At 37.2% G+C, this 63,272-nt stretch overlaps 1 protein-coding gene across 3 annotated transcripts; it reads right to left on the bottom strand.

Moving 5' to 3' along the window:
• Nucleotides 1-3,847: 3,847 nt before the first annotated feature.
• Nucleotides 3,848-60,981, bottom strand: LOC124416589 (sodium-coupled monocarboxylate transporter 1). Of its 3 annotated transcripts, none has more exons than XM_046897793.1 (6): nucleotides 60,468-60,981; nucleotides 9,186-9,557; nucleotides 7,791-7,965; nucleotides 6,111-6,265; nucleotides 5,264-5,404; nucleotides 3,848-5,072 (listed from the first exon to the last, which is right to left on the bottom strand). In XM_046897793.1, the coding sequence occupies exons 2-6, from the start codon at nucleotides 9,539-9,541 to the stop codon at nucleotides 3,944-3,946; spliced, it is 1,956 nt and encodes a 651-aa protein (XP_046753749.1). In that variant the 5' UTR covers nucleotides 9,542-9,557; nucleotides 60,468-60,981; the 3' UTR covers nucleotides 3,848-3,943. The 3 variants fall into 3 exon arrangements, with proteins under 3 accessions (XP_046753749.1, XP_046753751.1, XP_046753750.1); XM_046897795.1 differs by lacking the exon at nucleotides 60,468-60,981 and adding an exon at nucleotides 56,439-56,460; XM_046897794.1 differs by lacking the exon at nucleotides 60,468-60,981 and adding an exon at nucleotides 10,650-10,829.
• Between the last annotated feature and the right edge of the window lie 2,291 nt (nucleotides 60,982-63,272).

The raw sequence follows: 63,272 nt of genomic DNA, 5'->3' as shown, positions 1-63,272 counted from the left end.
TGTACTTCGTAAAATGCAGATTTTACTCTAAAAACAATGAAAATCACTCTGTGCAAACTGAAATCTGCCACGTTCATTGTAGCGTCAGAAAACTTTCCAACATGGAAGGCTTCCGTGATTCTATATGAAAAGAATCAAGGATTGTAGGATGGAATATGAAACGAAATAAATTTGTCTAAACACTCAATTGAGCCAAGAGAAATTGTTGCAATTTATTGGCTCACAGGGGAAAAGCCGGTGAGGCATAAAAACCTCTTATATTATTACAATAGTAAAGTTGTGTCAAGAACGTATGAGGTGTTAGTGTACGATCAATGGTGTTGTGTCTCGCAAGTGGAGAGCTGCCGTGAGATTCAGATGCCGAAGGCGTGAATCTACGGAGGTTCGATTGCATGGCGAGAACCTACTGTTTTTGATTGGTGAGGAGAGGAAGAGAACAAGAGAGTTCCGAGCGCGACTGGAATAGCCGGAGACTCGAATCAGACTGACTAACTGAGCGTCGATTTCCGGTCAGTTTCTTATTCTTCCAACGATCGGCGGCATCTTCGCGGTTAACGACGATTTCGAGTATCAGATGGGGTAAAAAGTACGCGCGGACATGGGAAAGGTAAGGATCGGTACGGTCTGAACATTCATGGTAAAAAAATATAGACGAAAAGGGTATTTTTCACCGAAGATCTCGATCTGTCCCTCTTTTCCTGCGGTTTTGAGTTAAGATCTGCTCTTCCATTCTCTCCGTATATGCGTATGCAGCATCACAATGCAAGTCTCTACAGAAATATCAGGTGTGTTTAATAGAAACGAGAAAAATAAGCCCGTGTTCACTGTATTTCAAAGACAGGAAAGTGAATTTAGAATATGCAATTGACACGAATATCATGTATTTTTCATCGGGTACGCAAAGATCGATCGGTGGAGATTTCTTCTATCAAGTCACCCAACATTTGAAATTATAAAACATTTGTAATCCTGGTAGCGTCATAAAAATTTAAAAGTGTTCTTATTTACTGAGAGTTATTGAGAAATTTTTACGGAATTTGCCAAGTATTACCGATTCAAGTCGAAGTTATTACGGCGACGTCCACTCCAAGCTCCTTGACAATAAGATTATGATATTATGTATGTTGAGAGGAATAAAAACAAGATAAATTATTGAAAAGAAATTGGAATTCTCATATTATTGATGGAATTTAAAATTTCAAGATACCTATTTGAATATTGAAACCCTATCGTCGATCAATCCTTGGAAGAAGGGCTTACGACTGAGTGGGTGATCTTGAATCTGCTTCCGTATTCCAAGAGAGCGGGAGTTCCACACTAGCTGGGTTTGTATAGCATTTTTGCACCTCCCTTCTTTGCAAGTCCTCGCTATTCAAATCAGATATTATCCATCGCGTCACGTCGATGCCGTCACAACCGACTACTGTTGGCGAAACTTTTTCAGATCTATTTTTTGGATCGACAGCTTCTATCCCAAGTACCGCGTGGGCATAACGTTATTGTGGCTTTTTATCTGACCATAAATGGAGAGAAAATCTTTTCGCGAACCCTTCGCACGGTCTTACATGCGTGGGTGTATATCAGTGAAAAAATTCCTCCCTCATCTCCCGTACTCGCTCTTTTGTAGACTCTGGCTTCGCACCTTTCGGGTAGTATCTGTCTACCTCCAGGATCTTCGGCGAACTGAAAATCATATCCCTCTCGTACCCCCCGTTCGCGGGTGATTTCGCTTTGATTTGAAAGTATCACGATGTAGACGTCTTTCATTTTTACTCACAATACATTTCTTTGCCATCGAGTAAAGGATCGTGTACTTTCCCCGCTGATTCATTTTCGTGTATTTGCTCAAACACACACCTGCAGTCGGTATATAAGCTAGAGATTAATCACGTTATGAAGAACTCGATGAAATTGAGTTGTCGTTGAAAAAGAATGGAAAGATAACAACAATAAAATTGTAACAAACGACCTGTGAGCCACCGCGGGAGAATGGATAATGCGCTTGGGAATAAATCATGCACCCCGTTGTGCATTTGCATCGAAGAGGATGAATAATATATGGGTAACCGCATGCACTAGTCAGCAACAACTCGGAATTCCTCATAAATGTCGCCGGAAAACGCCACAGGATAAAGCTCGAGTTCGGTGCGCGAGCGTTTAACTCATAACGGGTGTTAACTTTTCCCCTCACAATCGGAGGTTGGAGAATTTGAATTGTTCTGATTTGAGGGTTGCTGAAGGGATTCGTCACGGGTGTTAAAATAATACCAGAGTCAGGTATATGAGCTTGGAATCGGGAAAAGAACGCATGAAAATAACGTCACGGAAAATGTAGATTACGCCGACATATTTCAGAAATAAATTTCCTCTTTCACCTTTGTAAAGCGTGGGCGTTAACGAATCTCCAATACTGACGTGTCGCTCTCTTGAAAAAGAGAGAAATAAAACTCACTTACACAGTGAGCGATGTAGGAAGGCGCAGATGTGACAACGAATTACTCCAGGCAAGTCAACGCGTCGCTACGACAGGCTCTCACGTGGAAAGGATCCCAAGGATCAAAACCCGGTGAAAGTTGAAGATATGTATCGAACTTTTCCAAGTTACCCTCAGAGCTTGTAAAAATTGATTGTGTTTTTCCTCTCGGCACGTGGCACGTGCCTAATCCATCAGCTGATGAGTTACGATGAGCCATGCATATGAGTTGCCGTTGGACATTGTGAATACAAAAGCGTGACTTGCCTCCAGCAGTGACTCGCAGCTCGAGAGAACAACGGTCAGTGACGATCGAACTCGGTCATGATTAGAGGCAACGCCTCTCACCGCAACAACGTACGAAAATTGATACAGCGATAATATAATGCGATTACCGTGAAAGTCATTTAAAGACTGTATAAAAGTCTGTAATTTAATAACAATGTGATGATGAAGTCGCGTGTATATCGTGCGAGAGAAATTGAGACGATAATAATTAACCGTTTGGTTTTTATTAAACGAAAGATAGAAATTTATTTACAGAATATTACCCCTTTGTACATGATTAATGGCATTTGAAAGTCGAACACAACAACGTAAACGATGATAACAACAAAACAGCTGATGAAACAGCAGCGTGATTTTCATCGCCATTATACTGATCTGAGTTAGACGTGGACTATTTTTTTTCATTACTAAATTGAAATTGTCGGTGTTTGTATACCTATGTATAAAAAAAAGCAGTGACCATGTTGCACTCTTGCGAAGATGTGAAATTAAACATACCAGCTGCACATTATTAATACTTCTAACATAATTCTAGTCTAGTCTTCCGAATTATTTACAAGTGTTCACAGACCAGACACGCAATCGTGCGTTGATCGCTCACTGTGGCCAAATCGCAACCATACATAACTTCTCACACTTTTTCGTTTCTGATCGATCGACACGCCCTTTGCATCGATTCATTGTTTCTACATACCATCCAAGGCGTTGAGCACTTTCACACAATCGTCCATCACAATCTTTCGCGATACCTATCGACATGTAATACTAATTTCTAACGTAACAATACACAATACTCTAGTACACAACGATTACTCAAGTAGTTAAAGTCAGTTTACGAACGAAAATCGTTCACGTCCATTCACTCATTTAATTCTTCGTTTCCCTCACGTTCGACATTCACCTCTGGAGCAATGATAATAATTATTTTTTCCTTTATTGGCAAGTCGCCTCTTCGTAGGCCGTTCAAATCGTGTATCTTGCTGATAACGATCAGCAACATTGAGCAAGCGTTCGCATGTCTTTCCGAGATTCTCCAACGCAGGAATAAGAGTAATGAGTTTTCAGCAATTGCCGCTTTGTTTTTCAATACAAAGACCTGCTTTTCTCACGTCCGTTCAAAGCGGGTTGAAGAAGCGTAGAGCACTTCTGCACTCTCGACTTGCTACTCTCAGACTCTCAACTCTACAGCTTCGTGCTTTTTGATACTTCGTTTGTCACGTCCAACGATAAACCCTTAAGGGCATTCAATTTTTTAACGTAACCAACGTCCAGTTCTGGCTTTCCGTTAGCATCGAGCGACTCATTGGGCCCCAGTTTTCCCGTTCGTTCCTGCACCGCTTCATTGGACGTCGCCTGGCTGCAGCCCCCAAGTCTCGAGGTGCTGGCATAAAGCCTCTTTCGGCCAGGAAGCATTCTCGAGAATTTCACCGCCAGGGGATGAAGCAAGTGCTCCTCATATCTGTCGGCTTCGTCGTCGGCGGTAAGAAGGCTCACGACTGTTCCAACAAACACCGTAATGAAGCTACCGACGAAGGCGTAGTACATGTAGGTTATGCTGTACAAGTAAGTCAACCCATCCAACGGCTCTGACGCGAATTCCCCGATCGTTGCGACGGTAGTCGCGGCGGGAGTCGTGCTAACTTCTTGCGGAATGAGGTTCAAAATAGCACCAGGCCTCATGATGTGATCGGAGAAGCTGTTGTTGTGGCATCCCTCGACGGAAAGCGGAAGCATCTCGACTGTCTTGGTAACTGTCAGACTACCAAAAGTTATCCAGAGCGTGATCACGTGGCTGGAGATCATTCCGGCTGCGGCACCCTTCCAGTTAGCACATGGGACTAACATGGCGAGGATGAAAACTCCTAAGAGTGGCCCGGAGGTCGCCGATGTCATCAGCATCGACGATTCGATCACGCCTGAGAGCATTCCCACGAGGAAGCTGACCCCCATAATCACGAAACCGTAAAGTATGCTCAAGAACTTGATAATGTTCAACTGCTGAGTGTCTTTGAGGTTGCTCAGTGCGGGTATCTGGCTAAAGAAATCTTCCCAGGTGACCGTTGCCAGGGAGTTGAGGTTTGATACTGCCAGGCTAAGGGCACTATTGAACAGCGTCGCCATGACGAGTCCTAGTAGACCGGGAAGGTATACGAACTTGTCTTCGACATAGAAAGGCAAGATTTCGTCGAATTTTGTTATGTAGCCACGTGTCAGCGGGTCGCAGTCCGCGTAGCTCGCAAAGATAACCATTCCAACTACCCAGGACAAGGAGAAGAGAACTGTTATCACCGGAATGTTCGCCATCATTGTTCTAAAACAAAATTATTAATAAAGTACCTCCTTAAAATACACGTCAAACTTCAATCAAGACGAAGTGACATAGACCACTATAATCGGTTGGCTCAATATTTCGACCAGAAATTTTTACGAGCTGGTGTAAATCACCATGAAAGGGTTTGAAATTTCCGGACATTGGCAGTAGTGAGTGGCGAGCGCACTTACTTGGTCACTTTTCTCTGGCTACTCATGCTGCAATATCTCTGGACGAAGTTCTGCTGGCATCCGAAAATCGATAGACTCATGAATAGCTGTCCTACCACAGCTGAAACCGTAGCCACACGTACAGTAGGGTCCAGATTGAAGCTGAAATGGAAGAAGGAAAAAACGTTAGAATCTTACCGCGGGGCGTACAACAATAAATACAGTATCTACAAGTTCAAGTCTTACGGCTTGAGATACACGAAAATTTTCTGTATAACTACATTTCACGACATTTGTAGTTACCGAGAGAACATGAAAAATTTCCATTGTTTGGCATGAAACCAAAACACCGTGGACGATCTAACTCAGTAATTTACAACCAGTGATCCAAGATATTCCAACGAAACTGTTCACGGAATTATGTAGTTTAAAATAATTGGTTATTTACTAGAGGACGCACAGCAGACTCAACGGTGCGTGTAAAGGACCCAACGATTCAGCCAAACGGAATGCTTCGCTATTTCACACCAATATGTAAGAACTTCGTTCGCCAGTCGTGATACGAGTTTATCATCAAGGACTATGATCAAGCCATGAGTAAATACAAGCTGGAAGCCTTTATTCGACAGTGAAACATTCCACATGAAGGATGGAAAATTTCATGGCTAATTGTGAGACTAAGAAATGTGTGGTGTTGAATTTACTTTGTGTGCATTAGAGAAATGTTTAAAATCTTGGAGTGAACTGTATTAAGATTACCTGACATCCTGCTCGTCCCATTTATTGCCTGAGTTATGTAACGCGTGAATTTTTTTAACGTATGAAATTTTATTCGTATGTATGCATGGGTGAGAGACAGAAAACTTACTCGAAGAAATCGAGACGTCCTCTTTCGGCGGTAATATTCACTACAGCGCCAACTCCACCCACGTCGAAGACACCTTGCATTATCATAGCAAGGCAGATGGCAATCATCGTTAACCCCTGAATGACGTCACTCAAAATGGCAGCCTTTAGCCCACCCTGAAATACAAAAGAGTTGGTTATTCGGACGTAAACTGACTGGTGTAAACATTTTTACATCGAAGAACATTTTCCATAATCTATTTTCTTGAATTTTAACACTATTTATTTCCTTCCATCGGTAAAACATACTCGCGACGTTACATCCTGAATTTTAAGTTAACCCTCAAAGAGTTTTTGACACCATATTGTATCGGAGGTGTTGTTATATCCGAACTGAACCGTGTGAATCGAATTCTATTAATATGGGTAGGAACGTAGTATTAAAAATTTTTTCCTGTAAAACGAGGAACGCAAAATTGTACAATGCCAGTTTAATAGTTTTTCCTAATTTTCGTATGATTTCCTGATAAAACGACCGGCTTTGAGCTTCAAGAGATAAGAAAAAATAATAATAATAAAAATAACGTTAGAGTTATCATTCACATGCAAATCAACGATGTTTGAATTTAATCGATTCTTCCAGACGAACGCGGAATATTACACGTGGAATCATGATTCGACAAACGGGTAAAAATTCATACTCGTTGGATCGAAATGTTCTTCGAACCGTGCAACTGGTTAGATAGTTTTTATACGTTAGCGGATATAGTTGGGAACTGCAGCTCGATTTGTCGTAAAATGAAATCCTCTCGAACAGTGTCGCCGCTAGTACCTACCTACGTACCCATCTACGCTATCGTCTACCAGCGAATCTTCCCTGCTGCTTCCTGCATTCGTCCTTTTCCTCTCTACTTAAATTAAAGATCTCACTTCATATCTACCGGTGCTTGAGTCACCCGTTCTGAATTTAACGATCAGAACGTACATTTGTGTCGTGTACGTGACTTTATATTTTCACCTTTATCTACTACCTACTCCCTCGAATGGATCGTCCTCACATCGTTTTCCCCCCTGGCAGTGGAAACTATGGCCTGTCCATTATAAGAGATAAGATAGCTACCGATGGTACTTGACTAATTATCACGAGAAATGTATGCAACGAATCCGAAGTTAAGGCGTGTACACTCAAAAGATGATCGTTACAAGTGTTAGGCACTGATTCTTGAGTAATTAAAACATGAATCGTGTCGTGTTTTCCCGCGGATCAATTTGATTAACGGTGTTTGCCTTGTACTTAAAATCGCTACATGTGTGCGTACTCACGGTAGGCATTACCGGCTTAAACGCGTGGAACCAATTACTTATGATATGAATATTAATTTCTATGAATTTCCACCACCGTTTACCTACGTCTATTTCAACGGCGTGACGATGAACAACAAAGTCCCTAATTAGTTTTAGCCCTGAAGCTGCAGAATCCATCCTCCGACCCACGATCCGTATATTTGAACTCTGAGAGTGAGACATTCTGCACCCAAACCGTGAGTAACGAATATTCTACGGCGTTAACACGAAGTGCAGCTATTTTACGTTCGTTATTAAAAAGTGGGCAACGCTTCAACCCGACACGACGTTACGCGAAAATGTGTAATATATACATCCGAATCGGTACAGTAGAATGCAATCGATATTTCAATATTACCATGACAGTGAACACAACAGCGATCATCGTGATGGCAACGATGCTGGCCCAATAAGGAAGTCCGATGACCGTCTTCAGGGCTACGCACGGAGTGAACACAGTCACTGCCAAGTTCAGCAGACTACGAATAACGTAGGAGAAGCTGGCAAGACAGCGCACCATTTTAGAATTGAACCTGCAAGATAAGCATCAGTTAAAATGACTGCATCATGTACGGTGATGAATTTGGTTTGTCGGTAAATGTTAGTGGCTTATTTCGCTTCAAACAACCGTACGAACAAGGTTATATGAATCTTTTTTTTTTTTTCAAATTACGCGCATAGGCCCACATCATTTAATTAATGTCGGTTCAGTCGTCTTATTCATAGAATATATAAACATCAGTCATGTAATTGCGTAGATGACGATATACTATAGACAACATGAGTGAATTGACGTATTCGGAATAATACTGTCTGCCAGCTGCAAGAATACACCTGCTCTAATATAACTTGTCTCAACTAGAATACTTCTTATTTACCTTGGCTTCCGAATTCAAGTGCTTAGTTTATTGTACGGTGTTGAGTCAGCGGTATACTCATATTTTAATATTTACACTGATGAAAATTTCATTACATATCGCTACTCGAAAATTCTATTAAAAATGGGTACTGTTACTGTAACGGTTTAAGTATTGTTGAATTCACAAGAAAATATGGTACAAATGACAACTTGGAGTAATTGTGAATTAAATCTGTTTACTCACAATTAATTCAATACATTTTTTCAGCTCATCAAGGCAATAATATTAATGTATTGCTACATCAAAATCAAATACCGTAATAGTAACGAAAAAATGTGATACTAGTAACCGTTATAAAAAATACTAGTAAAATGTACTAGATTTTCTGGTCAGTTACAAAATTAATTCTCATTTTGTACCCAGAATTTGAAAAAATTTAATGACTGTTTGGTAATGTTAACTTCTAAATTTCTCTCACAATCAATGAAGCTTTGCTGAGTTTATTCCGATGACCAGTGAAAACCGAATTTCTACTACCTATTCATTTGTTTCTATAAATTATTATCTATAGTCACACATTTAGTGTCAAATTTCATTGCGTGATATTATAAGAAGACATAATGAAATATAAGTTGTGTTGAAGATTCGGGCAATTCGAACGCATGAATTTCGTGAGAATTAGTGGTCACCATTTTTTTCGTCGCAGTCCAGACTGGATATGATACGTTGTAAAGAGCCTATCCATGCACTAATTGAGTAATCATGAAACTTAAGAATGCTGCCAGCTGATGATGATCAACAGCCGTCAGTGCATCGTGTTCAGTGGCTGATGAATGTGATAAGATGTTATTTTTATTAACTACATCACAATGGAGGAAGTGACTGCGGTTTACCTCATATCCAAGTACTGGTACACAGAAGTGATGCCAAGGTTGTAGTAAACTGGTACAAAAATGAAACAGACAATGGGATATGCCAACACCATTCCGTAGAGTGTCTCCCACATCGCGCTGCCTCGGTAGTAGAGCTCGGAAGGATATCCGAGAAAGGAGCGAACTCCAAGTGTTCCTCTTGCTATGGACAACATCATGGCCGCCATGGAGACAGTTCCAGTCGCAAACACGTAGTCAGCTTTCGTTTCCTTCTTTTTTGCACGGAATCTTCCCCACAAGGGTATGAGGAAGGAGGCAATAATACAAACGGCGAAGACCAGGTAGTCCACTACCATTGCTGATGCTTCCATCGCCATCTCTGGGATCTCTTTTCTGAAAACAGAACAAATGAAGGGAATGATAGGTTTTTATTAAACATTCTTTCAGGATGACTTCCAATTTTAATAGGTGATTTTAACCGACTACAGAGTGCACAAGCGGCCAAGTTGGTGGTACACGATATTCCACGCGAACAACAATGGCTAGAAATAATATCTGGAGTGGAGGAGTTGTTGGCTCTATTAATTAATGGAGCCACGGAAAGCTGAACTGATTGTTTGAACTAAAATACAGAGCGTTTCGTATATTATCACGAATGATTTCTCAGTAAAATTCAATACCAGCTTGAAGTTTGTAATCACTTGCGGAGCTTCATTGGGTTGATCTCACAAAAGATTTCAGAGGGTACTTTTGTAACTTTCGAATAGCAATTTTCTTTACAACCTAATTGATGTTGAAAATCACGTGCTTCTGTGGTAATGCAACTGCGGTACCCACTAATCACCTGCTTGTTGAATCGAATAAATTTTTTCCAAGTTCAAACACCAAGGGAACTGAACGGAAATCAAATGCTAACGAAGAAACTTTTAAAACATTTCGGTTCCAAGAAAAAAACAGCCTCGCATCACTGCAGTACTCATGGAACATTTCAGCTCACTGAGCGGTAATTCTAAGCGAAAAAAATTTTTCGTTTTCCTAAATTAAAATTTGTTTTTGTCAAATTGTCCATGTTTAAAAATCACGGGAGCATATGGAGCAACAATATGTCAGAATTTTCATTCAAAAATCACAGACTTGTGTGTTACTAATGGCATCAAATCAATGCAACTAATTCAAATACTGCATTAGTTGTTGAAAATCATATAAAACTTTGAATTATGTACCAAAAAACAATACATGATCATCTATTTTTTATGAATGCTTATTACAATATATATGTATAAACAAAGGGTTCTTGGAATAGAAAATCAAGGCAGTAGAAAAATTTGAGTTGTACTCAGATTTTGTATGTGGAAGTATATAAATTTCCATAATTATTAAAAATTGTACAACGTGAATAAAAACAGAAAAAAATATAAAAAATTCCACATTCGGTATACGTCAAATAAAATTCTATCCAAATCATGATTAGATATTATCACTGACCTGTTGTGTTATAAACGACAAATAATTTTCTACGAAAATGTGGCGATTCTTGGGTCTGGTGACCTGCAGTGAGACTGGGTGAGACTTAGATACTGTGGGCCGGAGATTCAATGTGTGTATATTGTATGACGTGACCAACCAAGAAATTGTAATGCCACTCGATCGAAGAGCCGTCACGAACTGGCTTCCACACATGTTCGTTGCTCTTTTTATATCATTACGCTGCTCTCGTGACTTCTTATCTTAATTGTTCGTCATCTCCACTGTACAAGCGATGCGGTATAATCCTTGGGCCCTTCCATCGAGTGGAAGGGGAATGGAAAAGAATTCATGCTCGCAATTATTCGCAACTTTTTCGTACCAAAAAGTTTCTACGTTTACTGATATTTTCAATATTTTTTGCAAATTTATGAAGCGGAAATACCAACGATATTCAACGCTGTTTTTCTTGTCATCAAACATTCTGGGGGGAAATTCCACTACAGCTGCGCGTGTACAAGTATACGACCCAAGAAGAACGATGCGTGGTGATCCAATTGGTCTTATTTCAAATCTGCTTGAGTGGTTTTCAACAAACGATCCACCTTTACCAAATTGGGTATAGGTTTTATGCTGTCAAAATTTTCGTGTCAGCAATTGCCTGTAAAAGTTCACGCTATTTAAAGCAGTAGACTCCAATTTCTTATTGTAAATTCAACTTTTTATAAATATTTGAAAATTTTCTCCGCAACCGCAGGTATGGTTTCAAAAAAACAGCGACTCGCTGGTCTATCCAAGTGCTATGACAATTTTGTCTTGACTCGTGTGCACGTACCTCGGATTTTTATTGGATCAGTATTCAAATGTTGGTTAACTAATGGACCCATAGCAATAAATATTGAAGATAAATCCCATCACATGGAGTTTCACCAATTTTAATAGAGTACCTAATCGTGCCCGGTGTTCCCTTTCCTCCAGTGCCAACGTATTTTGAAATGGTGGCAGTACGACTTGGGCAATCTTGTGTTCAGTCTGGATCGAGATTAGCTGTCGAATGCCATGGATTACACAATATTTTCGGTATACTAAAGGTCAGTAACCCATAGCTTTAGGAATGTGGAATACCTTCCAATCAAATCAAGTCCTCCAAAGCCAGACCGATTTCTATTTCCGTGAAGTTGTAATAAGTAACAACTAACCGATCGAATTAGAGATGAATTGTTTAGGATTTTTCATTTGAAAAATACTGATACTCTCCAATGGTTATAGTATTGAAAATACTGACCAAAGGACTCTGCTGAACGTAGCTACTGTGCTAACTGAAAAATTTCTCTCTGTTTCCCAAGTCACGTGCTCGGCGAGAAAAGCTGGAACTCTTCACGGGGACTTGGTGCTCTCTGACACGAAGAGCTTCCATTCTGCTGGAAGTATCTCCTGAGAAGATTACCACGCATGCTGCATACGAATTCTGATGTAAAGGGTAGAATCTCAAAGGCGTTCCCCCTCTCTCCACGTCGTATCTTCAAACGTTGTCATCCTCCGCCACGTTTCGCCCCGAATATATGCTCGAAGTTCCCCTGGGGCATCCTCGGCTAAGTTAGCTTGCTACTTAGCGAGCACAGATCCTATACACGTCCATGCAGGATGTATCATGTCATCGCATCTTGAGCGAGTGGTACTTTTCATTCCCGCTCATATTGCCAGCGGCAACAATTATAATCGAGCCAATAGTGACTAGCTTGTTCACCGGAATTGCGGGTCGATTGAATCGAATACGTTTGTGGGCCAATAAATTAATGGCAGTGCAAGATACAAGCATGAGATCACGCTTCGTATATGCTTTTTAGCCTGTGTTACTTTACGCTCTGCTTTATCCTCGAGGTGAAAAGTTAATTCAAGTCTGCAAGATGATATGTACGTGAATTTGTTTCGTCGATCATAAGATATGGCCATCTCATACAAAAAACACGTGTTTTAATTGCACTAGTTTCACAGATTGTAAAAATTTTATTTCAACGCAAATAAGACTGATTTTTGGTGACAAGTTTGAAAACAAAACAAAAAGTAATAAGCGTGGAGTTTATAAAAATAAATAAGATAAAATCGATAAGTAAAGAAGTATGTGGTACAAAAGAATCATGGTGGTCATGGTCACGGTTTTTACTCCTTTACACATGTTTTATCTCTTCGACTATATACTCTGGCAGTGCAACCAACAAACTTAAGTTGAAAACTTAGAGCTTTACGATTTTGCAGTGGGCCGTCGGTATCCCTTTAAGAAGCTTCAGGATCTTAAAGCAAGGCCAAACGCTTGTCGTGTACAGATATCGTTTTCATATCTTTGAACACATGCCAAGAATAAGCATATAATAAGAAAAAATAACATCGGGAGAATACCTAAATCTTCTAAAGATCCGGGATAAGTAAGATAAAAATTTTTGCCAAAAAATTCCGATTATAAGCTAATACAAGAGATAAGGAGACTCGCAGGCATTCAAGCAGTCACATGTTTGTCATTTGGTGTTGCAAGACGAGTCAATTAATTACTGTTCATTTAGCAGAGTATTGCAGCGATAGCCTCGTGAAAAGAGGTTATCTAAATATGACTCTACACGATTAAATCGCTCGATTTTACCAAGAAAATTTTACCATACCTTCCGTCGTTAAGCTCAACTCTGCGCACGTAAATATAGTATGTAAGATCCGAAGGTCCATTTAATTCAGGATTATCGATGATGATTGAGAGTGGATTGATTTGGTGGGTGAGAGTCACCACTGCTGTCACTGCGACACTTCTGTATTCGTAGTCGTTAAAATAAATCTCAAATATTTGGCCCCAGTTCAAAAAATTCTTTTCATACATCGACACGGACTATCAAGCGGAATGGAATCAATCGAAAGGAATAATTGAATGCAGTTTAAAATTCGATTCGATAAACGAATTTCGAGGTTGCGCACACACAAAACTGCAGCAACATTTACTCAACGTCAACGATTTCCTGCCTTTCATATATGTACAATATAATATGGACAAATCTATGTGATATATAACATACCTTTATATACCCTAGTACACATATCGTCTATATCTATAATAAATTTATACTATTTTCCAGCAATCCTGAACCGTTGCCTTCGTATACGTGTCCCAATATCCGTGAGCGAATTGGTTGTTCGGTAATGCCAACGACGACGGTAAATTTTACAGCCAAAATCTAGATACCCGACAATAGCAACGCAAGCTCTATCTCTATCTCTCTCTATCTCTCTCTGTTTCTCTTTCTCTTCACCCCGCCTCGTTGTCTACCAGTAGTGCTTTACGTGCAGGTAATCAAAGTCCAATCAATGAAATCTGAAACGACAGAACTGTCCACTGCACAACCGTATATGGTTACACGTGAAATCCGAAGCAGAACACGGCAGCATCTGCATCGATTGTCCAGCAATCGACGTTCCAACCCATTTCGCGCGAGGTGATTCAGTTATTCCAATTGAGAGTATATTGGGTAAGGTTAAATTGAATGAGGTTAGGTGCGGACGAAAATTTTTATACGAAGAATTCAGTCATTCGTTTCACAGAGAATCTGAAGGAACTTTCTTCTGGATTTAATGTAACAGAAATTATAAGCCGATTAAAATCTCAACAATTCTCATCTTTCAGTTAAACCGATCGTCAATCCATACGCGTATAGGTATACAATGGTAGCACTATTGTTAGAGCAACCTTGATTTGAATTATCTTCTAGAGTTATATTAAAGGTTAGATACCGCGGGAGAAAATCACCACTGATTGAGTAAATCACCGAGGTATCTAACGATGCCTTTGATCACAGTCTAGTCGCATGATTACACCCTTTATGAAAATCGAGTGGTAATTATCTGGTGCGGTGATACCTGTCTTGCCGCTATTGTACGTTTTTCGACAAACGGGCTTTCCCAGAAACTGAGTTGTTTGTAATGAGTATAATCCCCTAACGAAATACTATACTTGCAGTCATTCCCTAACGAGCTTTTCAAGCGAAACTATATGTGCAAGATATGTGTGACACAGGCTTGTATCACTTCGGTATACTCACCTATAAGTTATCTTTACAGCAAAAACAGTTTTCATAAAAATTCACATCAATTGCTACTCAAATTTTCGGTTTCTGATCATGAAATTGATCGACGAACATCCTTCGCATACGTTAATGCAAAAAAAAAAACAAACTTACGACTTATAGCCAGTGCAATTTTCAGTACATGAAAACGTTCTGCGCTCGACTAGACTTCGAGCTACTTCATGCATCCAGAAGACTAATCAATACTTCAATTGACTGCACGATCCTTGTGTACGATTCGAAACGAATTCACATGACTTCGTTAATTTTCAAGTGGCTGCTTGGATTCACGTGAGTAGATTCAAATGGTTTCACATGACATTGAGTATGGTTGACCCTTTGCTCGGGAATAAAAAGACACTGACACCTAAGTTGTAAGTAATTTCATCGTATAGAGGGAGAATGAGTGACAATCAGGCTGTTTTCATTAAGATTCGTATGAAAAGTAGTTTAGCATCCATCTTGGGAAGTGCTGCTGAGGTCGGTATGAGTTCCTGCGAATTTATAATTTTCAGTCATCTGCGGACTGTTTTCCCACAGGAATCCGCCGTGATAACAATCGAACCACATGGTCATATTCTTTGATCTAGTGGATTTTCGAATTCGTATAAATTAGCTGAACTGTGAGATGAATACATTCTAAAGCTTGAAAAAATTATTCACGGCTTTTATACCATTATCGTCGAATTTCTCTCCGTCTGTTTGCGACAACGTGATTTGTAATTTCTTATCCATTTATCTTTCTTCCATTCCATAAGACTAAGACCTTGGGAATTGGTTTGCAGATATTGCGGTTGCAAAACAAATTATTGAGACAAAGTACACTATACGTGGATAAGACGGTGAGTGAAAAGAGATCGAGAAAGTTCTGCGACTTGGAGAGACAAATTTCGCAGAGCGCAACACCACTGGATCTACCATACGGCAGACGCTAGTCGTAAGCTCAGTATAAACCAATTCCAAGGGATTCTCGTGATTAGAGGGGAGGAGCCCGCGGCTATTTGATACGATCTTCCCGCGGATCTTGGACAGAAGGGTTTATGAGGAAGGAAAGATGGGAAACATTCGGCAAAAGATTCTCTAGAAAATAAAACATTTCTGATCATCGATAAATCAAGTTTTTTTGATCGAGTGTAATTATAAGCTTTTCGCTAATTGATTTCTTCGATTTTTTAATTACTGATATTTATTCTATACTGACGTTGAATTTCCATCATTTCCCCGGGAAATGTTACACCAGATGCCACGTTAATTTGTCTTACATTGAAAAATGTGGATGAACAAATCTTTTTTATGCTCAAGAACTTCCTCGAGTAGCTTACACAAACCAAACGCTTATTCGACAGCAATTAGTGAAAATTTTCAAACCTGGAATGAGATGGCATTGAACAGACATAAAAAAAAAAAAAAAAAAAAATAATATAGAATCGCTAACAGATTGCCAAATGTAAAATATACTTATATGTATACGTTGAGTTTATTTCATTGCCATGAGCGAACTGCAACTGCAACATTATATTTTTTCAGTGCGTTTGCGATTTCTTATATTCCCAGACAGTGGAACGTCTTGAAACAATACAAGCTGACCGAGTTTGTGTATTTACAACTAGATTTTAGTCTTGACATGCGTCTCGTTTGTAAAAACGTTTGTAATAATCTGTGTAAAATTGTGTCTCGTCGCCCGTATGTGCACGGTAACATGCATAATAACTCGTTAACGATAAGGTGATGCTAATTAATTATTTACATTTGTTTTACGGTAAACGATCTTATAACTGCAGGATCAATGTTCATGTTTGTCTCTCACTTAACGCCGGAAAATTGTTTTAATACGTGACGCACATTAGCGATAATCAAGCACACGCACACATGTGTTTCGCATAATCTTATCGGCCTATAGCTGCACCACGTGCTTCGTATAAAAAATCATCGACGGCGAGCACGTGCTTACTGCACTGTAGCGATAAGAGCCGTCGCGCTCGGCAATTTCCGTCTTCGTCGCGTCAAGCTCGTCTCAAAATTTCGTTTGTTCAGGACACGACACACTAGCTGTGCAGAAAAATCATGGAGGTACCCAGTAGAGGTGGTCGCCGATCGTGTCAAGCTCATTGAAAACGTGAACGCGCCTGTGCCGACACACTATCTTTTAAACCAAAACCTAACTTCTAACCGAAAATATTGTCACATATTTCTTTCCTATCACTATGAAATTCAAATTTCGAAAACAAGCAACATGCCGTAAATCTTCAAACGTTTAGGCGCCATTTGGAGATGAGTGGAATTGAAATTATTTTTTGATATTGAATGTCACCAGGAAATCACTTTTGCATCGTTGACGATTTCAAAACGAGTGGCTCCTTCGACCATCACCGTAAAATCTGTTCACAGGTTTCTTCTTTCAATCTTATGGTGCATCAAAAGTAATTTTATAAAATCGATTTAGAAAGATTTGAAATTTATTACAAGCATATAGAATTTGAAGTTCAATCTTTGGGCAAAATTGTAGTGAAACCAATTCCATAGCAAAGTTTCATGTGTGTTGATTTTCATGGAATTAAATGTTGTTCACTTCAAAGTGAAAGTTCACAAGATGGAAGATAATTCTTCCATGTTTACTCTTGCTGTTGTGTAGCTTTCAACGATCAAGTCTTGCGATATGTAACGTTTGTTAACCAAATTTTTTATTTAATAGTGCCTAATTCAGAAACGAGATTTACCTGGATCGATAAACTAATTAAAAACTGAATTTGATTTTTATATCGATATTCCATGATAAATATTTGAATAATTACGGAAACTTGGGTACCTTGGAACTCTGCAAATGAGCTCGATCGATCGAAACTTCAAGTATATGAAGCGAGATACGTAGCACTGAGTATTCAGTGTATCGAACATACTTAGGTGGATAAAGTCGAACTAACAAAGTACATCTTGCCGAACGTAATTGATCTTCCGGGACACAAGATACGTAAAGCTTTAAACAAGCGAAGTCAGCAATATGAATTAAGTCTGAATAAAAACCAAAATAACTTGTACATTAACATACTTTTGAATTACAGATAAAATAGAACGGTGCCAATCGGACCCCGGCGTAGCTGTCAAGGTTGTATCTTGGTGCAATATCCAAATAAAAAATTTTAATTCCGTTGTAAAAAAATCACTTCCGAACAAATGAATTTCATTATGATTTGCTATGGATAGGCTGCTCTTTGAGATGATACTAATTTCATGTTAACCCTAGGATTCTATACTATCTGTACGAAACAAATAACCTACGCAGGGGTTAAGCGCACCCAAAAACTTCAAATCAACGCTGCTAACGGACTGTTTGCGGTAGAAGGTTTTTTTTTTTTAATGCAAGAAAAACCTAATATGAATTTGTCACTGTGACAAATTCGATCGAGCAAAGTAAGATAAGTGATTTTAACAGGCCATAAGAATTATTTGAGGTTAGGGGTACCGATGTGTAGGGTCCTAGGGTCAAAGTGTTGGATTTGGAAACCTTTCATTTCATAGTAAACTATCGAAAAGTGTGTCCTGCGGTAGTGAAGTTTCCCCTAAATCTACTCAGCAATGGCGGATTCAATAATTCTGCCAAACATTTGCGAGGCTCAGGAAACTGAAGACGGGGCGGAATCAAGCTAGGTAGATTAGGTGGGAGATTGAATGAGAGGTCGCGGAGAGCTAGGTGGCCGAGGTACGCAGGATCCATAGATAAAGGAGCGGAGATCGGTTTCGTCCCTGACCCTGAGATGCCGGTAATTGATACACCGTGAACTTGGCATTAGAACCTACCTACAGAATCTGATACCAACAACTATCTATGCAGGATGTCTGCGTGTGCATCTATTGCTTACGGTTGCGTAGTTAAGGGAAATTCTGACAAGGGAAATCGCAACGGCCGTCGCAACTGTAGTTGGAAATGCAAATAGTATCTTCCGGGTCAAGAAGTTGGGGAAAAGCCATTCTTCATATGAGACTTGAGCCTCATCATCAGTATGCCGCATAATATTTGATTTCTAGGTCTAGGACTTGAAGTTGTCTGTTTTACGGTATCGATAAATTTAAAAAACGGATAAAATTTTAGGTATCGTCAAAATCACACTACGATCTGAATTTTCATTGGTCTTCTTAATTTTTAAGACATAAGATCACATTCAGTTCTGCAGTTCGAAGATCCTTGTAGTTTACGAAAAACAAATCTTCGACAAAATCGCATGGCTGTTTATTTTTTTCTTTTTCTATTTCTGCAGCATCACTTCCGTTGAAATTCTCAAATAAAATCCATATCATCGCTTGTGTAGTCACTATAACCAATAAATTGCTCGTTTAGGATGAGGATGCGATATTTCAGAAAACTGTAGGTAATTACTCAGCCATTGAAGTTGTAATCGGAGTAATTATCTGCAACCAATTTTTCAACAACAACCAATAATTGTACATTTTATTCCGAGAAACAGTACCTACGTACAAAGCTGTAATCATTGCCTTGGAATAAAAAAATTCCATTAACCGTTTGCAACCATTTACAAAATGCTTCGTAATATATACCTACTTATATAATCATCGGTCAATCACAGCGACACTTCCATTATGTGTGAAAATTATGAAATGCATCCGAAGCCTATTTTTTCGAGAACCGGAATTAATTTGTGTTCATTTCTCTTTTCCACCTTTCTTCTAATTAAAATTTCAAACAAATCAGCTGTCTTTTGTAATAAAAATAATTGCCTAGAATTGACAGTTCATTTAATCAAACCCCCACAGGCGTGGGATGAGAAATACCAGAATTGAACAATTCCGCATTGCGAATTCATAGAACGGCTTACTCTTCACATAAACGTTGCATGGACGAGAACGATATATTTTTGGAACTGTATGCGAAGTCACAAGTTCACCAGGCTGCAGTTAGTAACTTTAACGTAACGAAACATGAGACAAAAATTATTATTGTGCAATTTTACAATGACTTTCAACGAGTAGGCTTTTTAAAATACGATTATGTTTTATTTTTTGTGATTTAAAATTCTAAAGGAGGAAAGTAACGTTACTAACTTCAACCAAATAGAAGTTCAGGAAAGAATGATCGTAGGAAAGACACACGCTATTGCATGAGCTCATGTTTACCTAAGATTGTGTAAAAAAATCGTCAGATCCGTGCAGCTCAAAAGTAATCGGTAAATGAAATAAGGAAATTACTGTTACGTATTTCGAATGATTCAGAAATTACGTCAACGATCCAGCAATTAATTACAGTAACACAGTCGAGAGATGAACGGCTCTCGTTTATTCACGAAGCATCTGGTGCTGTGGCTGTAAGTACAGTAAGCATAAAAATCCACCAACAAACATCCACACACGCGTGCATTGTTATCTCAAGAAGCTGTCTAGCACTTTAAATTGTCTCGCATGAGTTACAGCTGATATCGCGTGTTTATGAATAGTAAATAACAACAACGACATTTATCGGTTGATAAAATACATCCCAATATATGGACATTGCATGCCTATGCCTATTCACTGGGTCAAAGTTGTTATTACGAATGATTATATTATTGCTGATTTCTACTCGGTATTTTTTGGTAAAAACAATATCTGGATTGGAGAAAAAATTGTTTGTTCCAACTTGTGAGAACCTTTCATTACATGCGTGATCGTTTCCTTCTCGAATGTATTTCGAACATTATATGTGGAATCGTACCGTTTTATCTCAGATTATAGCGGTCATTTTTTCTACTGTCCTTACACTTTTGAAAAGACTTTTTGACATTGGAAGGATTCATTGAAAAATCGTTTTTGTACTGTACCGTATGTTTGATACCGAAAAAATGTGGTTGCTGTTTTTACTTTGGTTGAAAATTTGATTAATACTAATAAGTCCTCCGAACCAAATACCGATTCTTGAGAAAACAGGTGTCATGGATAAAAGCGAGTTAATAAACAGAACAGGTGGTCGTGGCAGACGAAAACTTAGGTTTCCTATTCTTTCTGACCTTGTTGAATGCAAACAAATAGCAAAGCCGCCGAATCCAGATGGTTTAGTCATATTGTAAACTGTAATATGCTCTGCACGTAAGCTAGTTCCCGCTGAATAAATAATATCTCATGTTGGAAATACAAGTATTATTATTTTAATGACTCTGTCCCGCCCGCCACATTGCCAGTAGTATGATATACCTTTTTGGCGGAGGCAGCCGAGCTTCCAAGATACCGCATTTATATGTCATGTTTTTGCCATGTGTGCCGATGAGCCGTGATGCCATGTAAATATGTATTGTACCGACGTTGATTGAAGTTTTTATTTTATTGGATACATAGCCCATTATTCCTCAATGAAAAGTACAGTTTTTAAATTGCTCGGTTATCGATACTAAGAGGTATTAAGATAACACAGACCGTTTAGGTCAGAGTTTGAACCTGGCTATAAAAAAAAATCCCAAAACACATTAGATAAAAATTTTTTTAGTTTAAAGAAAACCAGAGAAAACAATCGAAATTTGAAATAAAACACTCCACCTCGACAAACAGATGGCTTAAGCATAAAACTGGATTTTGATAATAATTCTAAGTATAATAGTGTCGAAATGCTGTCGAAAACTTAATCGAATTACATTTAGAGCTTATATTGAACTCCACAGCAGATTCAGTTTCCAAATTGTTGCTGGAGAAGAAACACTAGATACCTATATACTACAATATATGATTGTTCGAAAAAATGCGAAACTTCTTTTTTGATGAATAATTTTTTTCGATTGTCGCGCACAACAACAGGAATATTTTACAGTCAAGCCAAAGTGCTGCAATTTTAAAGTCCGTTGGGACGTCGGTATCTTTGCACTAATAAATCCCCCAAGTCGTCTACCTCTCGTGATAAATAATAAATTTCCAGTTCAAATGTTTAATCCTCAACGGAAATTAGTACGGTGTTTCAAAAGTCAAGGCTTTTGGTTTATCAGAATAGGACGGACGATTCCGGATGGAAAAATTAATATCTCAAACGGTTAATCTTTGTATACATAAGCAACAAGAATAAATAACGAATTATGCGAGTCTCAGACCCGGAGGCATAATCCTCATCTGGAACGAGGGTCAGGGTGAAATGTCAAGGTGCCTTAGGTCACCGACTACGGTTAGAAAAGTTCAAAGCGCCCAAGTTTTATGCGCGAAAAGTTTACAGAGGTTGGGTTAGGCTAAGTCGGACTGAAATCTTGTTTAGAATTCGATCTGAGGGCTTTTACATTACGCATCAAAAGTTGAGAGAAGAACTTTTATTGTAAAATCAATTTATATCGTGCTTCCTGTGATGTACTCACATGGCTATTTGTATGCAAAATTAGATTATGATGTATGTGAGTACCTTAAAAGTACTCTTGAAGAGGTTGATCGAATAGAAAAAACTCATTCAGATGGTTAAAGCAGTATTGTTCAAATTTATTTTTCCATATTCACTTCCAAGTTAGCCGACATGTCGATAGTTTTATATACGACTGACGTAAAATTGTAAATAATCATGTTCAAAATGTGTTCAATTTCTAAGTAGGTCATAAATTCTCCTCGAAAGCTCAATGGTTTGAAGAAAGGAAAGGAACATCTCTTATCAAATTTTGGTATCGACGCTTCTCCACCCCAATTATCGTGTAAGATGAACCACGGTGACGTTTGATAAAGTGTACACGACTATGATTATCATCCCGCGTGACTTTTTATCTTCCATTGAGTATGTTGCGTGCAAAACATAATCTGGTTGTTACGATAATTGTCGAAAAATAACGATACTTACGTCAAAACACCATGTGCGAATGACTTGCGTCATCGCCTGATTATTCACATTCGCAAAGGCAGCATGTTGGCGGTTATAATTAGGAAAATTTATTCAAGCTGCTTATCAAATTTTTCTCACCAATTAATAAAATTCAATTAATTGCTGAGACGGGCTTGATTTGAGTGGAAAATTTCCAGACGTCGATTGAAAGAGAAGAATAAACTGACTAGCGCTCGTCGCTGGTTCAAATACACGAAAAAATCTATTGACTCGACCAAATATGGTAAGTGAAGTGTGTGTTCAGTTTAAATACCTATATAATGATTTTTTTAATTTGTTTCTTTATCATTTTCTATCAGTGGTTTCACCTCTTCGTTTTAATTAACATGTGCGACACATGAGAAGACCAGCCGGTTTTTCAAGGTTGAATTAATTGATAACCATTCTTCAGCCATATTCTTTTTTTTTTTAAATACAAGCATTTCTGTCATTATCTTTGTCACATACAATCAACATATCTACATTGTAAATAAAGTTTCATATTAGTTTCAAAATCTGAGGTGTTGACTCTCTTCGGCTTCGCCTGCTTGTTCTCACAAGTATCATGACAGAAGGAACCCCTCAGATAAAGATTCTAAGAGCATTACTAAGGTTTATACTATTTTGGTTAAGTATCTCGAACGCTTTCTGACAAGGTAGGGTACATTATTTGTAGACGAAACAAAACTGCGGTTAACGTGAACCAGTTTACAAACAATTTTCCACTTAAGCATTATTGGTTTTTGAAAAAGACCAACATATGACAAACAACAAAAAAATTATCTATAATATTAGGATTATCATCAATATTTAGTAGTTCTTATACTATTTTCGCTAAACGTTGAAGAATTATCCGAGTCGTATCGTTATTCTTACTCTTTGTGGTTAAACTCATCGGGGAATCGAAATAAAATGAAGTGTTTCTCTAGTCCCAGAATAACGTTCGCCGACGTATTGGAGAGGTATATGTATGTATGTGAGGTACGTATCGTAGTTGATCATTTCGGTGGAGTGTTGATTGAAAGCATTGAACAAGTTGACGATAAATTGAACCCAGACTAGGGAATAACATTAACCTTGGAGTTGAAGTGACGCTGATGTGATAATGGCGATTGTACGAGGAAGGTGAATAAATTTAACTTTTAATTAAAGTTGACTACCAGCGTGAACACCGTAGTGCGATGATCTTAGGGAGAGGGCGGATCCGGAAGCAGGGAAAAGAAGCTCAGAATACTGCGAATATTTTTGATAATTAGCGTATTTCGTTGCGTCCTCACGTTTGATGCCTCTTCCCGCGAATCCACGTTCTCTGCCGTAAGTCCATTGCAGGCGAATGGATTACTGCCAGTGTCATTTTTCAAAGACGAGAACGAAATGGTAAAAGCATAAAATAGCACAAGGCTATTGCCATATTGTTACAGGTCACAGTGTTTTTTGAACTAACAAAACAAAAAATCCGAGTTGCATATCCTGTAGACGAAAAAATAATAGACTATAAGCTGAACGTTGATGTAAAAATAATTTGTCTCATTTTCGGAATAGATTTTTTTACATTTCCGATATCAGCATCTTTATATGCAATTTGAAAGAGTTCGGCTAAACTAATTCAACATGAAAATTACCTCGATACTATAATTAATGCGTGCACACAACTGCATTATCTTAATCCCCAAACCACACTGTAAGTCTAGATGACTCAGACAAAATTTGGAATCGAAATATTTGGATCTAAAGTACGAGTTGGGGACTTTTGTGACCGTCTGTTCAATGATACAGAGTCCTTTTTCAGTTTTTCAACGCTATTTGTTTATTTTAAGGTTTTGTGAATTCGTGTGTTTGATGTCTTCGTTGTTTTGACTTTTGTACTTCATATTTCGAGAATTCAAACAATATGCCTAATCATTTTTCAACCTGAAAACTAAAATAGTTCCGTTTTAGTAACCGTTAAAAGTTAACTTGGGTAAAATTGACCCAATGTGTAGCGTATGTCTCATGATCTATTGTGTCGTTGGGTTAAAACCAGTGAAACGAATGGCTTTTGCACCGATTCCAACTAGGACGTAAGCCTTAAGGATCACTGGAGAACTACCATCGATCCTAAGTGTTCAAAATTGAAACTTTTCACCACCACTTGAGTTGAGGAGACGATCCGGTATCCAAGGGCTACATTCTCATTGTAATTTATCGAGTATTCGAGCTCCACCCTACTCCCGACCTTCGTCATTTCTGACATGGCTTCGAGAATGTTTGTGCTGGCTCGTCGAAATTTCTTGTACTCTCTGGAATTCGGTAAGTTGTATGTAACTGATTTCTGGTCGATTATGTGGCTACCATATTTCGTAAAATGAAGCCTTTATTTGAAAGGGTGATCAACACGCAATCGCGAAACTGATGATGTTCGCATGCTAAGCCAGTTTTAGGTTTGCATCAAGTTATGAGTTTTGTTTTTCCAGTAGCATTGTTCCTGCACTTTCGCTTCCTTTTCTGTCGTCTAGTTCATTCATGCATCGTGATCAAGTAACAGGGACGTACACTTGTGGCTAGTTTCACATCTGAACAATCCTAACTATACTCATGGTAATGATTTTTCCACGAAATTCGATACTGGGTCTAGATTTTTTTATGCCCAGACTTCTTGGTCTCATATTTGAAGACATTAAGTGTGAAATACTCTTCTATCTCTTTTTTCGCATCGGAGTTTTAAGCTTACGCCTCCTACACAAATCTATTTTCAAATCAATTTACTATAGCTCGCAATCACGTTCGGGCATATTCATCATTTCATCGTGGCAATAGCTCAATTCTCATCGCATATTGCAACATTCATTTGCCATAAGTCCAAGTTCATATGAAAAATACATCCACCCAAGTAACCTTAGTGTTGATTCTAATTTTATCTAAGCTAATTCCATCGTATAGTCTGTGAGCTCTTAACGTCAATGACGTTTATAAATACACCCTCTGGAAAAAAGATTAAACTGCACGAAATAGAGATGAAATTGATGATTAAACCCTGTAACTTACAGCCCTCAAATTCAAAGCGTAAAGCAAATGCTGTTAGTTTATTTATTGACATACGTTACACTAATCTTGAAAACGATCGCTTTCTCCCCGCGGCTTTTATAGCCAGTTAAGCCTCGTATAAAGCAGAAAAGGGGGCGAGACGGTAAAGAGTTACGCGACAGACAGAACACCGTCTACTGTTCCTAATTATTCGGAATTAAAGTTGAAAACAGATTGCGTCTGAGCACGTATGAGTTAGGGACAAATTTATTCGGGTTGATTGGGCAAAGCCTCGGGAGCTTTCCACCAGTTAACCAGACACACAGAAACGCGAAAACACGTGCAATTCTACAGGCCAAAAGCCAATTCCAAACGGGTGAAGGATTTTTCGTTCGTTCGCGATAAGAAACCGGACTGCCTCCTGCTTTTTATTCAAGAGCTAACAAGGGCTCAACGCGTACAGAGTGACCTGGAGAAAAAGCTTATTCGGGGTTTGAAGCTAACCATACTTCTATCTCACGTTGAATTGAAGCCCAACAAACTTACGTATAACTTGGAGTTTAGAACAGACACATTCCATTTACAGTATCTCGCTTCAGGGGTGTCGTCGCCTCGGGTGTCTTCGCTCTATGACAACTATCGCCCTAACGATCAGCTGCAAATGTTTCGCAGAACATTTTGACAGTTGATCAGTAACCAGCAGGTCCTGAGAATGTGCATCCTGAAGTTGTTCTCTTGCTAACAGTAGACAGGCGGTGTTGGCAGAGGGTAAACTGTTCAAACTTTCCATCCATGGAATCAGTAATAAGTAATTGGATTGCAATACTCTTCTTTGACGGTTTCTTAATATTTTAATTAACTTGCATAATGTCTAGATTTGTAGAAATGCACTGTGCAAATGTATTAATGAATTGAGCATGCTGGGACATGAATCATATCCACCATTCTTGCGTATATTTGTAATCAGTGAAATACAAATTATTGTATTTATGACTTTCGCATTGTATTTTGCGATTGAATAAAAACGAAAGAATTGAGTAAAACCCAAATTACAATTGTGATTAGTAACTATTTGAAATTAGATACAAAATGTATGCCCAATACTCAAATCCATACATCACATCCCGGTGACGAGAGTGACGCAACTTAAAAATTTGCATTTTTGAGTTCGGAACTATAAGCTTGAAAAGTGACAGTTCTGCAAGTAAAAAATTAGACATCACAGAGCAGAGAACATCAGGTAACTTCCACAAGCATGCGATGCTTCTACTTGCAGTTATTTGCTTGTACTGAAAAATGACTGTTTTTAAGTTGTGTCACTCTCGTAGCCGGAGTGCGACATAATTCTTTCGTAGCTGATTATTAACAGATCGAGTTACGGACGCACATGATACACGGACCCAAAATGATTTTGTTAGGTCTGACTTTACGTCGCATTTTTTTTTTTTTTAACCATCGCTGAAACTTCATTATTATTGTTACTACGTCCGCGTGTTTATGACACGTCACGATCAAATGTAATAACATTTATTCAGATAATAAGTAATTTCAAAACTCACACACAAAATGAATATTTCCGCGCAGTTTTTGAATGTTAAACAAAGGTTATCAATAGCCATATCTACTATGTAGTTAACAAAATATTTTCAAAGATGGTACAATGACGAATTAACAATGGTGAAAAATTTTCGAAATTTGTCCCATTTTTGTATAGCAATGACTCGGTATGCTAACTTTTTTAATTAACATACCCAATTACGAAAAAGTGAAGGCTGCACATTTTTGTAGCAAGACTTATTTGATTCAGAACCGACAGAAGTCCAAGCAGTTCGGTGGCCATTTTTCTCAGTTAATCAACGCACCTAAGTCGCCTTCATCTTCGCCACTTCGTGCTTTCACATTTTCAAAAATCAAGAGTCTGCAGTCTCGCTAAGTTTCTCAAACCAAAAAACCTATCCATCTATCTGATTAGGCGTCCTTTACTGTATAATCACCAAAACTGTCTTACAAATAGACTACGTAAAAAGCGAAAAAAATCGGCTTCAGCAAAAAAGTCACGAAACTTGAACTGTATATCCCAAGAATTTCAACCTTCTTCAAAACAGAGTCAATCTGACAGCAACCAATTAAAAAGATATGTGCCATCTCATTGTCGCTGCTAAAACGATATGAGAAATAACGAGTGAAGTTGTAAATGTCGAGGGATAAATCATGCGAATTTCACGTAGAGTGCCCCGTGAATAATCGTTTGAGTTACCGCAAATATTATCAACTCATTCGACCTCATCCGACAGGAATCAAGTTGTTACGCAAAATAGACGAGATGGAAATCACTATGCTGATGAAAACAGGATCCGATTAGTCATGTATGAATACATTGAGTTCGTTCAATTCTCTGTGCATACATTCAGGTTTGAGCGATTACGTTGTGTAACTTCCTAGCCAAAGATCGCTTTCTAAAAGTTAATAACTAACGAATCGTCATCCATTCAAGTCAAGGCTCAAAATGTGACAGCGGTTGCTTTGATTAATTACACCTATAGAAATTTTAAATACTTTACTACAGGCATATACATATTTTTAATTATACTTGTATGACGAATACGTTTTTGAATAACTTTTTTTTCATTGGATTGAAAAAAAATAAAATAAAAAAATTTTAATCTGTTACGAATTTGCTTAGTGAATTTTGTTTGTCGAACATGGACCTCATTTGAAAATATGCTGACGTATAGCTGATATCAGCGCCTGTATATTATTATGAAATATTAATATATGTGCGTTCTATTTGGTATTTCATATATGTATACCTACAGACAGAAAAAAATTTTCCACGTAACCGATGTTTAGTCAGCTGATAATGAATTGAATATGTTAAAACACCCGTTCGAAATTCAAATCAGCCTTACCTGATTGGCTGTGGAATTGAAAGTGATGATTATACGATGAAACTGAGAAATAGCTAAAGCAAATGAGTTTTCGAACACACGATTACGTTTTTTTGTTTATTTGTCAGCCGCAATTTTTCTTCTGTTCTATCGTTTTCAACCACGAAATACAAATGAAGTGTTATATTAACCTGAAATAGTTATATTTTGGAGAAAAAGTGTCGAAAAAAATGCACATTGTTCTATTTTGAAAGGAGTAAACGAGATTGCATGTTTAGATCTTCGACGGTCCGACTTGCGTTTTTTGAATTGTTGTTTCAAAAGCCATGGAAGAATTGGATGGTTAACCCAGTATAGACATACCGCGTCTCATCTGGATTTCCTACAAGGGTTATTCCGGATTCAGTGAGAAGATCCCCTCCGGCGTTTGGCTGCACGCAACCGGTGGTCGTCAATCGAAACGTGAAATTTATTACCGCGAGAGTAATTAATTTAACCGGGGATTCCCTGGTAGCGATCGCAATTATCTTCGCCCTGCAGCGTGCGTGAGATGAATTCTGTATAACCAGCCTAGAATATGAAGTACAGCCACTTCGAGGTGATTTTACCGTGGTTAATTTTATAAACAGTTAGTAAATTGTTTGCGCTCTTGATAAATGAAGAGCGCCCAATTAGTTGCTACGTAATAACAAATCGGCATGACTATAGTTTAATTTTACGACTATCCGATGGATCGTTACAATATCACACTTGCCTAGTTGCTATAATTGTCTAATATAGTTTATGGCTGTACAATTGTTGCTGCCTAACCACTAATCAGTATCTCTCTAGTGAAGTTTGTATAATAATACAGGTACACATTATAATACATTATGAGCGTGCTGATATTATAGTTGGAATAATTGTTTCCGCGAAACAACGATATCGTTCGCTTCCAGCTTAGAAACAATGCTGCAAATTGACAACATCAATTAACTCTGCATTCAATGTTGTGGTTCAAAAGCATTGATCGCAAGTAGGTTTCCTACCTTTTTTCTATTTACGATAAACCTGAGATTATATAAGAACATTACAATGATATGCTAAGAATATTACTTTGCAAAAATGGGTTTTGTTTAAAAAATCAGCTAACAAGTTCAAGCATTACGCTTATTTTTCTTCTCCTACTTTTCAGTGGCCCGATTATTTCTCGTAGTCAGTTTGCGTAGCAAGAAAAAAATTTAACATTTTACCGCTCGCTCGGATCAGACATCGATAATCAGATTTATATTTATTAGGTCGTCAGAATGATCGATGATTGATGAGAAGTGAAAAAAGTTTGTACAAATCAAATAGGCTCTGTAATGAACAAGTGAAAAAAGTGATTCTTTCATCAAAACAAATTCTCGAGTGACCAGCCAGCTGGAATTTTGAATTTTTTCGTTCGTTCTTTTCTAAAATATCAGCAACCAACAATTGACCCGCATTTATAGAATGCTAGAAGATTTCGCTGACACGGTTTGTAGAATAAAATATTGAATTAAAAAAGTAGGTTATCCTCCATCATTTAGAGAATTTTTGTGAATTTGTTTCAGAATTTTCAAAATGGTGCAAATGTTCAGTTTAAAAAAATTCATTACTCAAAAAGGGTTGGTCGAAAAAATTTAGAAAAATGTTTTAGACCTCTGGAGGTCTGGAGATGTACTTATTATTACATATTTAACGTTTTATGTATGTATATTATGTATAAACATACATGTCATGTACATAAACCTCAATATTCCATGAATTCTAAAAATAGAAATTGACGTGTTAAAAATATATAAATTCTCTTACGAGTTTAAATTCGAATAATTATAATTATTCTTCTGAAAGAAATATACTCGTGGTTTTACCTCGTCAGTTTACAATCGGAGGTTCCAATCGATTTTAACTCTAAATCGTGACTTCTGGTGTTAATTATATCCGGTCATGGATCAGTGTCAGGACGTAAGTGAAATGAATTGATTACCATTATGGGCTGGCAGGTTTTCTACTTTGACTGTAAAATCTCGGTATTTTATATTTTAGTTATTTACTTATTTTTTCTATTGTTAGCCTCTATTTTACAATCTAATATAAGACCGACGTTGTCGGTGCGTATAGCGATCATAAAATTAATCTTCTCTGCGTAATCGATTTATTGAACTATGAAACATACTGAACTACAAGCCGTGGATTTTTTTCCGAGAAGTGTAAATACCAACCGAGCGGTTGTTATAAAATATAATACACTTGCGCAAACTTTTCAACCACATGCAAAAAAATGGTGCTACAAAACTGAGTTTCCGCATTGATTTCCCGCGAGGACATTCAATTATTCATCGAAGGTATAAATTAACTTGTGTTTTCCTGCGAATATAATAACCAGGTGGCCCTCCACCCTTTAGATACGCGCCTGAAGCGAAGGTTTCGCACAATCGTAGGCATTGCACGCCTCGTTCGCCAGCAGTTGTAATAATCCGAGGGTATCGATATCCTTGTTTTATTTACATTAAATAATAAATTCTCGCCAATAGAGCCAAGATTTATTTACTTGACGTTTTAACGTGGCGTTTCGACGATTTGGCACGTACGAAGCGCCGCGACGACGACGGGACGAGATCAGGAAAAGGATTCAATTGAATCGGGAAACGACAGACGTGCGCCGGCAATCTGACAGTGGATCATTCGATTTAATAATAATCGACCCATATCTCTTTCGAACACGCGTCTCGTTTATTTCTTTCGCGAAAATTATATTGCGCGTGTGTACAGGCACTTCCATTCGAGGTCGTACCAGGCTGTGTCGACTCGTTGCTGTGAGGAGAAGTAGATACAGCTGACACGAGATTGGAGAAAAAAGGAGAGATTTTGAGCCGCACTTGGATAATCAAAGGAACGTTATTTGAAATAGTATAATATGTAACAAGAAGGCAAACTCGGTCTTTGCAGCCCGAGCGTAAGTTTGCAATATGAGTCATAAGTGAGCCGGAGACGAATATTGCAAATCCACGAGGTGCAAAGACCGTTGCCTCCTTCTTGCACACGATTCTTCGTACAGCAAGAGTATATTACGAATTTTTTTTTTTTCATGAAGTAAGAAATTCAGGTTAGGGTCGCGTAAAGTTAGATTTATTGGCGACAGCGCATGCGTGTAGTACAGAAAAGACCGCTTTCAACACTTAGGATTCAAAAGTGGTATTTTCCGTACTCCGCGCATGCAAATTCATGACATCATGTGAATTCAGTAATAGTGACAGAGTATTGATATTTTAAAATTGTTATGTTCGAAATAATGTGATATCCTTCGAAAGACCATGACATCTTGGCCAGATTCACAGGAATTACGTGAATTCACTTGAAGTTACACATTGCACAATAGTTGGAAACTGCCGCAATTTTAATGGATGTTCGAAGGTACCATTTGCTATTTTTCAAGAAACATGTTATAATAAAATTTGTTGAACATACGAAAGATTACAAAAAAAATATCGTTTCCATAAGATAATGAATAGTAGAAACATCGGCTGCAACGATTTATGACCATATTGTTCTTCAAGTTCAGCCACTCTGGCTTGAAGATTAATTGAGTAACGAATTTTCTAACGTCGGAAAAAGTTGTTTCGTACCTGCTTCGTGTTGCACTATCGTATTGGTTAGTGTCTGAGGGACTTAGACTCAGTGCGCCGGACGTTCAGCCATTGAAATCGAACCATTACTGCAAGGTTTGATGGCCCAGTAAAAAGTGAACGATCTCGTAATTATTTTATACCCTTGCAATACTTTGATGGTGTCGTTAAATGTCATGGATTGGTCTTGACGGATGTTCGAGTCGTCACTTTGTCTAATGGATTTGATGGGTTAGATTCCGGGAGTTGCGAGAAGGTTTGCGTGTGGTTATTTTTTTCGGCTTTATTCCACGATGTAGGCACGTGTGCATGGCAATTGGAACAAGTCCTAAGTTACAATAATAACAAATCAAAATCAACCTCAATATTTGAGTGACACAATAATTATTTGTTTCGGTTTCATTAATTTGAATTATTGCCTTCAATCAGAATTAATTTTTTAATTAAAATTAATTTTTTCAATTCAATCAATTCAAATTACTTTCCACAGTAATTCACTCAAATTTAAATTTGTATTCGATTATTTCGATTCGATTTTCATATTCCCTGTTATTTCAAATTAATCCATCCAATTCAAATTAATGTTCTTTAATTTGACTCAACTTTTGCAATCCAGCTCATATTTTAATTCACACAATTAAAATTACTTTTTACAGTAATTTATTCAAATTCAAGTTCATATTCGACCATTTTAACTCAATTCTCATATGTCCTGTTATTTCAAATTAACTCATACAATTCAAAATAAATTTTTCCCACGAAATTATCATTATATCAGTTGTTTCTAGTAATTTATTATCAATGCGGTTATTTTCCGCTCGATTCGAATAGTTTGTTTTATTCCTTACTTGATTTTCATTATGTAATTACTTTATAATAATTCAGGTAAATTACAATTAATTCCGGAGCTATTCCCAGGTCAATTCAACGGGTTACTTCCCTCTCACTCACATGCCTATTCGGAAAAAATTATATTAGAAGAAACAGAAATTAAAGAACGAAAAGCATCATCATAATTATTTGTTGACTTTATTTCATTCGAGCCCCTTTATGATTATACGTAAAAATTCAAATTGTAAATTAACCGATAGTAGTAAGTCTGACATGTAAATTTGTGTTTACAAGTCGTTCTTCAACGCGTCTATTTATATTACGTGTGAAATATCTATACTACATCTATATTGCTAAACCATTCGCGCGTTTTGGACAAAAAATATTTATTTTTAAATATTGCGTTTTTTTTCTCTCTTAGACTGAAGTTAAAATTTGCACCTTCTTATGTACCCACGTGTACACAAAGAGCATATTTTAACACCATGTTATGTGACTTGCAAATCTGTCTTACATTCAGATTCAATTTTTCGCAAGTTTGACAAATAATCTCATCTTTGCTTGACAGTAGTTGAAAATATATTACCGAAGACTTTATTCTGTGAAATGAAGGAGAAAAAAAGATTCATAGAAAAGAAAAAAGAATCGTAAGTCTTACGCAGCTGGTTGCAGGTTCTGGAAATTTCCACAGGGAGGCTCATGAATTGCTTCTGCGAGACTTAAGCCGTGGGATGTAATTTTTATTCCTTGTTTGCACGGAAGAGGCGATGAAGTAGATAGATAAAGCAATTGAGCGACGATGGTATGTTTGCAAATAAATATTTGTCGTACTTCATTCGGCTCTTGGTTAATCTTTAAACAACTATTTCCCTAGTTTATACGTTCCTCGGTGCAATATACTGCATAATAAACTGAAGCAGCAGCAGCAGTGGCACGTGAGCCATGGCATCTCTATTTACCATAGAACATACTTGTACCAGGCTAGATTAACCTAGGTCACGACAGAAGAAGAGGCGAAGATTTTGCGCGAGTAATGATTGCAAACGGCGAATGCGACGCGTTCAGGTCGTCGACCGGCTACGTGCGGCGTCGCGACGCCTTCGCTTTGAAAGACGAGACGCTAGTCGCAATTACTTGCAGCTCTTCCTCGATCGATGATGCAAATATTTTTGCCAATTAATTTCCATCATTTTTCAAATAAATTTAATTTGAAGACGTAAAGTGTTATTAAAAATAGTCGAGGCATGATCTTTTTTTCATCTCGAATCATAGAATAAATTAAGATAACTATTAAAAAATTGGATAGAAATAAAACGTTTCTGTCGACCATTTTTCTTCTTGTCTTACGTTTAAAATCCCGTTGTACACACCGGTATGTTCAAAATAAAAAAGGACTTAAGTTCCCCGAACGGTTGTCTTCTACACTCATAGTTGAGGTCGGGTTTATTTTGAGAATTGTCAGTTCAGCTTATGGCCTAGAGGTGGAGCGATCACCGTGTTTTGGAGTTAATTATTTTGTCAAAAGAACAAGGCCAATTGAAGTCGGAGGCAATAAATATAAACTTACATATATACGTGTTTCAAATTTATGACGAGGAATGATTTTTCAAGTTTTAATTTTAAAATTCATGGCACGACTGAAGAACAGTGAATATTTAGCGTCAAATAAGCTGAGACAATTTTTTAAGACTGTAACGATATAAATAAAAGTCATACGTCGGCGCCAAAAGCAACACCAATCACGACAAAATGTGATGAGCGATGAATATCCAATCAGAGGTCGATAGCGGATCGCCTATCCGGCGGACAGATGGATCTCGCTCTCTGCGAGAAGCGAGAAGCGACAGGTCGCCAAAATTTACCTCGCACGACAAAAGTACAAATTTTCGTAAAACTCGTGCAATGAGTTTATAAATAATAGTAAATTGTTCATCAAGCGCATCAGCCGCCCATTTCAACATCCATATTTGAGACTTATCATCGATCCTGGAGCAAAAAGACGTCAAGATCGATAGTTGGTGACGACCAACTATTGATTCTTCCAACATTCTTCGCCATCCGACATCTTCGGAGCCATCCATTTCACCAGGACGATTGTAGCTAAGTTAACAAATGAATGAATCGTAGGTGCCTGTGCCACATTCATTCATTCGTCTTTTACTGTATGCGAACTACTTATATTACTTTCTTTACCTTAAATAGACTACTTGCTGCAATTTAGAATCTTTCAATGTCGAGTTATTTGTTTAATTTAGAGTCATTTGAACGGCAAGTAGTCTCTTCTTTATGTCTTTGTCCATTTAACGTAGGCGTGTTTTAACGAGTGTGATTGAGTGTGTCAATGATTGTTAATTGTTGTCTTATTTATTGAGATCTCCTCGCTGCATTTTTACATTTACTTTCGCTGATGCAAGTTCAAATAAATGGGTCTTTGTCAAGTGATCATATATTCGTAATTTGTGCATATTTATTTATTATTCTTACCATCCTTATATCGAATTTTTCATTATATAAAATTTCAAAATAAATTTGTGGCGTCGCAGCCCGAACAGTAACGTCACAAGACATAAATTTGAAAACGTAGGAGAACGTATGTTTTCCTCAATAACACATACCATACGTCCTGCAGATTTTTTAGGCTCCGTTTAATTATTCATGAATGTAGATTCACGAGAAGGAAATTCAATTTCAAAATTATTCTTACAGTCCTCGATTTTCGTTCGAATCTTTCGATTATTTAAAACAAAATTGAGGCACGCCTATATCATATAACGATATTTTTAAAATTTGCGATCAGCTTTAAAAAAAATTCTGGGATTGACTTCATTTGTATTGATTACGGAAAAGTTCAAGTGGCAGCTATTTGATGCACCGAAAAAACGCAGAATATAGGCACATCGACATTGAATATACTTGATTGATCTCCTGAATTCAATTTTTCCGTAATTGTATATTGAGGGTAAAGATATTTGCTTCTGTTTAACGCGATGAGTATATCCAGGAACAAGAATGTATCTAGTAACACTCTGCTTTGTAACAATGGCTATAATTAACGATTTGCTAACGATGCATGGCAGAAACAGAATCTAGCGCAGATCACTGATGGCACATAAAGCATGAAGCAATTGTCGTCTTAGTTAAGTCATCGCTTCGGTACATCAGTGAATGTCGTATTATTAAACACCGAGAGAAATTTTCAGTTCAAAATTCCTCTTGACTATGTTTATGTATCACTATAATCAAAAAATATAATTCTGAGTGTAGAACGAAAACGAATTTTGCAGCTGAAGCGTAACCAATGGTAAATCAAATGAAATTTCTGCTCTGCGGATTTTCGATTCAACTCAAGCTTCCCAGGTAATTCCAGTCACCACGTTGCTCTAGATAGTTTTAAACCGCGTTGCGTTTCGCGTTTCGCGTTCATATAGCGGGAGCGGAAAACGATCGGCAGATATTGAATTACCGCGAAGAGCACGTGCCCGTCACATGGTCTGAAGAGCCTTGGCAATGACAGGGATCAGCGTGCATGCGGGTTAACCGCGAAAAGGTTAGATCTGATGAAATTGGCGTCGATTTAACGATATGGTAATTAACGGGGTGTGAAATGCGTCGCTGAGGCAAGACGCAGACGACAATGACGAACAAATCAATCCCTCAGAGACAAACGTGCCGAACTCTGTTGCGCCCGTAATTCCATTCAGACCAATTAAAGCCTCGTCGCATTTGACAGAAGGGGGGATAAGAGAGAAAGGGAGGGAGCGAGAGAGAGAGAAAGAGAGAAAAATCACAAATTTTTTTAACGATAGTCGGAATATGAGTAACTTTTTTGAATTTTGCTAGAAAATAGCGATGCATCATTGTAATTTGAACCCGTTTCGTTCGTTTTTCCATTTCGTGTGGGAATAAATGTACTGCATGACCTTAAAATCGTGACAAAGCGGGATCGACCCTTTGTCGTGCGGAAAGTGGAAAAGAGTGGTCAACATAAGCAGTGAGAAACAAGAAATCGGCAACTCATAACTCATGAGAGCATAATCTCACCTTTCAAGAGCCAACAAATCCAACAAGTCATAATATTTGCAAATTAATATTCGGATTTTTCCTGCGGTCGTTATTAGGTATGTAATTATTTTTAAATGAACTGATTGGTAAATGTCACCATTTTACGATAATTCACAGAATTTTATAAGGAAGAAATTTAAGTTTGAATTGCATAGCTGCGGTTGGTAAAAATATGTACTTTATGCGGTAGAAAGTAGCGACCTATATCACCTATATTAACATTAACATATTTCATAGAAACTTCAAGGAACCTCGAATATTCTGAAACTGACTTTATCTGATTTTTATTGCAATAAATTTGTTGACATTGATTTCTTTTTTGCATACTTATATATTTATTTATTTTTTTTATACATATTTAAGCAATGCCGGTTAAAATAATTTCGAGAATAATTTGGTCACGTGTTTAATTATTTTGCCATTAGAAAGGAAATTCAAGTAGATAAAATATGCTGAAGTATATAAACTTAGCGGAGTTCAATTGCATATAACTATCGCAATTACGATTTTCAATGCGACCAATTACTTTATCATATTCTTACATTTTATGAACATATGAAGAGCAGAAATTTTGTTCCTATTGAAATTTCCTGTTATCATCCTACAGTGTAGACATAAGAACTAAATTTGCACACAAAATATTCGAAGAATGATAATATTTAAGATATATAATTTTTCTTCAAAAGTGAATGAAAGTGCAACATTTGTTGCTTATATATTAACGAAGAAAAAAGTAGTACAACCTTAAAATCTTGTTTATCCAGCTTCAGCCAGTTTTTGCAAAAGACAAATTGAAATTTTTAAGTTACAAATACATCCACGAATAGTAACCTGATCAAGCATGCACTATATCGATTTTCTGATGCTGTTAATAAAAAGTGGTAGCAAAAATCCATGGTGTTGTACAGAGGGGCTAACAACATAAGCGTGGCAGTATAATATTAAATAATCGACCGTTACGAAATGCCTCGATAGTACCTGTTGATCAATCGGTATACTTGTGATTTTCAAATCAGAATCACACGCTCTGACTCTGATTGTAAGTGCTGACGTCGAATATCAAGGCAAACGAGAACAATCATCGGTCCTGATTGGCAGTCGATTGATATTGAACGTATAACTCCGCTGATCACGTACTTGTATAAGCATTCTCAGAGTAGGTTGGCATACGCAATCTATCGAATGAGGGTTGGTCATTACGTTACATTACCCGCAATCGCCTAACGATTCTCGGTAAGCAGGTTCCGATATTTATAGTAAAGAATACGTAGCGTAGATGGAAAGAGCGTCCCTTTGTGATGGACGGAATTGTTGCATAATTTTTATATGGAAAGTCGATATGATATCAGACAGTAAATCGGTAAATCACTTAGTTACTTAACTTAAACAATTCGAAGTGAATTCGGTACGCAATGGAAGTTGATACTAATCCGATTTGTTTGAATCAATATTTTTTCATCATGGGACAAATTGAAAAACTGCGAATTTTAGTAAAAAATAAGAATAATTGTTAACAGATTAATGTAAATTACATTACTCGGCTATAAAGGAATATCTTTAATCCTAAAAAGTCTAGGCATTTTTCTAATTTCAGTGATTTACAGTCTATTTTGTTGGATAGTTTGCCACTTATAACAATCTTTATAATTATGTTCAACCTATTTGAGACAGTTCATCAAGAACTCGTTTAAAAAAAGTATAACCTTCTCGATCCAAGCGTAATTCACACATGTGTCTACAACGTACAAATTAATTTGTTACACTGTAGCCTGAGCCTCTCATTATATAAACAATGTATTCGGACGTGCTTGTTGATGAAAGATTAAGAGTAAAAAAAATTAAATATATGAAGAAATCATTCAATTTGACGCAAAGGTACGTACATTATACAAACGTGTAATTTCAAAAGATTATTCCGTGAAATGTGATGAAGGAAAAAAAGAATTACATAAGCGTTTGAGGAACTTGAGTGCGAGTTCAATGTCGATGAATTAGTTTTAAGCAGATTCTTTTATGCCAATGTAACTTTGAAACATGAGGTAAAATTTTTCAAAATCACCAATGTTATTGCATAAAATAAAATGCTCAACCTCGTACAATATAACTGAACGGCCAGACTACGTATTAAATTGAAACTAGTATTTATGATTTGCGCAAAATATATGCAGCAAAAATTAAATTCAAAATGCATTCTGCGATACGTAGTTCCCGTACTAATGCCATATACCAAGAATTTATCATCCGCGTTTATGACTATCTGAATGGACATTGAATTAGGTTTAGTTTCACCATCAATCATCCTTCTGTCGAAGTTGGAAGTACTGTCAACAGAGGTCGGGAGGCGATTGAGAAGGACTGATTTATTGTTGCAGCCCTCGCCCAAGGATTGTAAATGGCTGTTTGCACCCGAGCCATCCAGGTTGGGAGGCATAAGCCCGGATTTCGAAAAGTTTAATGAAAGCCTCGAAATTAGGTATAATAAAGTAGGTACTTTGAAACTGCATACGAATGAGAGGATTTAGGTATAAATTACAGGCAGACTTCCTAGGTTACATTCGAAATAAATCAGCTATACGTTACTGGTTAGATTTAGTTTCGCATAACCGCAGAGTCGAATGGCGGTTTACGGACGGGCGTGAGAATCGATAGCAACACACCGGGTCTCATATTCAGTGGAAACTTTAAACGAGTATGCAAATCTAGAAACCAATCAAATCCGACTAAAGTTCTTGAGATATATCGCATGCTGAAAAGAAAGATTCATCACTTTCAAATGGACGGATGACAAGTACTAACAACATCGGAACTGGTAACGAAGAATAAACTTCAACCCGATGATAAATTTCACGCATACATCTCATTCAGTTTTCTCGAACTTGGTTATAATTATACCCGCATTACCGTCTGGATTCAAGTAGTGAATTAGATCGCGTAATTTCGGCGAGTTGATATCGTGCAGTTTGCAGAATCCAGAAAAACAGAAACTTTATTCCTATTATTTAAAGAAAGTTTTATTACTGATGAAACCAGATCATTTTTTTTCTGCTCAAGAAAAAAATCTTGCTAGGTAAACTAATAAATTATCATCTAGTTATCTTACATTCACGGTCAGGGTTTTGTAAGTTTGATGAAAAATACTCCTTTTTTCGATGTTAAGCAAAATTTAATTCCATCGACAGCAAAAATTTGATGCTTACTTAGAAAATTTTCCTTACATAGGTAGCGGCAGTTAAACTTTTGGGCTTGGAAGTCTGAAAATTTGACATCGCAAAGTCCAGTAAGAGCGATCTTTAAAATAAATACCTAACTTACTACTCGGAGCAATGATAAGGTATCGTCTTATATTTTCAGTTATTCGATCAAACAAGGGATTTGTGGGCTTGACCAAAGTTGGTAAGAGCAAATGTGATTTGATTCAACGAAACAACTTTTATTTTAATCAACGAAACATCTGATTTGCTAAATTGAGTGAATGACAATTTTTTGTCTTTGCAAATAAAAAAAATTACAAAAAAATGTGAGCTTCAACTGACTGAACAACTCGACATTCGTACGAAATATTTCTGTGAGGAGCAGCAACTCGTTATAATGTAACCCCGCATTAAATTGCCGTGCACAGACAAGACAAGAGAACAATTGCAGCAATAAATTCAAACGGTTAGCAGAGAAACGGAGGATGATGATATGACGTACAATTTCCTTAAGGTTTTCCTGCTCCTCAGCGTTAACACGGCATTTGTATATACCAGTGAAGCCTTTCTTGAATAATTGTGCAGTAGAATCGGAAGCGTTGAGCATCTCAAACTGCCTGCGATCATAATTAATTAAAGTCAAGCCGCTTGCGAAGAGCACTTTTCGTTTATCCTACCGTGTCCGTTATTCGCTGATAGGTAATTTCCTACGCTGGGCTGAAATAACTGACACTTTAACATATTTTAGCCTAGCGGTGGTACATTGACTGAAAATATGCACTGTGTGGTATTTTGCAGCTTGAACAATTCGGTTAAATGAATTTAATTTAAATTAACCACCATGCACTCGTGTTAGGTATCAGTTCGATGATCAAAGACAATTGCAGAATGTCGAGAACAGATAGCAGTGATTCAAATAGCTTCATATTGATTTCTCGTTACTGCAATGTAACGTTACAAGCAATTTCACGCTGAAATAACTTCGCACTGCAGTGTTTTTTTCTTCTTTTTTTTTTCAATCGGGTCCCAACCGCCTATCAGATTGATTATTTTGTACGTGAAAATACGTGAAATGGATCGCGTTTAATCTGCTTGTCTTCTCGATGGAAAAAAATTCAGTTTTGCAATTCATAAAGTGAAGGAAGAAAAGTACAATCCTGTTTGATAATGATGACAGTTTTTCAAAAGTGAATTATATCATAGTTGTAGGAAGTAACTACTCATCTGCTTTTAGAGAAGGTATAATAGTAGGTCATGTAACAAGAGAAAAATCGATTTTTATTCCTGTGTTACATGTAGGACTGTATTTTCGACTCAACTTTGGTCACATTGCTGACTTGAAAAGAAAAGTAGAGAAGTCCTCCCCGTTCCAAAAATATACCAATGAAAAATGAAATTCAACTAAAGAAATTCATGGAAGTACAATAAAAGTAATTGTTTGGCATTTATTCGATATTAGAAACATCAAAAAATCACATAATAATCAATTGATATTTAATTTTTTCACCGTAGTGAAAAAAATCGCAAGCTTGCTTGCATTTTTTTTATATACATTTCAAAACGACGAATCTTAAGAGACTTATCGTTAGTGGGTGGAAATCTTTTATGGTAGCTGAAGGTTAGATCGAAGATTCTATTCACCACAAAAGAAAAACTTTTTGCTCGAACAGCAAATCCACCCGCGGAAATAATCGACTTATTCCCGTGATACATGTAGGACTTCATTCCTGACACAACTCTGGTAACATTATTGACTTAAAGGTGTTTTCCTTTTATGCGTAAGTGTGATCCATCAGTTATACAACTATAATATTATTGAAAGTTTATAATAAATAGTGAGAAATGTGTTTCAAAATGGAAAAGAAAGAGAAAAAAAAAAAACAGAACAACTGAAAACTTAATTTGCAGGAAACATAAGGTCATATTTCCAAAGAATGCGGGGGAAAAGTGCCAGTTTTTCCCCGCCAGATGAGGAGCGGAATTAATGATACGAAATTGATCCTGAAAGCATTTTGTAGAGAATTTAATTCTATACGAAAGTATTCAATGAGCAAAATCCGTGGGTCAAACGGTCCGGAAGTTATAACCCTTGGCTTGAAGGTTTTTTGTACAGTAAAAATTCATTGTCAGGGATTTTTAGTGGTGAACTATTGACTGCACAGCAAAAATTCACATGACACTTCGGTAGATCGTCAAATTCTTTACAAAACGCTTTCAGGATCAAATAAATGCGTCGGCTAAGTCGTAATAGTTTAGAAAAACAAACAAAAAAATTAAATATTGCGGATGATATTCAAATGGGAAAACTATGAGTTCCAATAGCAGCCTTTTAAGATTGATGGATACTTTTTGATTTTACTATTTACAAGAAGTTTTTCAAGCCTTAAGAAAAAAGAAAGTGTTGCTTCAAAAATAAACACTACTACTCCTAATAATAATTCTTGTCTTTAGTTTCTCTACGCGCATAATTTGCTAATGCAGTTGATAAATTTCACCCATTAGTTTCACCTCTGATGTGCTTTGGGAGAAGAATCGCCGCACATATACATATGTATATCTATAGGACGGAAACGCCGTTACGTATATTGTACGCAAAACGACGGAAGTTATATTATGCACACACAGAAGCAATTGTTTACTTCTATTTACATCTTATACCATCAGCTGCTCTACGGCTTATGCCACCCAACGGCCAACCGTAAAAGAAGCACCACCTGTTTTCTTTAGCTGGTAATGGTGCAGGCAATTTTCCTTAATGCGTAGGTATAATGTGTCCAATTATTTACTCTGCGGTGACGAAAAAGAAGTTCCTTATTCCGAGGTGACAGAGTAACCAGATGTATGCATTTTTTCTCCCTATATACATATACGAGTACTCAGGTACCAACGTATTTCTGGAAAGTTGTTCTCTTTGTGCTGGAAACGTACTTTTCCATCACGGAGAGTTTTTTCTGCTGCCCTCGGACATTTTTGTTTTTTATTTCCCCATCTTGATCGTGGCAAATGTGCAAATTACAAGACGATATGTGAAACGGTTAACAAAAAATTCCGGGATCATAAATCAGAGTTGAATAAGTAAAATGCGTTAGCTCCAAGAGGTGTTTCATCTGAGTAAAAATCGACCCCATGATTAGGTGATTTCGTGATTACTCAGGTTTCATGAAGTGATTACGAGAGATCACTTGACAAATAAATTTTAATTTGAATCCTTGATTTCTAATGATTTCTAAGATATTATATGTTTCGTTAAGGTTAAAAAGAGATCTCTGTAATCCTGAATGATTTCTCACGACTGCCTTGATCATTGCTAATGCAGAATCTTATTTCAATATTACTGATTTCAGCGTGATTCCGGAAACCACAAAGTAATGTCAGCGATCACAAAGTAATTTTGGAAATGACAAAACGATGATGGTTATAAAAAAAAACGAGGTAACGTCAGAAAATGATACTGGTAGAAAAAAGAAGAATCGGATCATGTTAGCGGAATATCACAAAATGCCGCAGGCCTCATCCATGCTGATCGATTACAAGGCAAATTTACGTGACAGTTCGATCACACGGAGTTTTTTCCTCTCTTTTATCTTGAAATCGTGTATACTCTGAAATAATCGCTCCGATCGTACGTTTGTTGATTTCTTGTTCCTAGCAATTTTATTTCTTTTAATTTTTTTCAACTTATTTCAGTTACACGAAACGTTTACCAACGAGTGTAGCATACGCAAAATGCAACGCAAATATTATCCCTCGTTCTAAAGGTCAAGGAAGTTTATTTACGATTTACACCGCACTGATTGTGAGTCAACTACTGCGCTGAAATATTCCATATGTACTTACACTGATAATGAAAAAGGTCAAATATGTATCTAATATACGTGTATCGTCAATGAATATCGAACCACACAGACCGACACTTGGTTAAGACAGGCGCTGTGTCAAGGAATGCAAATAATTAATCCATTTGCTTATTTCTTACACTGTATAGTTTACAGTCTTGATTTTCATCTCTTACACGATCTTCTCGAGATATACTACATATTAAATAATTGTCAAGCATACAAAACGGAGGTGAAATTTTCTGACAAATCGATTGCCGCTATTTATTTATTTTTTTATTATTCTCACATTGCGAAAAAACGCAAATTTTTAAGAAAAAAAAATCAATTTCTGAAAAGAGTTTCTTTGATCAAATAAGAGTATCTTGAATCAATATTTTGATTTCAAAGTGAACGGGATAATTGAATCATTGATAGAACGGACGCCACATGAAAGCTTTGAACCTCCTTGCATATCCCTTCTATATTTTCGTATGAATAATATTTGAAAAAACAAGTGTTCAACCTTTCGTTCTTTTTTCACACAGCAGCTCAAATTTTTTTATCATGTGACTAAATTTATAGCACCGTCCTAAGTCTTATGCGTGTAAAGCCTGCCAATGGTTGAACAACTTTAACGATGTAATTCGAATTGATTGCTTTTCTGAATATGATAGATCATTTTTTTAAATATTTTTGCGCACTGTGAGTTCGAAGATTATTATGCTTGGTGGAAGAGTAAAGAATGTAGCCTAAACTTGACAAACCATTGTCAATATAGAGTTGAAAATCTTTCTCCACGCTTTTTTCTGGGCTAATGAATACTTTATTTGTGGACATGATATAATATGCGAGGCAGATGTCAGATGTTTACTTCAAACTGTAAAGATATATTCGCCTGATATCCACGTAAGCCACCACCGTGGTTTCACCGATATTTCCTTCATCCAGACGATCAATTCTGGTTATTTGATATCGTGTATAAGGTTATCAAATAAGGCTCATGAATCACGATACTTTTCCGACCCTTTAAAAATGGATTACCGACACATTTCACCTCTATAATATTAAACATGAAATATTTCGAAAATTCGAAAGACGTCTTTTCTCTACCTTATATTACGTGCAATATTTTGTGACGCGGGACGTATTAATTTTCGGATACATCTTTCCTCATTCTGACGTGATAGAACCATGTGTGGTGACACGTGGGTAGAATTTTCAATTTAATTTCGTGCATGGTTTGAAATACGTCTACTCGTTTTTTGTTTACTTTAGAAGTTGAAAAATATTGAATTTTTCCGCAGACTTGCTGCTTCCTGCAACTCAACGCAAATTACTTGTTTGAAAGTTGAAATTTTTCAAACTAAACAATATTTCAGGTGGATATCTATCTATAATAATGAGTGGTATAACGAGTCATTTTGATGTTAAGAAAATCACCAAGAAATTCAGAGATCTGTCGAAAAACTGGAGTAATGTGTTTACGAAGATGATTATATTATTATATGAAGGAATATTCAATGTATGAATTTCACAATACATCCAAGGCTTGCAAAGAATTGACGAAAAGATGTCTTATTTAGAAGAAGTTAAAAGAAATTTTCGCAGTCCACGTAGAAGTTGTTGAGTTACTTGGAAATATTTTTTTATGAATCCGATAATTTTGTGGAAAGAACAGAAAAAGGTTTTAAAATAAAAATCTCGATTAGATAAATTTTTAGAACATTTCCTTGCCATTCGCATGAAAAATCATTAAAAAGAATGCTATTCAATTACATTTAGACCCTTTTGTAGCTGTTGAAATTTCTCGTCGAATTTAAACTCGACATCAATTAACAATCCTCGCTCAAGAAAGTGAAAATAGAGAACTAAAGGAATGCAAAACTTAAATTAAAGTGAGCCGACGATCAGTGTGATATCCGTGAAAGTAGTATTGATCCAATACAAAATTCGTAATAAAGAAGAGTCATTAAAATGTCATGTCAAGCCATGCCATGTCTATGAAGACCGGAATCGAAATTATTTGACCCTGTACAAAAATGGATTGTTCGAATTTGCGGAAATACTTATAAACTCCGAATCCGTCTGAACTTTGTGGCTCTTTCTGGCAAGGGATTTGTGAGGTGAAAAAAATTACTTATATTGTAGTGGAACCTGAAGGAAAGAAGCGAGGTGTTGTACCTAAGGTGACTATGATTTGGGGAGACACTGAACAGATGGCTGTACAGATGTTCGCCAAAATTTCGATTCACGACGACGACACGATCGTAAATCGTCTCTAAACAAGCAATGCATCTTCACTTCGCATACTGTTGAGTGTTCAAACGGAAAGTACTTGATACGTCTCCAGTAGCTAGAGGCAATGAAGAATATATACCTTATGTACCCAACAAATCGCGTGATTGATTAATATTCACATTAATGTTTTGGTAAAATCAACGATCGGTGTACCGGCTTATGAGACAGTCGGAATGTTTCATACGCGTCGTTTTGAAAAAGTTGCATTAATTATACTGTCCCGTTGGGGCTTGTAAAAGTTGAGTCGATACACGTCGTTTATTTGCTGATACACACGTGAATGAGAATTCAAATATGAGTACAAATGTATTATACATATAACGTAGTGTAAAGTAGGGAGGTCATCTATATCAATCAAAATTCCCTGAGGTACATCGGTTAGGAGAATTTTCGAAATGATTCAACATTTCGTTAATGCTTCTGAAACGGTCTGGAATATTATCAAATCTTTTAAAATCCCGTGATGTATTCGAAATTCATAGAGCCCATGAAGAATCATGGAATGTAATTTATTCTAAATGTCACAAAGTATTTCCAAATCTTGCGACGTTTCTGAAAATATTTGGCGTCAGTTTTTCGAACTCAAAAAATACTTTAAATCTAAGGATGTTATTGGAAGTACGTTAAATCTTCGAAACGAAAAAAAAATTTGCATCTCTCACTGAACGGAGATTAAAGATATTGTAGCCATCACTGCAGGTTCTGAATGCATTCACCTTTCGTTATTTCAAAACATTTAACGCACCTTCGTGTTCCTGACCTGAATCCGTATGCAAAAGGTCAACGTGAGCTGATGTTTACTGCTATTCGGCCAGTGAACTCAGACAAACTATCTGTTTTCTAACATCTGCTTGGAAAGTTCGATTTTCAAAACCTGTGAAGCACGCTTAAAGTACCTCGTTGCAGAACCGTGCGGTAAAACAACTTTGGCACACGTGCTCAATTGAAGTGCTGTATTTTGAACTCTAGGGCTTTTTTTGTTTGTTTTTCTAGTAACTCAATTTTACGCATTATGTCATTCAACCTAACCTAACCTAACCTAACCTAACTCTAATTTTATGTGCTATCAGTGACACCTTTGGCGCTTCTCAAGTTGAACTTTCTTTCACAGATATTATAAAAAATAGTGTGTGTTACACAGTTATCAAAAATTATAAAAGATCTTTTTTGTAGAGCGTTGAATTCCTCACAAAATTATGTAAAATTACAAATTATAAAAGGCATTTTATTCCGCCTCTTCCTACAGTTATTAAGCGTGTGACTTTGAAAGAAGACATACGTTATATATTTAAAAAAACAATTTCCTTCGAAATTCATAGAATAATTATAATTGAAAAAATTGAATGTACAAGCTAAATCTGTCAAAAAACATATTTAGTAATAACTGGTAAGATCGAAAAAATAAATGAAGAAAATTGAATTACAATTACACGAAATTTAATTTTAAGAATTTCTTGAATTTCCTTTCTGTTCGTGGTATGAGAAGTATCAACATTCTTCATAAAGATTGATTAAATTGCACGTTTAGTTTGAAAGTGAAAAGGTATTGTTACAGAATAAATTAAGTTGACCAACAATTGCCTGAATTTTGTCGTTGGGTACACAAACAACATTGATTAATTAATTCAAAGTCGTTTCGTTGGAGGTCGTTTTGTTGGGTTGATAAAAGAATGGAAAATGATCAATTGATTATGTCTAAATATTGAACTCGTTCAATTAAGCCGTTCAATTGTATCAGTTTGTGAGAGTTGTTTGCCAACGTAACCTATACCTACTAGAATAGAATGTTCCTGATTCAAATTAATTGAAAATAAATACGTGACATTCTGATGTTATGAGCATACTCCAAGTCAAATTTTCCTCGCATTACCTACTAATGCAATAGACATTTTTTCCGGTGAAGTTTCGAATAAATTTTGAAGAAGAAGAGTCTTTTGAAACGAATATTTCGTATATGCGGCTTTTAATATCCGGTTCCAATGTTTTATTCCCATTTTTCTTGGTGATCAGAATCATATAAAAAATCTAAAAACCATGTAACAAAAAATCTTGGATTACAGTATAGTTGCAACGTACAAACGCAATTGTGGGCGAACACCTGTCACGCCGTACTTGCTTAAATATATGTTCACCCACTGAATGAAAACCCACCATATGAAAATGTCTGTAAAGTTTTATTCCACGATCTGTAGAGGTCGATATTACGAAGAAATAAAAATGAACCTAAAAACATTAGAACCGTATAAAAATCGTATAAAAAACAAAAAAATTGTGAAACGTTGTCTTGGATTCTTGTTATCTGAATTCGACCGAAATCATTCACACGTTCACTTTTATTTTTCAAAAGTTTTCGCCCATTCATCTTTAAACGTAAATAAGAACACGTGCTCGAAACGACATGTGTCTACTCACAATTCTGGAGACATGATGATGAAGAGGACGGGCAAACAGACAGTCCGTAGATTAACGTGACGAGTCTCGATTGAGTCGAGACGACGACTCTCGATGTACTAACGATAAATCGGGAAAACTATCGGCAATTGATATCGTATAGCATATGATTCGGACCAATTCACGATAACGCGTATCTTTACTCGATAAGCCAATCGTCGCTGACTCAGCTTAAGTTATACATCCTAGGTACAACTGAGGGTGATAAAGTTAAGGTTGACCACTTGACCAAATAATTGAATCTAATATTAGTGAAGTTGGTCGAAAAGTTAGAAGTCAGAAGAGACCGATTCGTATGATTTTTTCCAAAGGTAACTATAATTGCTAAATGCTTCATACTTATACGAGTTTTTTCGATGACGCAAGTGAATTGAAAGTGAAGCAAGAAAAAACTTCAATAAAAAATTACCTGAAATACTGATAAACATCGATGTAATGACTTGTTTTGCGCTCAATAGACTGCAGTCGATTTAAATACAAGAAAAACTAGTCTGTAGAGGCGTTGCAAAAACGATTCATTTACTTCGTCTTCTTGCGGAAGGCTCTCTTTGATACTTTTATTCTATCTTGTATAACTTGTATTGCATTTTTATTGCCAGTTGAAGTTATGTAGATGTGCTCCATACCGTGACAGTCTGCGAAAACTGAACACCCAAATGCAGATGAGTCAAGTTTGTTCGTTTTATTATCCAAGTTTTTTCAGAGTGATGGTCCAGAAGCCAAAATTGCACAATACTCTTAACCTGAAGTTGGTTAAGATTAAAATTCAGGATGGCTAGCCCCGTTATAGTGCACTGCTGGCTAGCTATATGTATATGGCTATCAAACGGAGTGCCTTCAAACCGAAAAGAAAACGTCAGCTTATTTATAATAAGAAAACGTCAATCGATTCTGCCATAAAAAAATCTACACTGTCTACTATGATGGTCAATTTTATAAGGGGATGCAGAAATAAGGAATCCTGAAAGCTCGAAAAACTTAAGTATGATATCGATAATGATCAGTATTTCGAAATAATTCTTATGCCTCCGCTTCTTTGTTTTCATAAAAAACGTGGAATTATTTGAATCACAAAAGTTAAGTGTTGACTAGATTTTCACGTCTCGAGATGTCGAGAATGTCCTGAAACGATTTTTGGATAAACTCGTATATGCAAGTGTTATACATTTTTGCGCAGGATGAATAATGTCAGAACCCTTGAATCTTCACATTCGAATTACAACGAATTCTTTATTAGTATTTTACGAATAAATTTTTTCCCCTAAAATCTTTTAATTTTTAGCTAGGCACCAAGTAATTTTTACCACGTCTTAGAATTTTTGAGGCCTCACGGTAATGCGTGAAAATGAATAAATATTGCTTGTAAAGTGCTCAAAATTCTTTAGATAAAAAAGTTCGAAGGCTTTCGGGCAAAACTTGAGGATTGAGTTTTAAAGTGCACGGATATAAAATATTAATATTGAATTCGAATTTCGAAATATAAATTGAGTTTCGTGATTAACGATTCACAAGCCTCCAGGAATCATATTACATGAAAATATGACGATTTTTTTTATTTTGAATCACTATAATGAAATCCACCTTTACAAATTTTGAAAATCTGACCCTGCATTTGTGACCTAAAAAATTGCTGCCTACTAATTTCTACCGAAATCCAAATATTTTTATATGTTACACAACATATTATTATAGTTTACCTTAACCGAAAATTACAGTTTTAGGTATAAAATGAAAATGTGTTTTATAGCTGTAACCAGAAAATCTAGTAGGTATGTATCTTATTCTTTCTGGATATGATCTGTGGTGCTATATTTTTTCGCAAATGATTTATCTTTCATTTATTTATCTTGTTTTTTCTTGTAATTTGACGTTGATGCGACAATAAATTCTACGTCAAGTCGTCAAATTTATCAACCACCATCGTAATTGTTGAAGTAGAACCTGCTCCTCTTCCATCTTACTTATTGTAAGCGTATAAACTATTGCCACCGTGTTGCGGATCACGTCGCTCTGCATCGTGTGTGGGTGTTTTCATCGGATTTTGGCGAACGTGGTCTGGATGCATTGCAAGGCGAGACGCAGGTTCCCCGGTCAACTTCAGGCGTGCAAATGTACAGTAATATTTCATTCAGTGAGTCAGCTGGCCACGTAACAATAATATTATACCAACGGTTTCTCGTAACTCCATGAAACCCAGTTTCCCGGATTTTCTAATTAAAATTTTCACTCGCCGTTGCAGAGATGCCTTATTTCATGAGAACGACGCCCATTGATAGGCGGTAAATTGAATTTGGGCTTAACTTAAATATTAAGTGGAAACAATCAATCAGGCTAAAGCAGAATGGAGCGAAACTCCTTTTCCCCCGTCCAAATTTACTTCAGACGAGACGCCCTGCGACTTGGCGCGTCATCGTTATATGCGTCTTGCAAACTGGACGGCCTGCAGCATCTCTTCTTTTCCCCCCGCGCAGTCCGGATTGAGTCGTTGTTTTATCCTCTGAATGCGCTGCAGTTTCGCAAACCAATTCGCATCTATTCCAATATTTTTAACCCAACTTCTAGTCGTCTAATTGTAAGACCGATTGTGCGACAATTTTGACATTTTGTTGTGCGTGTTGATTTGGGAATGGTTTCTGAATTATACATCTGAACAGCCTTTTGTCTAGTAGAGAACCGTTCGCGACGTATTTCACTTGTGTCAAACTGACCTCTTTCATAACTGAGCACCACTTTTAAAAAATAATTTAGAAAAATAATACTTGATTCGCATTTTAAGAACTCCTTTTTGCAGTAGAATATTGTAGTAATTTCCTGTTTTCACCAAGAAAATTGACCTTTAAAGATTATTTTTTTTTTTTTTCACACAATATCAATTTATATGTTTTAGATAGAATACTTGTGATAGACAAATATGTTTACTGGAAAAGTATGCGAACCGGTTATATTTTTGCAAAAAAAGGTTGACACGATCACTGAATGTAACGGGAATGCAATAGCTTGATATTTTATTAAGCACTATGAAAAAATAGAGCTAGATATTGATTATAGTTGTAGTCATCTGACACCTGTATAGTATTTAAGAAATTTAATGAATTGATAATGGCGAATTCAAAGCAAATAAAAATTAGTTGTGACTTATTACTTTTGAATAAAAAGAATTCTAAATTTTCTGGCAAAAAAATTTCTTTCAAAATTTGGTTCGCACAAAAAACAATATATTATTAAGATTTTCATTGAACCGACAGAAATCTCATTCACTATCTCGCGGAGTTCGCAGGGAATCTTGTAATAGATTTGGTTATTTATTTTGTTAATTATTGAGGCATTTTGACGATTTTCATCGATCATAATATGATACAGTTTTTTACACGTTCCGGATACATCTGCGTACACTTTAAAAAGGGGATAAAAGCAGCTTAAAAGAACCTGAATTTGTTTTTATTTTCATCTTCCTGCCTACTTCTTTGTTATTTAATGTAGCGTACGTCCCGTGACATTTTCCACCGTGAAAGAATCTTCTCCGCTTAATTCTGGATTAAAAACTTTTTTTTCACCACCCACAATGTGCAACCGCCTTGCTACGTCAGTACTCCTACAGAGATAAATTTTTGTATCTCCTGAATCCTAATCGATTTTTACTGTCCCTAGGTGTGCGAGGTTGTATAAACTTGCCAATCTAACATTCTTTTGACTGCTTTAAACGTTAATTGTAATTCAAGCATGTATCATTTTGATGTAAAGTAAAAAAAATAAGAGACAGAAAAAAGAAAGAGTAAGAAAACTAAGTGATCAAACTAAAGTGTGAATACTGCGATGAAAGTCATTTTAATTGGATTCGAATAAGAAATTTTATCTCTTTAATAAAAGACAAATTTCAACTCAAATAAGCTCGATCATCTTACAGAGCAATTACATAGCGTCAGCTGCACCATCAACTTGTGAATAACTTCTAATCAACTTAAATGCAAAATTTTCGGACTTTGAAATTGATCGATTCGTCAGCTCAATGAATTCAATTATCATGAGAGCAAACCTTGGCTTTTCCATACCACCTGTGAGCCACGAAGTAAAAATGCAAATCTTCGTGACGGGATAATGAGCTGAAGAACGATGTCTCTTGGTTATCGTTATTGCGGTATAATTATCAAGGCAACCTTTGGATTCTTGGCAATTATAGGTACAACCGCCATTGGATGTCTGAACGTTGAAATTGCCACAGTCAGCTGCGATTGATAAAATTATCTTTGAAAATTCACTACGTTCGGCTCAGAGCGGTCAAATTATGAAACGTAGCACGATCTGATTACTCGTTCGTTTGACTTCTAGTTATTCCTAAAATAGCAGGATGTACAATTCTAGTGCATGTTCCACTTTCTTCGAGTCTTAAACTGTATCACAAGTGGATGTTATCAGCCTACAATTTCCTGATCCAATTTTATCCTCACCTTGTGTTTCAAGCAATTGGAAATAGTTTACGTTGAGTAGAAAACTGTCGTACCGATTCTTACTCAAGTAAAATTAAGGATGCAAACAAATTCTACAGGACTTGAGCAGCGTCTAAAAAAAAAGGTTGTTGGTATCGTGGAAAATCTTGTATTACGAGAGGTAACGAAGGAGAACCGAGGAGCTTTGTTGCGATTATTATAGAATGCATTGTGGCATTCTTATCGATGAAGGTGCTTTTCCCCAATTAAGAGCACGCGATCTTGCCTCAAAAAATTCATTCATTTCCCTTTCATTCAGACCGCACGGTTATGGTCTTTGAATTACGTGATACTCAGTTATTAACATCTTTGTTCTCAAAAATTTGTATTCAAATTTCAAGTTCACTATTGGGTGGAAATTTGGGAAATTTGGACGTAATATCACAGCTGGTTCGTGTTCAGTGGGTCTGAACTTGGAGATGATTATTTTATTCGTAAAATAGTGTGAGAATTTTTTAAGATTGTTCCCGCAAAAATTTATTAGAGTTGAAAAAATAGAGATATTCTGAGCTAAGTAAGTATTCTCGTGCTGTTCATCTCGATACTAGAAAAATTTCGAAATATCGTGCATATTACTTAATTAAGAAGCAGAAGAAAATTCTTTGGGACATTTGTTTTAATATACGTTCAAAATAAGAATTCGTATAATGTCATATTTCTCAGCCATCTGTTACTGAGAATACGAATTGAGGGAAAGAACAACACACGAGTATGGAATAAATATTGCTATCATATTATGTAAGGTGAAAATTTTTTGTTGAAAATTACTTTCCAGTAGTTGAGTATTTATTGTCCCAAAGTTTTTTAATATTTCCATAGGAAATGTTTTGCGAGGATATCTTACTTATGAAAAAGTTTCATCATGAACTTGATGAATATTTGATACGTGACCAGTTTGATATTATCTTCCTATACAAGAACGATCCTTTCCAGAAATCGAATCCACGCAGTTGTACAATTGCAGCCAATCGACGCGCTGAATTTTATCAGAAGATCTCGCCAGTATCGTACTGCAATTTTTTTCTTCAGAGAATTCAAGTCCGTAGGAATATGGTGGAAAACACGAATCACTGCGCTCGCAGATTCAAGTTGTTATACCTACGAGATCGTATTTCATGGGTAATATGCGAGGGTACAGCATTGAAGCGAACAGTGAAGTTGATACCTCTACATATATGCAACCATCACTGTTCGTATTCGCGAACAAAATCCATCGCCGGAATCGATCAACGACAATAACGATAGTGTTATTCGATTCACGCAACTGCAAATATCGCTTCCACGAAAGATCAGAGTCACGGAATCAGTGCTGTGAGATTAATGCCTTATAATAATTTTGCACGTCAATCGGCACATGAATCGAAACCGTCGATTGATTGGTTAATCTAAAAAAACGATTAATCGGAGAACTCAATTAATCGATCAATCGATTAGGGGAGACTGCGGCTAAAAGTTACAGGGGTAGGTTGTTACAACGGTTATTATATATAAACTATGGAAGATGGTGCGACGGGTTAAGAGAGGGTGGTTGGAGGGGGGGGGGGGGGAGGGGGGGGGGTTGAGGTATTTAAGCCCCTTAACCCGTGGCACCATCTTCCGTAGTTTAGAAATAATAACCGTTGTAACAACCTACCCCTGTCACTTCTAGCCTCAGCCTCCCCGAATCGAAAAAAACGATTTGAATCAAAAAACGAAAAATCGATTAATCGCACAGCGTTGCGAGGAATATTATAGTATAAGAACTGGGCATTAGAAATTGAAATCGAGATTCACTCGTCCCCCCCTTCCCCCCCATTTTCATCTCTTTCCGGTCTCGTTTCCTGTATTATCCTATCGAATATAATCCAGCGACGATGAATATGAATCAATTGATTGTATTCCGATATTCTTTTGGCGACTTGGCTCAGTTCCTGCCTAGAATGGTCCCGTGTAGAGTGGGACGCATTGGCAGTGTAAGCGCATCTTGAATCCAACGACATAAATAACCAGCATTCGGCAACAGTAAAGATTAAAGCAACTCGGACGGGCGGACACGCGGTGGTTCCTTTGTACGCGCGAAGCGGAAACGCGAACGGGAACGAGCCCATTAAGCGAAAAATTTGAATAACATTTGAATATCAGTTCGCTATTTATGCGCCTAGACGTGTATGTGTGTATATGTATATATATATGTAATGTATACAATACGTATGTGACTGCTTTTGTCCAAATGCTAATAATTACAGTGTAAAGGACAAAATTTAAATCTTTACTGATTCACAGAACGGAATTGGTTAAAGAAGAATAAGAAGAGTTGAGAGAAAGAAAGTTGATACAGTTCCGCGAATTCATATCCTTAATTTGATTCAAATTGTTTTACAGTCGATCACGTCTTATATAATGTGCGATATAATTTGTGTGTTAAAACAAATTCACCGCCGTTATAGCTGTTACGAAAATTCCACTAAGGGCTTCCATTGTATTTAATATTTTTTATTATTCGAGTTTATCGTATTTCTGACTGACAAGAAAAATTATTTTTCTGTGAAACTAATGTCAGACAAGATAGCAGAAAAAATAATGGAAATTTTTCGTGCTCTTGTTACTTGAATAAGGCCTAAGTTGTTTTCAATCCAAACGTATGTGTCGCGTCGTTTTAAAATCATTGTGAACTTTAATCTCATTTCCTTGAATTCCGGAAATTCGTTCTTGATTCCCGAATGAAACTGGATACGATTAGACCGTCATGATTTACATAAAGTGTTTTGTTCTTCAGCGGAAGAATTTGGTGACCTACTTTCAGGAAATATAAAATCCTTCGAATAAAATTTTTATCACTTACTTTCTGAAATCGGTTATTACCACGCCAAAACTGTAAATTAGAGAAACACTAATGTGTATTCGTACGTCTGATGTACGAACTGATGAATACGAAGGATGCATGTATTCGTTTACTTGCATTGCCGCTATAATAGTTGCTGAATAATCATCAAGTCATTAACGCCACGACTCTGAAGCCAGTAGTCAGAATTGGCAGGCAAATGTCCTTTAATGTTCATTCGAACAAGGCAGTGAAGTTTGAAAATGAAAATTTTGTGCAATGCCTTGAACCCCCAAATACTTTCAAAGAATTATGAGGATAAAACTGAACTGCATTTTTCTATTTTCAAAAAGCTTGCCACGTTTGGCTTCAGGTAATCTCACAGTCATGCATAAATTAGTTGTACTCCATGAGAAGAGACTATAACTATCATGAATTGCGGAAATGAACTTACTCAGTGCATTCTAGATGATATTCTTTGAGATGGAAGACGTTTCTGTCAAATGCTTTGTGCTAACTGGACCTTAAACTTGAGAGTGGGACGGCTTTAGCGAACTTGCGAAATGCATACCACTTGTATAGTGCAGTTTTTATGCTCGAGGCCGAGAGTTTTATACCGTGAAAAAAATGAACGATATGCCAACTGGACGGAGACCAATAGTCAGTTAGTGGATTGCAAGCATTCGAGTGCATAGCGGACATGTACCAAGTCGGCGCTGAAATTAGCCTGATCCTAAAACAGTGTAACGGATCTATAATAATACTTACATATCATCGTGAGTGAAAAGCTACCTGCACTTGTTGATGAAAATGTGGAATTTATTCTCCCTGACATAAACCCTGTGCGTGTAACCGTGAGGCAGCAACTGACCTGGGCGAACAGTAGTTACTAGCTGGTACTAAAATAGCCAAGATAACGGCGTAGCTCACCGAAGACCAAGAGCGAAGCCAAACATTCCACGAGTTTAGGGGCCGTCCCCGCATGTCGGTAATCATCGGTTATTTATTTCTTGTCCGTGTTTGTTTTTTTCGTCCTCCATCGAGAAGCCTGAATCCTTGGTGGTATCAGAGCACGCAACGAATGCGTGCGAGTGAGTAAAGGATCTCCGTCACTCTCGGAGCTCACCTAATTGATGGCCGACTACCGGTGCATTCGTCGGCGTCGGACCGCTGCCGATCTACCAACTTCAGTTATAATACTGATCCACATTCTAATAATACACTACGTTGCCGTCACACCGACGCGGAAAGTTCTCCGATAGGAATTAATTTGCCAGTATAATGAGCTCCTTGCCCGTGCGTGGTCAAACGACTCGATTGCAGCGGTTCGCGCCTAACGCCTTCCACTTCACGCCAAGCTGCAGCCTGTGCAACCTCGTGCCTTTGCTCTACTTTGCCTTGCAAAGTACCTGGCTACGGGTGCCGGGTTATACAGACTTCGACGAAGTAGATGGAGCTCGATTACGGATGCATCCGTCGGGCATGCAGTCCTTTGTAAGTTGTAATTTGCAACTGTAGTTGACCGGGACGAATTTCACTCGAACGACATTTTCTCAAAAGAGGTGAAGCTTCGAATGGAAAATCTACGTCATCGACTACTTGAGAGGCTTCTACTAATTGCAAGCTTGTAGTACTTTTACTGTCTTATTATTGTCTACTATTAGTGTCCATGAATTCTATGCAAATTCAAACTGACAGATATTTCATAACCTTTCATCTCAACACTTTTTGGCTGCCAGTAAAATCGATGCATTCTCAAAATTTTTTCAAAAATATTACAGCTGCAATTTCATTCGTCTATGTTTTCGTCGTTCCACCCCATATATATGGTTAATGAAATAAACACAATTTCCCTGTATCGTTAGTTAGTTCTTGAACAACAAAGTGCAGCATTCCGACAGCATTTCCTCGTCACGAGCTATGTAATGAAACGTTTTGGCAAAGCTTTATGATTGTCAGCTCAAATTTGAACATTGACGCAATTTCATTGTCTATATGAAACTATGTGATAGAGACAAAAGACCTTGTCATACCTTTTTCCGTGGTTAGAAACGAACCGGTGGTCTAGAGTTTTTCATCTTGTAAATAGTATTGCTTGGTTATTGCACACATGACTCATGTGTTATGTCGTCTAAATAAACCAAATGAATTTTTTACACACCGTACACGATTGACGTCTGAGAAATTTCCCGCGTTTGCAAATTCGAAAAATTGAGTATTTGCATTACGAGTTGCAGAATATTGTCAGTCATCAGCGTTTTTCATTTCTATTATCTGCATGAAATACCAATGTGAAGAATACTGAATTTCTTGGGTTTCATATGATTAAAACTCGAAATATTGAAACTAGTCTCGTGATTCTCGACCTGAACCTATGAACCACGCTAGAATAACGTTAGGATCTGGATTTGTTAAGACGTCGATCCAATGGTTTGACCTTTTATGAATTAAAACCGTTGATCACTCATCGTGAGTACGTGACTCAGGCGTAACTATTAGTTTGTCACATAAAATCAACTCACATACTCCTGTGAGTTGAATGGCACTGAAGCAAGCATAAGACGAACGGTATAATAATATTCAATTCCTTTCAAGCCTTTAGTAAACTTTAAATCCACGGTTCACAACAGCATACCCTGCGGTCATGGCTGATGTCGAACACGTGAGTGTAACGGGACTCCTAGTGCTACGCACACCAACACACGCCATGCGGAATGGAAAAATAGGAGTTAGACAATTTTCCTGAAGTTGATTATTGAATTTTTCTTCAGACTCCAAGAAAATGTCGTTTCTCGAAGTGAGGAGGGTTCGTTGCACCGTGTAACCTTGAGAACGACGTCGACTGGTGTAGAAAACACCATCATACGACACCGCGACGTTTCTCGATCGTTAGTTTCCAGCTTAGAGTGCTGGAAAGGGCATCGCTCTACGGATTTCCGGGATGAGAGAGGCGCTAGACTCGGAATTTCTTATCTACCGTTCAGCCAACTCACCTTCATCCAGATGGGCTGCTGATCTACGGAAGTTTCCTTTCCCCATCCCCCTGTTTTTTGCTCGCGGATTATCCGATGGTTGCCTGATACTCTAATTGTAAGCTTATCGGGAAGCCGTGAATGTTTGAAGATTTATGCACAAGGTGAGCACACCTACGTACAATAAACGGACTGTCTGTGAAATTATCTCATTACGTGTTTTTCGACGTCACGCATTGCTGCTGCTGCTGGAACTGCTACAGCTGCTCGAGCTTAACACTTTTCAAGGTGTTGCGGAACGACTTTTTTCTTCATATTCATGCACTATGAGTCGTCGTTGCACTGTCAGACGCAATAATTTGCTTATAAGCCGTATAAATTGTCTTCAACTTACAAAGTCAGCCTAAATTGAGACTTGTGTAGAAAAAATGTTGCATTTGATAAAGTAATTGTGTAGAATTGTTTCGAAACAAACGTGATTAACTGTTGTATCGATGGTTACCGAATTGTAACATTGCTTTTACGTGTCATTTTCGTTAGATATTTAACCCAGGTATGTTCATAGAGAATTCTGTACGAACCTTCATAATCATGTATGAGTGAATACATATAAGTATATAACGAATTACTATGATCATCAAGGTCATTTGAAATTCGAGTAAAAGAGTGACGCTTTCTTCGTACAGAATATTCCTAGAAGAAACTAAGTAAAAATTGTTACTTGAACTTTAAATTATGCTTACAAGTTCAAAGCAAATCGTTCAGACATTTTCCTTGGTTCGGATCTATGGACTTACTTTTTTGTTACATTCAATCCGGTTTGCTTAAGATGTTCGACCGGGAACGACCTTGAATGAAAGGTCATTGCATTCGTTTCAATGTTCAGCACAGTATTTCTATAAGAACAGAAAGTCACGTCCATGTTTGAAGAAGTGTCAATAATTACGAGAGTCAATATTTTAAACCCATAGAGTCTTCTGCTGACGTCTGCATGTCCTTCGAATATCTTAAAACATTTTTGGGATAATTGGGTATCCGTACTCTCTGACATTGGGGCCCATGGATTAAACGGATTGGTATTTGAAAATTATCTCGGTCCAAAATGATAGTGCTATTGACAATTTATACACCAGAAACCTATTTACGTCGTGAACAGAAGAAGAAAAAAAAAATTCAAACTTGTGAAGATTTTCAAGATGAAATCCACCGATTGAATTTGTCAATTTCTCTTCATTTCAACGTCGTTTCTTGCAGGGAAATTTCAACAGAATATTTAAACTCAAAATTACAAGTTCCGAATAGAAATCGTTCATCGTTACCGAGCATTAACGCGGAAATCCAAATCTGACATGACTGACCAATTGACCCAATCGTCTCCACTTTAATTCTAATCAGTTCCGACAGTTCTTACTTCGTCTCAAGCCGGTATCCGTCGATGTAACGCGTACGTGTACCAAGTTTGCGGGAAAAAACATCGAGTAAGTGAGCAAAGAACAACCTTTGAGACTCACCAGGAAGCAGAGAACGTTGAGTCGGCCCTCGGATCGCTGAGTCTGAAAACGTGAGGGCGTAATCGGCAGCGTGAAAACGCAGGCAGTCAAAAGTCGGAGTTGAAGTTTGGTGAGAAGATAAGAACGCTCGTGGACGACGGACGGTGGTGCAGGAGTATGAGGCTGGGAGGCTGTCTGCTGATAGCGGCTCTCGGTTGAGTTTGAATTTGCGTTTGTTCGAGCGATGACTAAACGTCACCGTCAGACTGACGCGGTCAAAGATCGCGGTACGTCAAAGTTTGGTAACTAGATTTGAACGTTAATCAACGAGCCGCAGACAGTCGCTTCACTTGTGGCTGCACTCGCGTGTAATAAGCACGTTTAAGTAAACCTCGAATTCCGAGCAACGGATTCTCGACGTTTCTGTTCGCGCGGGACGTCAACACTAACGTAAACGTACGAATCCGTAACGTCGACTCAAGCGAGAGTCAACACGAGAGTCACGCGTTCCTCGTCTCTACCGGACGATCTTGAATCAGGCACTGGACGTTGCGCGCTGACGCCGATTCATTTAAAAACCCACGCCACACGCGAAACTTACACGTGACCACCAAGCATCCTTCTTCCACATTTACACGCGGCCACATGCGGCTTCTCCGCTCTATCCGCACTCGCTATTGTGTACAAACACGATTCTCCGCCTGACTGGCTCTTCGTCGCTTCGTCTTACTTTCGGCGCATCTACGAGTATGTGTATATATATATGTGGGGAATTCCATGCGAACCGGACCAACGTCTGATCCTCGCCATTTTGATTCTTGTTCAAAAAATTTTCTGCTATTCTGTCTCAACTCTGGAACATTACCCGGAATTTTTTTTGGATTTCTTATTCAACTGTTCAATCATTTGTGAATATTGAGAGTGATTTCGAAAAGAGCCTTTTTTAGGTTTATCAAAAAATTCTCTAAACTGTGTTCCCTTTTCCAAACACTACAAGACCGGCCCGTAATGGACCGGTTTTTTTCTATTTTTTTGCAGCACTTTTGATTTCTTTGGTCAGTTAAAACATTGTTTGAACGATCTGCAAATTTCCGAAAAATTCTCAAAACTTCCATTTTTCACTTAGAACATTTCTAGACCGATTTTATAGTAAAGTTGAATGTGCCAATAAGTATACAAAAATCGCTCTATCATGAAAACTACCCACAAAGGTTTTGAGTGAAAAATAGAAGTTTTGAAATATTTTTGGGAATTTGTAGATCGTTGAAACAATGATTAAATTGACAAAAAAAAAATTGAAAATTCTGAAAAAAATATTTAAAAATCGGCCCGTCATGTCGTTACGGAGTAGAACGCGTAGATGACGACGAGCGGTTACCGAAACCTTTATTATACGCCCAGCCAAGGTGTTATGTGGCTATTTTAGTATCTGAACACGTCGATTATGTACTTACGTGCCACTACTCCTAACGCAAAAAATGATAGAAAAAGAAGCGATCGGTTTTAAGAGAGATGGACGATTTACATGGTATAGTTGGCTTATTGTTAATGATCAAATAACTGAATTGTAACTTGCTGGTTGCAGTTCAGAGATGAACCTGCTGACTCAGTGAAGATAAGGAGAGGATGCAGGGTGCAAAGTGACTATAAGACTGTGAGAAAGGAATATGAAGTCTGGAGGACGTAATAATGGGCCCGGTTTTGAAATATTCGAAAGAAAATACAGTTTTTGAAAATATTTTGAGAAGTTTAAAAAAGGCCCTTTTCGAAATCACTTTCAATATTTGTAAATAATTAATCAGTTGAATAAAGAATCCAAAAAAATTCAGGGTACTGCTTCGAACAATTACAGAAGATTTTTCGAAGAAAATAAAAAAATGGTGAGGTACAGACGTTGGTTGGATTCGCATGGAATTCTCCGTATACAGGTTCACTATGTTGCTATGCATCCGCTCATAACCTTCGCATCGGTGAAGAGAAATATGTACAGAGAAAGAGAGAAATTTTTCGACTTGTCAATAACCTCCAAGTAGGAAAAAAGCGATTAGGAATGTTAGCAAGAATTACTCTGGACTCGCATACTTCCTGACATTACTTGACAAATAATTTTTTTATACGAATAGCGGTGCACTGAGAGAAATTTCTGGATTAAGTTACTGTTCAGTCCTTGTTTGTGTTTATTTTTTTACCATAACCGAAAAATATAGTTCTTAGAAAAACTTGATGATTAGTTCTATAGCTGGAACAAGCTAATCTAGTATCCGGGTTACTATTCGTTTCAATAATCGTGGTTACTCGTAGGAGAGGGCGGGGCAAAATGAGCCCCTTAATATCAATGCCTAAAATCAGAATAAAATGCTTAGAGTAATTGTGATTTTCGAATAATTCTTATTTATTAAAAAGTTCAGGTGGTTTATTTTTTTTCTTGTTATTTAAAAAATTTCAAGGGGCTCACTTCACCCCGAAATTTTTTTAGATTTCAAAAATTTTAAGGTACCCACTTTGCCCCACCCTCTCCTACCATGTTTTCTTGTGACTATTGAGGTAATTTAATGATGGCACAATAACAAATTAATGTTAAGACCTTCTCTAACTGAAAATATGTAGGAAACTCAGTTTCACAGCTGTAATCACCCGGATTTATCGACTGCACTACCTTTTACTGTAATTTTGAGAATATATCAATCGTTGTTGTCATGATACGCATTTTACTTGGATTTTCTACCATCTGTGAGAGACGAAATTCTCCTCAGTGCAATTTTAAATCTCTTTGAAATTTATGAAGCTCAAGAATAAAAGTTTTGTCAAAATTCATTTCAATCAATC

This window comes from Diprion similis, chromosome 2 (genome assembly GCF_021155765.1).
Source record: "Diprion similis isolate iyDipSimi1 chromosome 2, iyDipSimi1.1, whole genome shotgun sequence".
NCBI classification, from domain to species: domain Eukaryota; kingdom Metazoa; phylum Arthropoda; class Insecta; order Hymenoptera; family Diprionidae; genus Diprion; species Diprion similis.
This window is presented reverse-complemented; position numbering and strand designations above follow the sequence as displayed.

Coding starts and splice junctions, on each gene's coding strand:
- LOC124416589 (XM_046897793.1), bottom strand. CDS start 9,541: ATGGCGATGGAAGCATCAGCAATGGTAGTGGACTACCTGGTCTTCGCC. Junction 6,266..7,790: donor CTGTTGTGTTCACTGTCATG/GTAATATTGAAA, acceptor TTTGTATTTCAG/GGTGGGCTAAAGGCTGCCAT. Junction 5,073..5,263: donor AGCCAGAGAAAAGTGACCAA/GTAAGTGCGCTC, acceptor ATTTTGTTTTAG/AACAATGATGGCGAACATTC.